Below are 72,089 nucleotides of genomic sequence, written 5' to 3' on the forward strand. Positions count from 1 at the left end.
CCTCAAACGTGTTGCCCGGTGAGCCCTTGCTAATTTTAAACGAATAACACGCATCCTAGAATGTTGCCCGTCTTCGTGGAGTCGATTCCGAATGGTTTGACCACTAACGCGTGTGCCAGTAGATTGCCTTAGCCGGGATTGCAAGGTCCGGGCGGTTGTCGTGCGGTCCCGGCGCGCAGTCAATCGAATGTACCGGTGTTCTTGAGCAGTTGTGGCTCTAATCCTTCCTGATCCAGGTCGTCTAGCCACACTACCTGTCTCCTGGAACCGCTCCCATAAGTTTCGAATAGCTCGCCGTGACACACCAAGGCGAGATGCAACCGATCTTTGCGATTCTCCCTCTTGAAGCAAAAGAACTGCCCTTGTCGAAGTTTCCACATCCATATGACGACGATGAACCTGGCAGTATAATCGAGATTAATGCCGAAACGAAAAAAACACAGCTAAACAAAGTGTGATCAAAGTATTGCGCTTAAAGCAAGACTGAGAACACAAACGATTGAAAATTTAAGAAATGGATAAATTTAAGCACTTTTACTGGTGTATATTATATGTGGGTGACATCATTTTACAGTAAAAGAATTACGTAAATAAACTAAAACGTACATTTGCAAATTTTTAATCGATACTGGAATAGCTTCAGAAAAGGACACAACACACTCCATATCAAATATAAACTTATATTTTAAAAATGGCTATTCAATTTTATTTATAAGTGCTATGGAGCTATAAAAACTACTGTACCACTTCTGAAGTATTCGCGAGTCGAAACATCGAGGGAGTTTCGCTCGCCCCGTCCTGTCAGGCCGTTGTGAATACTCATACTGTTTTTTCCTCCACCCCCGCCTCGCCGTGCTCTCATAAGGTGCGGTACAGCAGTATAGTGTCACTGTGACTAAAATATCACCTGTACCTCTAATCCTTCTGCACCTTAGAATTTCCCCACTTGAATAATCAACAACATTTCAAATCTTCACCTTAGAATTTCCGCATATTCAATAACATATCAAAATTTTAATAATAACCTGTGTAAGATATAATTTTACATATTTACTCATTTGAGGGTTTTATAACAGATGAAAATTAAAGGTGACCGATCACCCTTCCATCATCGATAACGGTTATTTTAAGCATTGGGGGTTGGAAGTGCTTTTCAAATAACTTATATCATTTACGCGATGTCATATGTCATGGTTTGGTTCCTTAGTCATCACTGCTGTTGTTGTTGTGTTACTCAGAGGTTAATCCAAGCTTATCCACCCTCGATGTTACACCATGTTACACTTTCTGCGACACTACCTTGGAAATATCACTTTGCAAAAGCTAGACCCTTAAAATAAGTTCATTAATATTTGGAAAATATCTATAATCGAGGTTCAAGACTTTTAACAACGATTGCCACGTTTTACTAGATATTCCCAGCCCTGATCTGTATTGATATAGATAGGTAGTACCATGTTCAACAGTTGAGTGCAAACGAGGGATAAAAATACCAAAAAAATTGAGTAATATTGAGAAATAGAGCTAGTTCATAAAAACATTATTATCAAAAATGAACTAAAATGTACTCATTCTAATACATACTTATCAATTGGTCGTCAAGAAAGATAAGTAATTTGTACAACGGATTAAATACTTGCACACAATATGTATTGTCACGGCGGAGATAAAAATTATAACATGTTTTTGATGTATTGTAAGCGTGCACACCCACTCGATGATTTTGTAGCGACACGTCAAGGAGATGATCTAAGGAAGCTACTTCAACCTCTCTACGATGGACCGTATAAAGTACTCAAGTGATACAATAAATATCTCACCTGCAATTATCCAGCCGAGAAATAATCATATCGATATATCGATTGAAACCTGCTTACACTATGCATGAATAAAAATGATCTGATACTGTACAAAAGAAGGAATGGTCGAATCCATCACCAACATCTGGAAGTACGTGTGTCACAACACGTTCCAAGAGGAAGATCTAGTCTTTGGTAAAGAAGCAGACACTGTAACGGCACCAACCGACCACATTCGCAACTTCTCTCCTAAAATTTTGTGGACTTGACTCACTGCTGCACAAATGCCACTTGCAGAATCAGAGGACGAGGCAGCAGGAAGCAAAAGGAGTCTAGACTAAGACCTCTTTAAGATAGCAAACCTCAAGGTCTCCAGTGTAAGTCTCTACTTAGTCCGTTACATATTACTATTTCACCGAACTTTTAGAACGCGTCGGCGGGGACCTCATAATACCTGCTTACCATTCCAACACGGAGGCGCCCATAAGGGTCGAAGTTGGTTAGAGTTGTCTGGCTGAAGAAGTTGCGAAAGAAACTCCAGCCACCCTTTCATCGTATGAACCGGGATATGGATTCCTTGTGATACAATTTGCCCTCGTTTCCAAATACACCGGTTAGCTATCGAATGTCGATGATGACGTGGTGTAGTGTAAGTGAATTGTTTTATTGTTAGTCGTCCTGAGACAGAGGTCGGCGTTTTACGTAGCGACTGCAACTGCTGCTGCGATGCAACCCGGCTCCCCTCCCGCACACTTCTCTTTCTCATCCTAACCGCTCTTTAAAGATTCTTCTTTCAAGACTTCGTTGCTTGTAAGAAAGAAAAAGTTTGTTGATCACATCTCCACTCGTTTTCTTATAATAAAACCTGCTAATTCGCTGACTCCATCACAACTGGGATAAAGACTGAGGAGATGGACTTTCTATTGTAATGCTGTCTTCTTTGAATACCCCTAGACCTTAAGCTCAGAACTGCCCATTAGGTAAACTGACGTAGTCAAGGTTGTGGAACCTCGCAACGGGTAGCGCTATACCGGTCATAGTGGCAATTTTAGAGAGTGGCCTATGCTTTGCATTAGGAGTAAGGGAGGAAATGACAACGATGACGACTAAAACGAAGATGTGTTTATATTTTATCAAAACTAGTCAATATATTTACCATTTGATACACTTATTAGCATTTTTGTTAAAAAAAGGTTTAAGTTCAAAAACTTATACTAAAGTTCACCTAAGTTAACTTGGCGGTGTCTTAATCCGATTAAATATAATTATAGCTCAAACCAGAAGTTCTGGAATAATCCTTTGAGTTACCATAGATACTTTTTAGATGAAGGCTCTCAATGTTCTGTCATTTAGAACCCGATGAAGCTGTTAACGACAATAGACAAAAAAGTATTTGTTAAATATAAAAAAAATACTGGAACATATCTAATGGATTCAGGCATCATTTTGCGGAAGTCCATCCTAAGTAAGAAATGGAGCAATATATAACTACTTCCGTCATGCAGCAGTAGTCGTGCAATAAAGTGCACCGCCCGCCAGCCCGCTGATAAATGCGCATGCGGCAAACAATGCGAATTATACAACTACTACCGTTAAATCACTCAACGCGTGTTTCACCCCTCCACGAAGCATTACATCGATTAGTGCCAAACAGAGTCATATAGGAACATATATATTATTTTATTTACATTTTTACCTACATTAATTCATATAAGTAATGAGAAAAATGCAAGAAGAGTGCAATTTGATATATATTATGGACGTCGACCTGATTCTCGTAAACCTGAGAAGGTTGTAAAAGCAACCTGATTTGAATGAAGTCCACAACAATGACAGACAGTTTTTTTTAACATCGTCTGTCGCAATAAGGTGACCATCCGTGCCAGAACGTCCGAGCAATATCAAAGATAATAAATAATTGATATTAAAGCTGACGATAACGAGAATAGAGACGTGTGCAAAGAATATTAAGGGGAAGAATTGAAATTGTCTAAAAATAGTTTTACAGATAACTTGAAACAAAGGACCCATTTGGATAATTTCATGTTTAGATGACAGGAGTATTGAGACATGAAATCATGTTGGCTTATTATGGAAAGAGCTTCATTATCATTTCTGCCTTAGGATTCACAGAATTTTTCAAACACAGGTTAGTTTATATTCGTCTATCCAGCGTATTAGTGAACGTACTTCACTGTGCCAGCGGGTCCCTGAGAACCTCCTTGTGTGAGACGAAAACGTATCATTTTGTGTGTCAGGTAGAGAGACCCAAATAGTTCCTCAAAAAAAGATTTAATTGGTCATGTCATTTATTTTCCAAAATGAGAAGGTGACAGATTTTTGTCAAAATGATTTTATCTAATGAAGTAAAATTATATTTGTTTAGATATATCATATAAGAGTTATTAAAGGATGTATTATTTAATAGAAAGATACGACATATAGTCATAAAGAAGATAAATTAAATCAATGTGTTGAAATCATAAGAGATTGTTTCTCCTTAAGTGTTGTTCACACGTCCCTAATAGATCCGTATGAAATGCACACGGCACCATCGTGCGCAAAAAGGCTTTCAGAATCCGTTATCTTTAATATTTATTGTTAACAATTGCCCGATAAAAGATAATTATTCAATCAATATTTGATAATAAACATCAAATTTTACTAAATCATAATTTATAATTATTTAAATTTAAAAAAACATTTAAAAATGTATTTGCCTAAAAGGATGTTAATTAAAGAACTGAAAAGAAACGGCGACATCTAATGGTAGCTGTGAGTTTTGCAGTTACATGTATCCCAATTTTACAACTTTTGTTACTAGATGGCGTTAATTGTAAGGTCTAAAATCAATATTAGTTAATTTTGCTATTTGTAACAATCGCACCTTTATTCAAGATGCAGATCTTAATTAATAATTATAATATAATAAATCGGTTTTTGGTAGTGTTAACACTGACATTTAACAAAATATAGTAAATATTGATGACTCCACTTTCTTCACTCTTCGATTAGTTAGTTGCAAATATAATAAAAGCTACGGGCCATAACTAAACTGCTTTGGGAAACTGGTAGATGTGGATTGCTTGGCTTATTTACCTAGATAACATTCCGTGTTGGCAATTATTTAGAATAGTTTTTTTATAACCAGATAGGAGAATTAACAGAATAGAATAAAATAATGCAAATTGGAAGAACTTTGTTCGGAAACTTTACTCGTTGGAAATCCTTTCAGCCCACAGACGCCCCCTACAGGACAAGGCCTCCCTCAAAAATTTCTCTAGGGGGGTATATACTGTGTTTGCCAAGCTTGGCAGACAGTTTTGCGATCGCGGTGTGGTATTATGTTACTAAAAGTTATTTATGGCAATGGCAATGCTATAATTATTGCACAAATAATGAATTATAAAATATTGTATCTCGCGAATCGAACCCGTGACCTACAATCGTAAATCTCAGTACTCTACCGCTGGCCTACCACTGTACGTTGTAGGTACACATAATTTAGTGTAAATGAAACTGTAAAACTAGGTGTGAACAACCTAAATTGTCAGGTGCTACAAACCTATAAGAAAATCAACGAAGAATTTTATGTGACAAAATTAAATATCTTGATATTATAGCGGAAAATTCACTACATCATAACCTTGTGGCGAATAGTAACATACTCAAGTAAATATTATTTAATATTTATAGCAGCAACATTTAGTTCAAGTCACCCTCCGTTCCGTGAACTCGTTTCCGATGAAGCTGTAAAAGCCGCAAGGCTAACACCAAAAACTTCACATGAGACAATAGAATAGTTAAGTCAAGAACGGGGTGTGACAACCGAAATGAAGAAATGACGGATGATCATGCAACAATGTCGAACATATAAAACTGTAAAACATAAACAAGAAATAAATAAGTAAGAAAAGGACCAATACATAGCTACTTCCGCCGATGCAGTAGTAGTCGTGCAATAAAGTGCACCGTCCGCCAGCCCGCTTGTATATGCGGAAGTAGCTATATATTGGTCCTTTTCTTACTTAGGATGCACTTCCGAAAAATAACGCCTGAATCCATTAGCAATAAATACAAATTGCACATAATAACAAGTTAATATTAATTCTGCAAAAATGACGCTCACAACCTAATATATAAAACGACATTTTTTCTTATACGTAACATTTATTACTGTTACATTATGTTAGTTTAATACAATCATATGAAATACATTAAAAATTTATAAAGTTTCTTAAAAGTGGTCTCTATTGGCTCCAATACAGTCATTTGAAGGTTGTGGATAGTTATTAATAGCAACAAGCACTCTATGATTAAATTCTTCATTGCCAATTGTATGGATTGTTTTAGGGACTCCAAATTATCATGAAGTTTAAAGCAAGGTGTACTTTATTAAACTGACAATAAACCATGATCCAGTGGATTAAAATCAGGACGAGATGACGGCCAGTCTTCAGCTCTGATGAAGTCCAGAACTATCTTTTCTAACTAAAATTGGGTAGATTAAGCTTTTTGAACCGGTGCAGAGTTAACCGAACACGGTGTTGTTGCCTCTTGGTTTAACAACCTTCTCAATAATAGTTTCTTGATACAACAGTGCAAGTGTTTTGATACATTTTTCACAAAAATATTTGGCTCAGTCTCCTCCAAATCTGCTCCACTAAACCATCACTAAAGTTGGACAATGCCCACGTTTTACTCTGTTGAATATTTGGAAAGCATTTCTAGAGCTATCAACATAATTAGTTTGTTAAAATATTGCTCAATTTTAAAAACTTTTTCATCGCTAAATATTTTTTTCTGTCACCTCCCTTTGCGTTACATTTACTAGTTGTTGACTTTACCACCCCATTCTTTTTTAAATTAACAATTAAGAAATGAACTGTGTGCGTATTTTATAGGCTGCTAATCCTAAGTCATCTTATGAAATATGCGCCATGGTTTGAGGTGCTATTTTCATCTACCGTGACAAATCTTTTGCTTACTTCTTTTTCGTACATTCGTACTACGTACTACGAAGATAACAAAATCTTTTTCTGTCACAAACAGAGGTGGTTTAATTGTACCTGTCAGTAGCCCCATACACAAACCTTTGACTAATGCCAAGCGTATAGAGGTTTTCAAAAGTTGTATTTAGAACAATACAGACTTTATGTAATGCAATCACAGCGACTCGGTTCTCTTTATCACCCCACTCCATTTAAATGTTACAAAACGTTTTACAATATTTTGGCGCGAAAACAACACAATGACAGCTTCCAAATTTAAAAGTAATATTTTGTTTATTTTTTATTATAACAGTGTTTATGGCCAGACCAAGTATTCGTCTACACTCATCATCTCCATTTTAACCATTAAATGCTTCAAAATATTTGTTTAATCCCTAATATTTCGTCGACTAACTAAATTTCATTACAGATTAAGAATTCTTGTCTGTTACGCGTACATTTTTGTTTTTAAGAATACCGTTCCGTTTTTTTTCTGTTTAATTCTTTTGTTAATTGTTGCTAAGCCACACAATTTTTATTAGAACAATTAGTGACCCAAGATGACCGGGTCAGGTCAATGATCGAAGAATAAAATTTATTCATTTTATATAATACTTCACCTTACCTTCTACACTTATACCCAAATCTAAACACAGACATGAAACCTGCCTCTCAGCTCATAGACGCTCTTTACAAGGCATATGCCTCCCTCAAAGATATCTATGGAGGATAGCTTTAATCTACTCTTAGCAGGGTTGGCGATAGCAGTGTAGTATTTATACTGTGCTCGCCATTAAGACTGTATCCCGTGTGTCGAATCCGCGACCTGTAATCACAAATCTCAATCCTATACCACTGGACTACCTATGCTCACTAACAATATGCATTTGACATTTATGTTGTAAATACGTAAAGGATTAGTTGCCAATAAGCGATGGGGTATATCTATATATGTAACACAGTGACAATTGGCGCAATTTGTAAAGATTAATGCACCTTCACATTATGATATTACTTCTGCACCACCTGCTATTCCTTTATCAACGCCCCCTCGACCCCCTTCCGGGTTGAATTTCAGAAATTTAGTTTTCACCTGATCTATATATCTCTACTAGAGGTAAGGAATATTCCTACAAATTTTAAGTTATTTAGACTTATGCTACCAGCTACATCTTGATGAGTCAGCATATAGATGGAAATTTCTTATGTTTGTACATAGATAGATATACAAATTACGTAAAATGTACTTGTATTACAAGTACAATGAAGCTTATTACGTCAAATCCGTCAGGTCAGACATAGGACAGAGATTATATGGCTATAGATTTATATGTGTGATTTATGCGTGATTCGACACAATTGCGGTGATAGTAACAATCTGTTTGTCGATGTTAATAATTAAATTTTAATTTATCGGTTATTTGAGCTTAAGATAAAATAAAATTCGTGTGCAAAAGAAAATTAAGGGGAGGTGATTTTAGACATGTTCACCCAAAAGCTCCCTCGTTACGAACATTAATATCTAACATCTTATTATTTTAAATTTGTTTATTTAAATTCTTTACATAAAATTCCATAAAAAACCAAAGAGATACTAATATAAATGCTTTCCTTATTCAATAATGTTAAAAATCTTTTGTTTGTCAACTGATGAACAACACTGATGTTGTCACTGCATGATTTAAATTTAGAATAATACAAAAAAGTATATGAGAAATTTAAAAACGAAATATCGAGTAGTAAAATGTATGATATTTAAAATGTTTTTTTTTTACTTGGCTGTCAATGCTGCAGACATTAATTTTTAATAATTCTTGGGTTTGTGGTGACCGGGCGCAAAAGGCGCCTAGCTTGAGGACCTATCATAAAATTGCCTCGGTTCTGATCGCTAGATTACCTAGAGACTGCGAAGCTCTTAGTTCACTTCAGAGGACACTCCATGGAGTGACTAGGACCCCAGGAAGGGACCTCAGCTGGAATTGCCACTCGCCCATAATACCTGCTAAGTATTCCGATACAAGGGCGCCCAGGAAAACCAGAACTCTGCTTAGTCGATTGCTTTTGACTGGGTAATATCACTAATACCACTTCGGAAAGGGTTAGCACTGGTAGAAGTGGCAGAAGAAACTCCAGCCACGCTTCTATCTAGTATGATCGGTTAGCTACCCTGTGATGTATGATCCGCCCTCAATTCCAACGAAACCGTTTGGTTATTAAACGGTGGGGATGATTTCCTTTTCTTATGCTTTTTTCGACCGACAGTGGCGGCGTGGTTTCGGTAGATGGCGCCACATTCACATTTAATTTATTGTAAAAAAACTATTGAAATAACTTCACCTTAACATAAATTCACACTACACTACTTTCAACGATAAATAGCGTGCCGTGTGCAAAAAGGTAAAAACTAATCTGAAAATTTGACAAGTCATTTAAGGTTATTAACTTATATTTAGATAAAATATGGTCGATAATTGTAACGTCAAAAGTTTTCGTATTAAATATTTGATATAGGTATATTTAATAATAAAATTTGGTGAAAATTGTGCGGCGTTCGATTGATGGTATGTGATTCGATTTCACAATGTCACATTGACATAATTACGTTACAGGAATTTTTAAGACGCTATCCTGTACAACACTAACCAATCCTAAATATCTTTTACATCCAACGTAGGTAATGTATCATTATCTTTAATTTAGAAAATGTAAGCCGCTTTCACCTAATAATTTCTTATTAAATCATCCTTCGTATATGTTGCAGTAATAATTCCGTTTTTTAATAGCTAGTGGTTTTCAATAAGATCTTTATCAAGAATACATCTTGTACAAGGCAAAGAATATATGTATTTGAGATGTGGTGTTGACTCCGAATGTAGATGCCGTTGACAGCGCGCCGCGCTGAGTCATTTATTCTTAAAGAGATCATAAATTCTACGCAAGCAGATTGATCAGTCAATCATACTTTACTTCGGCCACATTGCATGGAGGAGTTCTGACAGCATAGAGAAGCTAATAATTGTCGGCAATGTGGAGGGCAAGAAACCTATAGGATGGTCATCTGACATAGATACACGTTGGACTGACTCAATTTCAAAAGCTTGCAACAACCACCGTGCACGGCTTCAAACTTTCACAAAATAGTCTGGAAAAATATGGTGGCAGAAGTTGACGTGCTTGGCCACGATCATCAGGGAGAAAAAGGAGATCCTGAACATTTAATAAACATATTTAACATTTAGTGACCTCTGTCATTTTGAAACTGTATTAACTAAAAACTTACACCTGTACACTATTCACCAGAAGATGGCGCTCAGAGGCTTTCTATTAAAGATAATGTAAATTTGGAAATATTTTAGACATAATATGAAATAAATTCGGATCAAATTTAATAATATTTAATTTGCTATTTCGTAATTGTAACTTGATTATCATTTAAAAATATATCGGAAAGGACGCGACAAGATAGTGAAGACAAGAAAAACAGTATACAAGAGTTCGTTGAACGTTACATAGAATTTTGCAGTTTTAAATTGTGCAGAATATTATATATTACACTTCATAGGTTTAGGCTCTTATATAATTTTAACAAGATTTTCGAGGTTAGAGTCGAAAAATTTTCGAGTGGCGACCACGTGCCGGTTGGACGAGGTCAGCAACTATTGTTATATTTCGCCTGCTATTTTCGGATACTTACTACTGTTTCACCGGATTTGGATGTCGTCAAGCTCTTACATCGCTTCAGTGAACCCTCCATGGAGTGACTAATCTGAAGGGTCCCCACGAGGAGACCTCGGTTTAGGCTGCCACTCGTCAATAATAACCGCTTTTTTAATAGGCCACAAGGTGGGCCACGGTCTGGCCCACGCCCGGTTCGCAGTAGCAACAGAGGTCCTCCTTGAACTTGAACCTGTGAAGGTACTCAGAGAAACCCCCGTGCCCCGTGAAGAGTTGGGCCAAGACCGCGTCCACCTCGACTTTGCACCACGCGATAGGACTGCGTGGCATTATAATACCCGCTTAGCACACCGATACATGGATGCCCGAGAGAGCCGATCTTCGACTTGTTCAGTCGCTACTGCCTGGCTAATTACTACCACTTCGGAAAACTTCTAGCAAAGCTTCTTTGTAATACGATCAATGGTTGTCGCGCCTTCTGTGGCGTTCTGACCTCATTTTCCTCGAGTTCGGTTGCTTATCGAATGGCGACGATGACGGTGTGCACTGTACGTGGTTTGTCTTATTTTCCAGCACGTGTCTCGGTCTTAGGACGATGTTGCGTATGAATGTACCGGGTCTAATTGTATCGTAGGGTTAGTAAATCTTTTCTTTAAGTTCAGAAAAATGTCTCAAATCCTCCGCGTTCTAGGGGTTAATACACTATTTAATGGAATAAAGCGTTACCTTGCGGAAGTCCATCCTAAGTAAGAAAAGGACCAATATTTAGCCACTTCTGCACGTGCAGTGGTAGTCGTGCAATAAAGTGCACCGCCCGCCAGCCCGCTGATAAATGCGGATGCGGCAAATAATGCGAATTACACAAATGCCACCGTTAATTCACTCAACACATGTTTCACCCCTCCACGGGGCATCTTCAGGAGCTATGTTACACCGATTAGTGCCAAACACAGTGTTAATACACTGTAAATGACTGCAAACATCTCGAGACACATCATTTATTCGCCTCCAGCTTATTTTTAATGTTTATCATATAGTTTTAGATTATGTAAATATATATATATATAGCCAAGCTATATATTGCTACAAAGCACGAGTTACAGAACAACTCTAAGCAATAAACACGAAACCCTAGGATCAATAAGTGCCGTAAACATAGGTGACCTTGAAGTTATTTATAGATTTTTGTGTACGGTTCTCGGAAATTTTTACCAAGTACTTTCTCCAACTTACTAGAACCTTCTTCGTAGCATAAAAAGGTGTACTCCCCCAACAGTTCATTGTTGTATTTTGAGTTATAAGATTAAGATCCACGATCAGTGATACAAAACTACTATTTGGTAAGTTATTTGGACAGTGATTTCTTAAGCGATTTGGAAGCGAAGTTTGGACTAAGCGAAAATATACTTTTGTTAAAGTAGGGTGACTATCTGATTTGTGAATAAAGAACTCCTTGTGAACCAGTGGTGTTGTATTCGAGTTAGAACCCACAGTACGTAATAATATTATTTACGCTGTTCTCAGGTTTTTTTATCATTTATAGGTGAATCATTTGATCCCTGTCGTGCCTAATAAGTGTATGACGAGGCATACGATGGTACATGTTTATCCAGAACAAACCTATTCACTCTTGTCTTGAAGAATCCTAAGTTACAATTGTCTAGAAACAACGACGCTGGTAGGTTGTTCGACTTCTTGTCTGTTCTCACTATAAAAGTGTTAGCAAAACGCTTAATGACGGTAGACGAATAATGTATCTATTTAGTACCTATAAAGGTTATAAATTTACTGGATGTCAATAAGAGATGTAAGCCATCGTATGTTGAATAAAGCATTTCAGATTTTTTTTCTTTTTTATTTACTTTAATGGAGATAAACAGTAACACAAGGCAGTAAAAAAGTATAAACTTAGAAATATAAAATTAATTACAATTGTTACCTTATAACTATCTCACTAAGAACATTTAATGATTTATAGTCAAACAATGACAAAACAAATAAAAACATTACTAAACAGGGATCATTAACCTAGCGCATTCTGCATATCACACCGCAATAATTACGAAAATTCGTTCGAAATTATCTTTTAAAAGATACGAGAGAGCACGAAAATATCTATAATATAATTTGAATCTATACTGGCTAATAAAATGTGAGATATAAAAATTAAGCTACCAAAACTAATCAGGACTACGTTTTTAATGGCCACCGTTATTGGGGGCCTTTTCTTTCACCCCTTTCTATTTTTGGGACTGGGTCGTTCTTTATCTTTATTGATTTTGCACACTTTTTTTATTTTCATACACTTCTGTCATTCTTCACATGATCTATGTTTCTGTTCTTTCATTTCACAATTTAAACTATCTATCTTTTACATTCTAATTACCATTCATTCATCGCCTCATTCACTTCATCTCATATCTCAATTTTAACAATAATTTTACATTTCTTGGTTGATTTGTATTTACTTATGTTATTTATATTTATTTTAATTTGCCTTTTTGAATGTATTACATATTACACATGGGTTTTTATTTTATTTTGTTAACATTTAGTATTTACACTTAATTGTAATTTTTTGTAAGTTCTGTTACTCTGTATTTGTTTTATTTGTTTATTTTCATAACATATATCACTATTGTTTCGCAGAAGTTGACAAATGTTGTTCTATTGTTGCTGTCATGTATTATTGAAGCGATGTTTCTCTCACATATTTTTACACCCATCAGGACTGCATAACCTAATTTAACAATTAGATTTAATAAAAAAAAAAACTATTTAAAGAATTCAAGTCATTTTTGTTTTATTCGCTTCTCCGTCGCTGAGGACGCGCCTTTTAAAATATTACTGGCCATTGTACAGTTGGAACTTGCCGCATGTGTCTCAGCCGCTTTGAAATGCGAACCGTCACGCCCAGGGTCGGAGTTCGAGTCCTGCGTGGCGACACACGGCGCCACGATGACAAACAGATACACAATTTTAATTATTATTGGCATTACACATTGCATTTTTCCAGTACAATAAAATGGACTTTAACTTCGGTTGCTGAAATAGTAATGATTACCTTTCATCATTATCATTTTAGTCGTATGACGTCCAATGCTGGATATTCGTCATTACATTATACCATTATTACAAAAAATGTTATTTTAAAAAGTCTCTCTTGATGTTACAATGTGATTCCGATGGAACTTATAAAATGGCCGCTGATTTATACTAAATGTACTCGAAGTTTCGATTTTAATGATCATTATCATCGTCATATAAACCGATTGCAAAAAATCGGTACAATGACCAGTATTGCACTGCCCGTATCCATCTATCATCCTGCGACTCATTGATTTTGATGATCTGTCTTTGACGTTCCTGTCATTGATTTGGAAAATGACGTCTCGGTCTGACATTTTATAAAATAAAAAGAGGAACTTTCAAAAGTCTTCCTTGACCTACAGGGCAATATGCCGCCAATTTTGAACGCAACTCGGCATCATGGACGCCGTTTTACATTTGCGCGGCAAACTGGCCCGCCACAAAGCGACCGCTCGCTCATTTTTAATTACGTCTGGAACTGGGCAAAGGCGTCAAATGTCATTTTAACGCCCCCCTAAGTTAGGGCCGTCGGAATACTAATTTTTATCGTAAAAATGTATTAGATTATCCCTTTAAACAATAGTATTCTGTAATAATATTTTTGGGATAATACAATAATTGTTATGTTATTTTGAAGTGTTTAATCATAGCTCAATGATTTAAGACTGTGGTTTGTCTTATGTATTTGTTGTGACGTCTGTAGCCCGTTTACTTTTTTTTTAAATTCGTTAAATATTCATGATAATGTCTTTAAAGTATTTTTAAATACTTCATTCTTATTATAAATATTGTTAAGCTTGATTATTACTTGATAAAAAGTTTGATTTATTGCTTATCTTGATTACATTTTATATATTTATGTGAATATTTTTTTATTTAATATGTGTCATTGTTTTAATGTAGGTAATATGTATTTTGAAAATACTAATAATATACTTATATAATTATATTAATAGTAGTAGTATTAAATATATTAATTTAAAAATCATGTATTTGGAATTTTTACAATTCTATATTGTTTGTCTGCACTCCACTTATGATTGACTTGAATTACGTCCGTCTTTTTAAGGACGTGCACGAAGTAATAATAAACAAAATATTAATTTAATTTAAGTACCAATTCGCTTAAGTTATAAACCAAATTTATTTAATTTAATATTGCTTCGCAACAATTCAATATTGACATTTTAAAAATTTAAGATGGCCGACAACCCTGCGCGCATATGTTTGTGTCGCCGCTCCCGCGCTTTTTCCGCACGCAAATCGGCTTCGCTCGTAAAATTTGTTATTAATACAGTAAAATTTCGGATTAGGTGGTATTAAATTCGAAACAAAGCAAGGATTTAATTGGTAATTCGTGTCCGAAGGGTGATATTTGTACGGGTCGCAATTTCCGTTTATTGTTTTCGGTTGTAAAACCGACGGAGGCGATGCCGTCGCCGCCAGTCCGAATCAATTAACCATTGAAAACTTTTTGTGCAAAAACCTCCTTTGAACACGCACGGAAGTCTTGTAATACGGATTAAAACAATTTTGAACTGCGACAAATTGTTTGTAATCACAAAATACGTTTTCAACCTTTCTTTGAAATCGTTTCTTGACTAATCAATGCTTTATGACGTAATTATTTTTAAAATACACTTTACTTTTACTATTTGTGCTTCAAGAAACCTTTTTACATGTATATTGAATTATCCACATTTTTCATTTTCATCGGAAAACATAGTTAAAACTTAACTCTACTCACAATCGCATACCATTCAAAGAAATATTCTATTAAAAAAAGAAAGAATTATTTTTTTTAAGTTATTAATTCATTTAAATGGATTTGAATTGAATTATATAACATAATTTCAAACAAACTTTAAAGGGTTTATTCACTTTTTTTTAAATGTACTATGTAAATTCTGACATTTTCCCCGCCTTAAATATGTGTGTATTTTTTTAATTTCGGTTATGATATAGACCTAAATATTAAGAAATATGTGTAATGGGAAGAAAATCCTAATAAAAATCTTAGATATTATTATTGTCTAAGTTAATTAAATATTGTTCCATATTTTAAATAAAAAATTATATGTGATTTTATGAACGCAGTGAAAACCCGGTTAAGGGATTACAAAACAAAATGATAAGTACATTAATTTATTTTAATAAGTACCCATAATCGCCATTAATGCTATCGACTTAAAATTACATAATTATTTACATGATTGCACCCAGCTAAAATAAATAGTACTGCGAAGGCGAAATTATTTCTTTAACAAAGAAAAGAAACTATAAAGCACAGATAATGATAATAAAAAAATGTAGATTAAATATTGTTATTGGTTCGATTGATAGAACCGTCAATGCATATAATTTTTTTTATTCATTCTCTGAATGATTTTGTCTTTATTAAAATTTCGCGATCACAGCACGTAATATATCTAAATATCTATAAATGTCGCTAATATCTTACAATTGTGGTGCTATATCTATTTACATTATATTAATACTTTTCACTAAAACACATTATGTCCATATTTATTCACACGCGCGAAATTTATTTAATTATAACCTCACTGGGAACCCGCACTTTCACATTTTTTTTATAAATTAAAAGTAAGTTGTTTAGAGATGTATATAAATATAGCATAATATTGTGCAATGTCTCATCTCAATTACTTTTTTTTTTCTTTTTAGTCCATCGTAGGGATGTACCTGTTATTCAAATATTTGAATAATAAATTATGTATATTTTTCCGCCATTTTTATTTTTTGACACAGTTTACGGTAATTATTCATGATTGATTTTTTAGAACACTGTGGACAATACTAGTTTGGTTTAATTAGTCTGATCCAATATGTATTTTTATAAATAGCTCGTGTCGAACTATGCTAAATTCACATCTTCTTGAAAAATATTTAAAGCGTAGAAGTATCATCTTTCATTGTTTTCGATAGTGATACCATAGTGAGATAACCAGAATGAAGTCTGTGGTAGGATGAACCAAAAGTAACATTAACTATTTAGAATTTCATTATCTACATTTCAGCCGTGGTACATCCACTGTTTGACATATGCTGCCGGTTGGAATAGACCTGTATACAGCATCTTCTATTGACATCAGTAAGATCATCTGCCCGTCTCGTGTGTCGTCCTCATTTCTGATATGATCGCAAAGAGAAATTCTAAACATAGCCCTTCATGACTGATCGATGAGTCCACATGAAAGTGAGTCTAAAACAATTATCGACTTCATAGGACCTTCTTAGTCAATGCAGAATTATTATTGCAGACTTCATCTTCTTTTATCTTCTAAATTCTTTTAGTGGTCTTCTGGCGTAGTAGTTTCTTTAGTGATACTTCTCCATTCTTTTCTAATAATATCTCTGCGTATTCTCTTGACAGACAAATTAATATAGTCCGCCCCGAGGAAGTTATCTTACTGTACTATTGAATGTATCAAAAAGCTTAGGCAATGTCCATACATAAATATCAGCGCTTGATTGCGAGATTCCTTCTGGATGTAAACTTGATCCAAATGGTAAATAAAGAATGATGTTTTTATAGATTTTCTATTTGAAGAAAGGAAATGGCAAACAAGTCGGTGGAAGTTTTCAATTGATCCGTTCATGTGTGGGATTTTCCATGTGCAGGATCCATGCGCATGGCTCCTATGTGTCAGAGTGCGTGGGCGTGCGCATGCGCATGCGTGGGCGGCTGGTGTGGGTGGTGGGGCAGCGGATGCGGAGGAGCAGCGGCGTGTTGACGACCCTGGATAAATGAAATCATTAGCTATATCGATTCTGAATCCACAAGCTGATGGTTAATATAGTAAGCCGGTTTTCAGCTGTGTGTACCTTAGAACTCGTAAATAACAAAAATATGTTAACTCTAATATTTAACGGATTTATATTAAGACTTTAGTTTTAAAATCTTCTATAACTATTAGTATATTCTTTTATAAAAAAAAATCATTATTTTGCCTGAATTGCTTTTTATATGATTTTTAGCAACAGAATTGAGTCCTATTCCTATTAATAGTGATCTGTACAACTTTTATACAATACTTAACGAATTTAGGGCGCGAATTGTCGACTCAACAGGGAGGCGACACTTGCTCCCTCTATCTTTCTCCCTGTCTCGCTGGTGTTTAGTTAAAAGCAAATGATTTCACAAACCTGTAAATATACATAGTAGTCGTAGGGCTGGTGTAAAGGCCAGCATCTCTGCGGTGGTACAGGGTACAGTGGTGGTACAGGGTACAGCGCACCACCACCCAGCTTGTTGCGCAGTATGCGACTGATGCTCGACACAGAAGGCACGTTGTACTTGTCGCAGACGCCGTCCGCCAGCAACCGGTCGCGTATCTCCCACGCGAAAATGCCGGGATCCTTAGCTTTCAGCTGCTTAATATAGGACACCACCTGGTAGAAGATGATAATTTAAAGTAAAGTTTATAAAATCGTACACTATAGCTCAGAAGATTAACCAATTTTATGAAGCTTAGAGAAAGTTTTATCAAATTTATCTTTATGTCTTTTGCATATCATCCCACTACTGGGTATAGGCCTCTCCAATAATTTTCTAATAAGCTCAATAAGAAGCGGCTTGTATCTATCCTCTTTCGACAACCTTAACAAGGTTATCTGTTGTGGGTGCATGTTTTACGCTATCCGATATGAGGTCTCTACTGTTCTGCTACGGCGCCTCCTAAATATATATATTTCACAGATATTAGCGTCCGTGCCTTTATAATTACATTTACGTTACATTTTTGAAATCTTTTTGGCCTATGTTTTTGCGTGTTTACTAGATTTCTTACACTAATCACTAACTTAAATCGTAAACTATTTAAAACTACGTTGAAGTTGACACAAGTTTTTTTTATAAATCATTGGCGTCTTGTTTGTTTTTATGACGCTCTAACAATGTCAGCTTTAAAATTATATTTCGTGCGACCACTTCTTCATCCCTACTCCATATTGACATCCTCAGATTGTGCGCCATATTCGCCACAGCGATGAATATTGCGATCGCACCTTGAGTCTCGTCCGTGTAACACACGCACGTGTTCGTGTGACGTGATATCACTACCACCACATGATGGACACTGTTATACAGCCTGAGGAAGTCTATTGTTCGACAAACAATGATGACCGCCTCGCCCTTTACCTCCTGATCCTCGTGGATGGTGAGCGTCCTTTTAATACTATAACTTGCGAATCCACAGGACTATTTGATGGCTGATTCAATCACTTAGGGATATCTCGAGCATAATGAGTAATAATTTGAAAGTAATAAGAATTTTTTTTCTTAAATAATTGTAAACATACCTTAGGCGTAGTAACACGAGGCTTGGAGCCGCCTATCGCACCGGGCAGAATCGACCCGGTCTCGTGATACCTGGCCAGGATCTTGGACACGCAGCCGTGGGAGACGCGCAGCTGTCGACTGATGTCACACGGTCTGCCAAACGCACGAACATTATGAGATGAATATCGCATCCATTTATCATACGTTAATCTAGATTCTGAATTGTGCGTACGTACCTGGCTAATTACTAACACTTTAGAAGATGTTAGCGCTTGAAGAAGAATTGGCGTGCTTGATATGAAACTGGATGATTTTACATATTCTTACTAGTATATACCTGATGCCCAGCTGCGCGAGTTCAACGATTCTCAATCTGACGGCGTTGGGAAGAGGTCGTCCATTCACGAAGACACCGCCCAGCTGGTTCACCTCCCCGTACTGCTGACTGCCGGGACCTCCCATTCCCGGATTCCCCATTGCCCCACCGCTGGGATCTGGTAACGAAGAAAGTGTAACTTTTAATGACTTATTATTTAAACTCGAATTCAAATTGACCGTTGCTTTTCAATACATGTATATGTATTATATGTCTACAAAACCATTACGGTTTTTCCGTGTAAGTTCTTCTATTATTACATAGGCAAAATCAAATATATATTTTTAATAATATTTGATTTTGCCTATGTAATTATATAAAAATTAAATACTAAATGAAAAAATAATGTAAAACAATAAAACTGACTTCTTCGTGTTAATATCGCTACGAGCATTTATTGTTAATTAAATAAATATTTTTAATTTCTTTTTTATAATTTAATATACAAGATGGAAGGTAAATAAACAGCTCATTTGCTAATAATTACGACATTCCATCCAAAAACAAGTTTCGTTATCAATTAAAATTGACGGGAATGATGAAGAAAAATAGTTTATGTCTTTTTAATGACCATATCACGAAAATTATTTTTATAGCAGATAATTGTGGGCATGTATAAAAATTAAGAAATTCGCGGGAGAATTGACATTTCTAAACTAGTCCGCCATATTGAATAACGATATAGGTAGTATAAAAGGATATAGGTTAAATAAATTAAAATTATAATTCAAAAGTTCTAATTCCAAGATTTAGCAAGTCAGTGCCGGTCCTCTGATACCCGACACCGGATCTTTGATGCCGACGCAGTCCGACATTATACTCTTTTTGTGTAGTCCTGCTCTAACGACTAAAGGTGTAGGGTTGCAATACTAAAAATGTTGCCTTGTTAAAAAATCTACAAAGATATCGCTTTAACGGTATAGTATTGCTGATAAATAAATCGTTCAAATAGTTAGTCAGATTAAATAAAGCGACGAAGATATATGCGTAAAATTATAAAATTATATAGCATAAAGCAGCGTTTGCCAACCTTTTTGTGCGATGCCTCATTTAAGTCTTTTTAAAACTCTTACGCCTCCCATATCTAACACATATAATTTTTATATTAAAGTAAAATGATTCCAAAAGAGCACAAATACTGGTGTAAAACCTGGAGAGGGCAATAAGAATGAGAAAGTGGTCACGCGAAACGTAAATTTAAATTTTTTTGGAAAAATTAAACGTAAATGTAAGGGCAAGGACGCTAATATCTGTGGAATATAAATCATAATAATAAAAAAGCGAATGGGTTAAACTCGCGACGTTAAGTTCGTAGGCGAGGGCTCTAAGATGGGAAACACTGGTGTTAAGTGTCAGTGTTAAACATATAGCTCATTTGCTAATCTGTGGTGCACCCTATCCAAAAATCATGGTTTACAAAAAATTAACAACGTAATAATAAAAAACTTAGATTTACTAAATAATTATAATAGTTAATAATTCGAATTTTAAAAACTTTTTTAATCTGTTATTTATTATTTAAAACTATTGACGTTTGGATACGGTGTACCATAGATCAATTAACAAAAAAGCGCTATATATTCGCCCTTTAAAAGCTTTTACACCTATAGCGGATCATGCTTCATAAGTTTATTTACTTAGAAATATTTTCCTCAATAATCGTTTTCTTTGAATATTATCTGTATTATAAATAGTCTATAATCCTACGTTTACAATTTAATAATCGTGTAAAATTTTAGTACGAAGTGTTCTAAGGGAGAAATAAACGTGGTGTCATATTAGTGATGTCATACGATCGTGTTTTATCTACCTAATAAACGTCAACACTGTCGCTGTCTCTCTGACATTTCTGACAGCTGTCAACTGTCACCAGACACTGGTTCTAATAGCGTACGTCACAGACCTACTTAAAATATTATAGTAGACATTTATTACACAGATTAATGTACAAGGTTCATGATGCTTAGGAGAAAATGCTATCACATATGCTTTGCTATGCTATTTTTAACTGCTTATTATAGAGTATTGATATGTATTGATAAAGTCATTATCGTTTTACCCCATAGACGTCCACTGTATGGTATGGCCTCCCCCGAAGACATCTAAGGGGGGATATACTATATGTAAGGGGGGTTTGCGATCGCAGTGTTGCTAATTTTAGCATGTATTAATTCGAATTGCAAATCGTTTTTACTGTACCATCGTTACGTTATTAATGATTTCTGAAAGCTTCTTTCAGTCACAACAAATAAAATTTTACCGTTTCGAGAATTTAGAATTGCCTTTTTTACATTATCTTCATGTATTAAATATTTAAAACTACGTATCTATTGCAAAAGTCTATGCCCGACAGTGCATGTCACACGGCTGAAATGATAATAACGATTTATATTCCTATTATTTAGTAAGGCGCATTTTATTGTACTACAATAATTATTTAATTGAAAGTCGTATTAATCTTAGTAAAAACACGAATACTGTCAGATGCGTATCTTTTTTTTTAGAGAGTCTCGAGGTAATTCGGTTTAGCAAACTGATCTAAACTACCAGTAACAATAATTATATAATCTAAATATAAATTATATCTACATTAGTTAAAATATCAACAGTAAAAAAAACATTGAGTAAAGTTGATGTTAAATTAACTTTAGTGGGCCACAGATTAAATAACAAGTCCCAAAATGTCATTATATTTTTTTTAAATTAGAAACGTCAAATCGTTTTTAGTGTTGCAAGTAACAGAAATTAGTTAACAATTATTTCTCATAACAACAACGCCTACACTTTAACGGTGACAGGAAAATAGAGGAAACAACACGCGGTGATGTATTGACGCTCACATCTCGCCCTCTCTCGGGCAGTTGCAAATTGCTCCAGGCTTACAAAACTGTTGGCAGATCGAGTGCCACGACGTAAATAGAAAATGTACGATCCTTGTACAAATAAGTTCTTATGACCTGTTCGGGTGGATTTATCGAATAAGAAACAGATAGGGATGCATATGCAACTGTCTATATTTGTAAATTATTTTTTATTTATATATGTACTAAAAGAAATATTTCTTTTTAAAAAACATATACAATCTGTGACAAACCTTATTCGATAATATTCCATTATTAACTTTATTATCCACAAAGTACGGATGGATATTATTCCGGAAGAGCCTAATTTGATAGAAAGTAAAATCAGATTTAAGCTCTAACTTAAAGCAAAAAAGGTTCCAAACGCGCTCCGAAATAAGCTAAGCCTACAACAAACTTAGACGTTTTTTATAAGTCACTTTTCATTTGTAAATGTACTAAATCTATATTTTATTATATATATAGTAGATTTGTGTGGCACAGAAGATTTGACGGACTTGTCAACACCTTCTCCTTTTGCGGGAGTAATTTGGTAAGATTCATTCTTAAACCTGGGTAATAAAAGGAATATTCTTACCAAATTTTAAGTCTCTTGTCATTGTGATTCCAGAAATATCGACGAGACAGTATATGTAGAAATCTCTTATACGTATATAGATAGCATTATGTGAAAATTAAAATAAATAATAATACAGATTAATAAAATTTAATACTTCCTTTATAAGGTGTTTGTCTATTAGTTAAAGCGATCTAAGAGCTCAGCGATCTGGGCGCTCAGGTAAAATTGTAGTACGAAGCGACCCGTGCCATAACATCCCCTGGGAGCCCTCCAGTTTTGTTACTTTAAAAAAGGTTTGGGGTACCCTCTGCGGCATACCACCTCAATCCCACGGAATCTGTAAGTGTCATTTAGGTAGCAGTGAGATTCCGTTTAAAAAAGATATTTAAGCAAAACTTCTTCTAAAACAAACCTGTTACATTCAGAGAGGAAGGGATTTTTGAAATGTGACATTACGTATCTCACCGAGAATAGTAAGTAAATAAGAAATTAGGGTAAAGATCCTCAGCGTTCTTCTATTTCCAATCAGTATGAACTGTAAAAATTACTAAAGCGACTAATGACCTTTTGTCACGGTATATAAAATGGTATATAATTATTCTTTATGTCAATTATTCATGTAAGTTATGACATTAACTGTCATGACTTATTTGAAATATTAACACTCGCTAACTCGCTAACAAGAACAATAAAAATCATTATAAATAAATTGGAACTATATTTCATAAAACGTGGACATCGTGAAAAGAACACAAAAGAAATATTTATTTTTAGGTTAACATTCTCTTTTGATTGGCGCCAATTTGTGGTAAACTATCAGAAATTTATTACAGATGTGTGGCGAGAATTCCATTTTTAAATTAAAAAAACATCGTACACAGGCAAGTGTCAAGTTTTAAACACTCATTTTTAATTTATCACCGTCATATTGCTTTGAAAAAAATTGTAATTGACAGCTTGCATTCAAAACAAAGTGAATCGTAAATTGTTAATATACGGCATTATGTTTCATCTGCATATTTTAGTTTTGTTGCTCAAAAATATATTTTTTTAATATTATTAGTGTTTGCAAACATAAAACCATTTTGACACGACTCCTTTCATCCACGGTTGTAAATAAACTTAATTTTTATTATAACAATTGCTTTTAAAAGAAATATATTTTTATTCACGCACACAAATAGATTGAGGTTATATTTTATACATTTAATTCAAGTTGCCCAAAATTGAAATTGTTTACTCTCTCAAGAAATTATTCTAAATTTAAATTAACTGTCAAGTCAAAATCATTTATTATTAATAAATCGGAATAAGTGTACAAGACTGACTAGCACTGCCTGTCATTTTAACATTTGAAATTTGTATTGATTATTTTTCCCGCCAAAACAGTGTTCTATTTTTCAAAATTTAGTAACATTATAAAGGGTATAAGATGTTTTAAATTAGTGAATATATATATCTTATTTGTCAATTAATGTATGATACACCCTTTTCAAACGTCAACAGATTCAGAAATAATACATAAGGTAATGATAACATAGTACTAAAAACGTTTTCAAAATTGAAATTACTAAAGTTTACAGTTTACAATGTTTCCCTACATACTTTGTACTGTCAAAAGTTATGTCTGTCGGATTTCAATAGAAAAAATAACTTAATGTAAGATATTTGTAACAGATTATAAATATTTTAATATACTCTGTACCGGGTGAAGTATAAAAGCTTAAAACCTTTTTAGTGACTAATAAGCTATACATTTCTTTTAAAGCTACACCAATAATCAATCAACCTGTATACCCCTGCAGATTTATTGTTCACTACAAATAATTCGTAATATTAAACTTTTGTCGACAACAGATTGGTATTTTCAAAGTCCGAATCTGATTTGTCGAGGTCATTATACCTTTTGAATACAAAAACATGTGACGCCGGCGTTCAGTGGGCGGTGTTGCAAGCTAACCGCTTGAACACACATGTGCACACAGGGCGGCGGCTTTGTGACGGTTAATATACCTCGGGTGCTGACATCATTGATGATCCGTGCCTCGACGGAATTAAAAAAAAAATTGTCACCGAAAATCGTACGGTCAATTAAATATATTTTGAACTTGAATTAATCAAAGTGAAAACTTAATAAAAGCCTAAATAGCGTGTATAACGAATTTACAGCTGTTTCATCAGAAATCGATGTCTTCAGTCATTTCTTATTAAGTTTAAACCCCTCATTACTCATTTCTATCATTATTTGATATTCATAAACTTAATACTTATTTTTTTGGTATCCGGAGTCTTTAGTCTTTTGGACATCGATACCTTGCTCTGTGGGATAGGGTAAAGTAGCTAATAGATTCAGGCGTCACTTTGCGGAAGTCCATCCTAAGTAAGAAAGGGACTAATATATAGCTACTTTCGCTATGCAGAAGTAGTAGGCATGTGTTATACGCATTGTTTGCCGCATGCGCATTTATCAGCGGGCTGGCGGGCAGTGTACTTTATTGCATGACTACTGCTGCATAGCGGAAGTTACTATATATTAGTCCTTTTCTTACTTAGGGTTATGTATTCCTACCTATTAAACCCACTCGGTGGTCGTCTTCAGTACCTTAGGAGGGGTCAGTTCTTCTACGGAACTCGCAGTTGCCCCTCATTACGGTGCCAAGAAATACCCTGCACGTAGCTGAGTCTCCTCGATATCCTAGCTGTACCACATCAACACTAGACCACTTCGTTTTACTGCACTTCGCAATGAGTAGACGGTGAAGACCCCTACTTCCACCTCCAATTCCACAGCACCTTCAACGCCCACGGATCCAATTCCATTTTAGTCGGCTTTTACAACAGGCAGGAAATACTTTATCCATATTCTAGTGAATCCGTACTAAAGAGATGTCATTTATCTAACACCTAACCTAACACAAATGCCTACCTAATACAATTTTTTTGGAATTTGATTTCTAATTGGGTATTAAACTTTATGCCGGAGATTCAATTTGGACTCTTCCAATATTGTTCTCATTAAGGACACGAGGTGTCACTGCAAAAGATTATCATATCACCCACTAGAAGCCTATTGCAAGACAAAGAACTCAACCAAGGATCGCCACCATGACCCATCTTGTATTGCCGTATCCAGCGACTACCTAGTACCTTCACTATGTTTTTTTTTATAGAATTTTATATTATATATCGAATAGTTTATTTTAAGGTAACAGAGTACTCTCTGTCGGGTCATTTACACATTTAATAAAAATATACTAAATACATTTAAAAAATAAAACAATTTTAGAATTAAAATATTTTATTAACTATATTAATGTACATTTTTAAATTGATCAATTAAATATACTAATGAGTATTTTGGAGGTTCTTTGACCAGGGAATGTTTTTTTAGCCCCCGCTATAGCCCCCCCCCCTTCCCCGCTAGTTTAGTGGGAACAGGGATCTTTTCTTTTCTATATTTTTTTTTAACTCCAATTTTATTTCCGTACTTTTCTTTCATACGTCATATTATCTGTCTTTTCGTTCTTTCATTCTACCTACATTATGTTATCGGTCTACATAGCGGAGGGCTTACCCACACCGCGTCAATGTCTCTTGGTTACTACTGGAAAATCTTTCGTCTCTGAATGGAAAATAATATAAAAAAATTATCCTTGAAATCAAGTACAACACTAATAATTAATACTTTTTCAGTTTCGTAATAACAAAACATTTCGTCATCTCTAAGCGGATAAATTAATCTTTACGATAAACTGCTGTTAATGTTACATAGTGCACAATTAAATTTTACAAACATCGATTAACTGAATCGAATGGTATCGAGACGGCTGTCAAGTTGTAATCGTGTTGACTCTCAGCTAATTATCGTGTAGTCAAACCTATGCTATGAATGCTCAGAAAGTTGTAAAAGCCAAAACGGCTAACGGCGCATCAACATTCGAATATAGCCAATATAGCCCAGAATAATAAAAATAATTAAAAAGGTTTTAATTGAAATTCAAATAAATGCCTGATTCATTATCATAATCTCGTTATAGGATTCATTTATAAACATAGATGACCTATTACCCGCTGGAAGCGGCATACATTTATGGAACATTCTACCCTCGTCATTGTTTCCAGCCTATTATAAAGAAGGAGACCTGAAGATAAGATTGAATACCTCGCTTAACATCAGGACAGGGGTCCGAGTTCCCGGGGTAAATCCAGTCTGGCCAAGCTGATCTAAGTTGCTGTCATGTCCAATACAAACAAGACTGACCAATCCGAATTAAAAAAAAAACATCAGGACAGACAAATGTTAAATTCTTCGCCTATAAAGGATAAAAAGTCTAGCTTTTTCAAAGTCCTACCCGTGATATCTTATTGTACAGTAAAATGGTCTCTCATTTTAAGCTCATAGTTGGCCTGCATTGGCATTCATATTCCAAACTGGCAAATTGTAGTAGCAGTGGCCATATGTGGCAGCTATTTATTCTACATGCGATAACACGGTGCCACTGGGGTGTTTTGTCTCTGTCTAACGGAGGACTATGTTAAGGGCGAACAGTCCTATTAGAATTTTCTGGGAGAAGTAGATATCCAACAGTGGATGTCTTACGGCTGAAATAATGACAATAAAACATATGAAGAATTTTAAACTAAAAGTGTATTTTTACTGTTAAACTTTAACTGGCCATGACATAGAAAGCAGCAATATTTAGACGACATTAATAAAAAATAAAAAAAAATGTTTGCTGTTGTAGACGCGCACTAAAATTATTTGTTTTTTTTTCATTTGTGTTAGTAAAAAAAGGCAATGATCATAGCAGCGTTGTTGCAACTGTGATTAAAAAAAAACATATAATAATTGATTCGTTAGTAAAACACGATAATTTTCGTTTGCGATAATATTAATTAGATTACTTTTTAATTTCGAAAGTTAACGCATTAAAATAAAAATCAATCAATAACGGTGTATCCAATACAGCAATACAGTAGAATGTTATGACTCTAATCGTGGTTCCAGAGAGAGTCTTCAAGTTTATGTACATGTAACAGAGGTTTATGGAGGAGGACGCGGTTTCGGCTCAGCTCTTCACGGGGCACGGGGGGTTCTCTGAGTACCTCCACAGGTTCAAGCTCAAGGAGGACCCCTTATGCTTCTGTGAACCGGACCTTGACCAGACCGTGATCCACCTTGTGGCCCAGTGACGACTTTGAGTGCCGGTCTGGTGTAAAAATCAGGGAGGAATCAATAGCCTTCCTGATTAAAAAAGAAGATGCAAAAGAAGAGTTCCTCCTACTATGTAGAAAAATAATAAGTAAAGTGATAGATAAAAATAAAAAATTATAAAATTTTAAACAAATAACATTAACTTAGATAACGCAAACTTAAGTGATAAAAGTAAAAAAATGTGATATAGAATAATAATATAATAAAAGAAATTTTAAAAGTAATGAGGGATGAATGAAAGGCGATACAGAGCGAAAGGGAAGGACAATAAAATTGTGGAAAGAATGAAACGAACGAAAGATCATGTGATGTATGAAATAAGAGAAAGAAAATAAAAATGTCCGTCAAAAAATTAAATAAATGTAAGCTAGTCCCTGTCAAAAAAAACACAGAGGTTTAGAATAAACGACATTCACAACTAGTCCCTCGAATAAAGCCTATGTCCCTTGGACCACGAGTAGTCCAGATAAAAAAAAGATGGTGGTATATTTAAATCGCTTCTATGTTTGCAAATGTAGAAACACACATCGCATCTCCAGCCACACTTATGAATAGTCTAGTGCCAATATAGGTACCGCCACGTACAATCATACCAGGTAAGTTCAAACGTAGCATTGTCAAATTTGTATGTGCGACTTGAGCCGAAGTTCCTCAAAGAACCTTCGGGCTTTGGTAATTTAACAGATATAACTTAGCACTATCTGAAGCTTTTCTTCTTGAACCCATGGAATCTGCAAATTTCTCTTGGACAAAAATATGATGTAAACTTGGTTTTGATTAAAAGCGTTATTTTTTAAAAAAAAATATGCATTTTGGTATGAATCAGCGCTATTTGCTTATAAACACTTACAATTTGACGAGCTCCTTCGGAAGCTGCAAATCGATTTGTTAGCTATTTGACTAGAAATAGAGGATTCGATAGTTGATATTATACCATCAAGTTATATAAAAATACGAAAACGCAGAAAGAAAACAGCTAACCGGAAAATTTAAATTGAAAACTACCAGGTCGATGACAATATTTATTTAAAAAAATATATATTTAAATATCGAACACCCTTTCAAAGCGCCATCGCTAGTCAAAGAACATAATTAAACGAGAGAATAAAGTAAACGATTCAAATTAAGTATCATAAATCAGAGTCGGCATTACAGAGAGATCTTAACGAACCATTGGAACTCTTTGTTGTGGAAATTCGTCGCTTTGAAACGCGTATAGTGATATATTTTAAGCAGATATTAAACATGAGAGGACGCTTGGATTAATGGATGTGTTACATTCGCCGAAAACACTAGTAACTGTCAACAGCGAAACGTCAAAGGGGGATCGTAAATTAGCCGCGCAAAGAAAGATGTTTCCCGCCTTCACATTTAGCGTCCCTTTCGTTTCTGTTAGTTGTAACATGTCGCTGTCTTTTTCTTTAACCAATTAGTTGTAACTCAAAGGAGTCCGATTCGAAGAGACGGCAATTTGATATATTAGTGATGTGTATTTTATCAATAAATTTCCGATTAACTAATTAAGAATTCTTTTAATTAAATTTGTTTTTTTTGTATCATACATACAAGTAGTGATGTGTTTACTTATAGTAAAAAAATCGGTTATCAAAAACTAAAAAAAATAATTTATAGACTCGCATCCAGGTGGGTAAATGTTTGGTCTGTATGCTGTTTTATAATGGCTGTATGTTTTATAATTAATTAATAATTTATTTAAAAAATAATTACCTCATACAAAAAAAAATCATCAAGTTAGAGCGACACTTGATAACAATTATTAAGTGATATGTTACATCACAGATATGTGGATATCGGTACTGGATACAGGCTTTCCCCACAGGTACACAGACTAATTGGAATCTACTAGCATCCAAAATCTTTTGACAATCTTAATATGGTCAACTGTCAGTCGGGAGGTCAAACTCTGCACCTATCAGTTTGTGGTCTCCACTTCAGGACTTGACCTCTGGCTATCTGTATAGCTAGTTATATTTTTCTTGTTCAATGCCGCTTCTACTTGCAAATTCTCTTGGCTATTACAGTTAACTTCTTAATTCATTCTTATTATTGTTCACATAGCATCATTTACAAAGACCATCTGTCTATTTCATGAAAGAAAACTTATCTTATTGCATTTTACGTTCCATGATTATTGTTCGAATATACTTTCCATATATATATATATATATATATATATATATTAAAATAATATACTTTTTTTTAAATGGATGCAGCAATATTTTTAAAAGTTGTACCGGTTACCGATATTTGAAATAGGTACATCACTAGTGAAAGCGGAGAGAGCCGATGTGTGTATCAACGGGTCCTCCATCACTTTCCTTGAGGCCGTCATAAATAATTTCACGCGTTTTACACTTTATTAGTTATACCGCTGCAAATAGCTGACCACAGATACTTTGCATTCATTTTAACTGTTCAAAAACTAACCGAAACATATTTCCGGCAACGATACGTGAAATTTTATACAAACAACAACTTATACGATGTTCTTTATTATCCTCTTTGATGTAATCAAGGCTTTATAATTCTTAGAGCTTTGATAAATTTTTTTTTGATGATAAAAAACTTTGTTGAACATTATCTCTGTCCCACACTTCCTATGTGACGTTTTGTCAGTATTTCGTGCGACAGAGATAACGCTCTACGGAGTTACTTAGTCGATTGTCTCTTTCCAAAGGTCGATGTGCAATATTTATCGCCGTGTACTGCAATAGTTTTAAAGTGGTGAATTTAAAGCTAATTTGAAAGCTTTTACGTATTTTTTATTAACCTATATGAGATGATCACTGAAATAAGTAACATTAATTATTTTTTTTCTTGAAGAAGTAACTTCTGACAGTACGAAGTCTGCAAGGACAGATTATAAACAATAATTAATTTTAATATTATTTATTCGAATTTTTTAAAATGGTATTTCTTACTTTATTATCATTGCGTTATCTATTGTTTCTGAAATCATTGACTCTTGGACAGGTGTACCGTACAGTAAAAGACATGAAATGAGTTACACATTCAAGCTTTCCAATCTTAAACAAAGAGCTATATTACCTCATCGTGAGCGACGCATCGTAAAGGGGAATTGCACAGAAATGTAATTCTTTATGCACATCGGGCGAAAGAGAGCTCTCTCCGATTTTACTCGACTTGTTATTGGCAATTTTTATTAGCTAAATATTGTTTTCGTATATTAAAGAATCGTTATAAATATGGACTAAACTTGATTAATATCCGCCTCATATCGAGCCCCCTCGATGCACAGAACAGTCATTACATTACTAAGCGCCTAACCCGCGTTCAAGCGAGGGCGGTCTGCAGAGGCCCGTATCACTCCCGACCGTCAAGTAGACCTCGCTTCGTATAACTTACATTACACCTCAATCACTACACCAGGGCTTCTTAAACTTTTGTCATTCACGACCCCATTTATGATTGCGAGTTTCTTAACGACCCCGACAAATATAAAAGAAAAATAAATTAATATTTATTGATGATTTACTTATAAGGTAGCAATATACTATATACACATGAAAATATACAGTTTTAGAATTGGTTTTGTAACATACAAAAATCTAAAATTAAAAATTGCACAAAATATTATAAAATTGAATTTATTATAGTTTCAAAAATAAAAGTGGATTCTGACCGTCTTAATTCGCTCGAATATATTCAAGTAGTAGTAAAATGGTATATATAAATATTTGACATTAAAATCTCCTGACCCCAGAATTTTGCTTCGCGACCCATAGTTTAAGAAGCCCTGCACTACACTATACACCTATAAGGTTATAGTCAACGTGTGTCACTGGGATACGATCACACAGCATAAATTTTTAGTTCGCTTACCTCATGTTTTCGCGGACTCAATTTCGATGAAGCTGCACAAAGCCTAAATCGGCTAGCAGCATAAATTCAAACACATCAAATAATGAATATACACACTTTCGGATTTCATGTTATTATCACATCCAAGATCTAAGCCCTAGGAAGAATATATACACAGATATATATACTCATTATTAAGTTGACATTAAGTACAGCGCTCTACTTCTTAAAATTACTATCATAGCTTTTAATATAGCATTTATGCTATATTCGCTATTTATAATCTCTCATTTTTTGTGTGGTTGAAAAGCTTACAGTCGCTTAATAAACCATAGAAGACAATGCGGACATCGAATCAAAAATAAAGCAATTCCTTCACGAACGTTACCGATATAGCCTTGGAGATTGGCAAATTGAAATGGCAGCGGGCAGACTACATAGCGCAACCAACAGATAGCCGTTCAGAACTTAGGGATCTAAAGTGGAGATCCCAGAACAGCCTATGACGTCAACCCATAAGGTGAAAAGACGGCCTTGCAACTGCTTCAAACCGATCCTATCGAAAATCTATAGTTAAGTCTATGTCCATCAGTTGACATCCAACCTGATGACGATAATGTATTGACAGTTCTCTCTTGACATAACGTTCTTGAAGAATTATACTTGAATATTTGTAAATACCAATGAAGCCAAGCGGTAAATACTATTACTTATGATCGTAGGTTGCAGGTTCTACTCCTGAGATACAGTCAAATATAATTTACACTTTGTGCATTAATTACATAAGATTAATACTGCTCGCAAATAAGTTTCCAGAGGAATGACAGTAGCGTCCTCTGTGTACCATAATACACTGTAACCGTCAACTCGCCTGCCATGCGCGATGATTATGGTTTATCCCCATAGATACCTTGAGGAAGGTATGGCTTGCAATGGGTCTATGGGCTGAAACGACACCGACGATTTGTAAATAAAATAAACAGTTAATGTTGATGTTACCATGGTCTATAACTATATTAAAGGTATTTGAAAAAATAGCGGAAAAATCATAAGCTTAGGCGAATAAAAAAATACACAAAACGAAAGAGTAGCGCATGTAATTATATCATATCAGTGAACACAAAGTAACTGGCAACACTAACACTACATCTGTAATGGAAAGTTGATTAATTCCCGCGCGGGCCTGCGATTGGTCGCGCTTTGGTATCGTAAAACCGACCGTAAACAGATTGGATTTCGTCGACGAAGCGGCCGCCGATAACACCAGTTCAACAAGGACGTTTTAGTTCGCATATATATTTATTAATTCAACGTAAATTATAATCGATTCGACAGAGTATAAATGTGGCTGTATCTTTCTAAAGCCTTTGACTATAGAATCTATTTCGTATAACATACCATTACAGACGAGTATAGTTATTGTGATACACAATCGTTGTCAAATAAAACGTTTGATTTAAATTATATTTATGATTATGTTTTTCAACTACATGGAGTGTGACAGAAAAAACATAATAACTTTAATATTCGTAAAAAAAAGTTAGCAATGACTTGACAGAATACCATAATATTGCATCGCACGTTAGGCTGTTGTGGTGCAAATCGAGCGTATTCCTGTAGTAAATAATTTCTGAAGTTAAAAGTTTGCCTAAAATCATGAAGTTAACATTAAAATTTTTAATAAACAAAATCGGAATAAAACATGAAATTTTACATACATTTCTGATATGTACTTTTTCAAATCATGATATATCCAAATAGTTCGGTACAAAACAAAATATTTCCTTTTTTTACTGAAGAATTGATACACAATTTGAAAAATAAACAATAAAATACATACTAAATAAGCTTTCACAATGATCTATTCATAATAAATCATTTTTTTGTTCACAAATGAAATGAAAAATAGTAGCCGGATTTTGAACCTTCATATAATATTGCAATATAAAAGACTTCACTGTGATTTCATAAAGTCTAAGACAACGTTAATAATTTTTTTTTAAATTTTAATTCATACGCTTGTACAACATATAATACAAAACTCTATAAAAATTAAATTTAAAAAGAGAACATTAATTATATCTGGACAATTATTTTACTATAAAAGTTTAAAAAGCAAGCACTAAGATTTAATTTTTTTTTCAAACACGGATATAGAAAGTCAATTCCCCTAATCGTCGATTAATATTTAGATAAAAGGGAGATAATTAGAAGCGTTGCAATTTTTATATTCAGATTTACCATTACAAATAAAAAAACTTTACTTTTTTAATAAAATAAATTATTAAAAAAAGTAAAAAGTGAAATGATGACAACAGTGGCTGCATCATCATGATGTCCTTTGCCTAAAATTCTCGTAATAAATATTGCAACTTAGTAATTACATTTGTATCGTGTTTAATAGCAAACATGATTCACAGAAGCGGTACAATCCGTCGCAAGACCGATATCAAAATATCATTGTGTATAATTATAATGGCTACTAAAATATGACCTCTGCGATTAATGTTTCGTAAAAAAAATTATGTGACAGATAACGCAAGCTGTGACTGAGATAATAGAATAAAATAAAAACTATTTTTATCGTATTACGAACGGAGAATTCTTCTGTAAAGTTGATATTCCACAAACGAGCGACTCCGCGGCGTGGAGGGCCCTTAACAGACCACACACGGCGACAGCCTGCCGACAAACGCGACCGCTGTCCAAACACGCCCGACTACCGCTCGTCAGGTCACGTCCCTTAGAGGGCCATAGATTATTTACGATTTCGCTACTTACCGGCTACCCGACTATTGCTTGTAACTGTATTCGATATTTAAATTTTCGATACAGATTCCTATTATACAGGTAATTGGTTATAGATTTAAAAGTTTTGAAACACCCCTAAAACTGCAAAAAAAAACCTGACAAGAAACTAGATAGTTACTCTTTTACCTCCATTCTATTATTTATCATGAAAAAGAATGAAAGAATTTGTGAGGAAGAAATGGAGAATAAATAATATCTTAAAAAATCTAATCTGTCACTTACCTATAGGTTTCAGTGAAAACAAAACACTTTTATACACTTTTTATATTTTCTTATAAAATTTCAATGTGAGCCAAGTTTAAAATTTTCATTTTTAGTAGCTTAAATCACTAGCTGTGATTCTTATTGTTAACTAAGTTTTTCGGTATGGTTTATTAAAACACTATCACACCGATCTAAATGAGATCAGATATTTAGACCACATTTTAGCTTGCTTATTTAGGTTCGTTATAGATATGTCACACGAGGCTATAAAGAGTTAAGATGGAAGAAAAATGAGAATGTAAATATGAACATTTACTGAATAAATAATTATTGTAAAATTTATTCCCTGTGTACTCATGTACAGGAGGCACCAAAAAGGGAGGCCATATAAAAAATCTTTTATTTGTCATATAATCAGCATGATATTACTCCGGGCATGTCTATCTCTTATGTAATATTTATAACTGTAATATACTTTGTTGACCAATCTTTCCTTAAACATAAGTTGTAAAGTTTTTCGCCGATGAATTTAAAATACTTCAAATAATTTATTATAAGTGTATACCGTTGTAAATTTCATCTTGAAATAATAGAATGGTAATCGCTGTTTTTTTTTTCGAAATTTAAAAATGTGAAAATGAAATACACCAATACTTCCGCTTTGCGTCGTATCTTTTTGACTTTTTGTCGAAGTTGCGTCGCTGCTTAATTAGTACTAATATAATATATATAATATAGTACTAATATAAAATAATTTCACTGTGTGTCCTTAGATTTTCGAAGTTGCGTTGTTTTGGGTTCGAGTCTTTTATTTTTTTTTTAATTCTCTTTTTAACACTTTTGTTTAAAATTGCGCCATGCCATTTAAACATAAAACTGTTAATGTCCTAGGCATTACAAAAACAGTAAACCATAGGACATAACACTGTAAAAGTATTTTTATGGCCTCTGTTGGCCTCTCGTTCCTCTGCCTTGTGTGGGGCAGGGACGTTACAAATTCGGGTAAAATAAGTTTTTCAATATTAACTCTACATTCTCCATTATCTTTCATGTTATCTTCTATCCATTCCTTTAATGCTTCACATGATCTGTCATTCTTTGCTGCTAAATCTTCTTTCTTGCATCTCCTTCTTTCCATCATCATATAATGGTATTTATGTAACAGTACTGCGGTGTTCTCATCTCTTGGAAACCCAAGCGATCTGATAGCTGATTAACCTCTAATAATGAAGATAATATGTAGCTTGTACCGAGATTCCTGAGAAGGTCCTAATTTGCGCTTTGCTTAGAACGAGGTATAGACTAAACGCCCTCTTTGCTCAATCCTCTCAAGTCAACTTGACATATATTAAAACTGACAATACAATCCAAAATTTAACTTTATTTCAAGTAGACCTAGTTTACAGGATTGTCACTGCTGCCCAAATAGCATTTGCAAGTTCCGCGTGTTTGAGGTGGCAGGTTGTAGAAGGCGCCTAGCCTAAGGTCTCTTTTTAAATAGGGAAGTTCGAGGGCTACCGGAGGATCATCAGCTCGGACCACTATTTACTCCTATTTTATTGGAATTGGAGGTGGTCGATCTCCTAAATTACTTAGACGCACGTTTCACAGTGTGACTAGGCCCTAAGGCCCCAAGTCACTCATCAATAAAAACTGCATAGCATTCCGACACAAGCGCGCCATTGAGGCCGAAACTAGGCTTAGTCAGTTGCAATTGTCTGACTATTATATTTACTTATTTTAACGCTATCATATCGGAAGACAGATACATGCCGAAAAGAAGCTGCAATAAACTTGGCATTTAAACTTTTCATAAAATATATATATAACATAAGTAAATATTTATTACAACATGTGTGTATATCTCGTGACAACATGTAAGCGAAACAGATTGTACATAGGAATCTAGATCATTAATATTTGAATTAATAATAGTCCTAATTTAAATATTGCCCAAAGAACAGTAAAAAAGAGATGTAACAAAAATAAAAATTAAAACTTTTTGGACCGAAATATTATTATTACTAACTACACAATAAAAATATAAATGATGTAAATATTATTTACAATTTAATATTATTTTAATTTCTGCAGCAAAAATTATTTACAGCCAGTGTGATTTTAAACGGATTATAATACTGGCACGTCACGGCCTTGTGTTGCATTTGACTCAATAAAAAATAATATATGTTATTATCAATTTATGAAGTGTGAATATTTAATATATTTTTAGATTTAATTTTCTAGCAACAGTGATTATTAGTAGTAAATTTGTAACCATGTTCGGTTTCTTTTTCGGTTCAATTATAAAAGTTAATCCGTGAAGAGATATATGCTCAGGATTTCCCTAAGAGATCGAACCAGGAATAATATCTACTGCTGCGGCTGTTATGACCTCAAAGTTCTGAAATTGTGACCACATACCCACAAGCATAGGGTAGATAGATCTTCATCACCAGTCAACAACAAAATTTAAATGTAAATAGATTATAGATATTACCAGACGAAAGCAGTATAAGCCACTGTAAATTAATAGAATAAGTAGAAAGTAAGAAAACTCTTAATAATTTTCATTTAATATTTAAAAAAAAAATAGTAAAAAGAGTTGTTATAAAAATTATAATCAAACATCGAATTAAATAAGATTTTTTAATATTTATGTGTGTTAAATTTTTGATAAAAATGAATAGTGAGTATTATTACATATACATATATATTTATTTACGAGTTACTGTTTAAAAAATATTTAAATATATATTTTTTTAATCGAAGCACGGAATTTTATTGTAAAATCGTACACAGTTGCCCACAAATGAGTTAATTGTATACAGCTCAGAGAAAAATATAATAATACACATTTTACGTCTAGTGCCAAACGTATAAACATCAAAATTGTCCTTTTAATTATTAATGTGTTTATATATATACAGGTGAGTTGATTGTAGGTGTAAAAGCCTTAAAAAGACTTTATAGCTATATCTATAGCTCATATGTTAGTAAAAATATATCTTCAAACAATTACTCTGGAATATATTTACGTAAATTTATTTTTTCTTTTGTAAAACACTGATAATTAATAATAGCTTATTTGAATAAGTAGTAAAACGAATTTTATAAATGTTCTTACTTACTATAATATCATTAGGTAATTTAATATTTCTGAATAGCAAAAGAACTAAACATCTATCTTTTTAAAGTTTTTAAAACATAAATATCATAGCGCTTAACGTACCATAATCCCCTGTTTCTCTTATTTATTTAAAAAGATCTCTCCAACTGTTTACGTTCGCTAATGAAACTACAAAACAAATGACATTTCAAAACCGACATGACATTTCATGTCACGTCGTAATGTCAGCTGCCCTTATTAACCCCATATAAACAGTGTCAAAACCATTCTCCCGCCATAACTCACGTGTGCCTAATTATCGATAACCACGTGGGTACATCACTAATGCGAAGCTGAGCAAAGGGCGCGTATTCGGTTCGATCATTGGCAAGGCAATTTGTTACTCTGTGGCACTTTTATGGAGTGAAACGATTTTGATTTGTACAACACTATTTTTAGATATCCGCACGGGCTAAGTGGTTTCAGCTGGAACTCGGACGTTCGACGAATGTTCGTGGCGAATATTTCCAATAATTGTAACTTTGGTTGGAAATTTTCCACCGCTTGGGAATTTTCTCTATAATTACAATATATTACTGAACTAATTGCATCACCACAATAATAATCTACAAATGTTGACGGAAAGACATTTTACTTTTAGTTTATAAATCAGTAGAAATAAATCGAAGTAGAAGGTGCGTTGTTTGCAGTGCAAATGGCAAAAGACTGGAATTTAAATATGAACCCAAAAATTTTAATATGGATTTATGTGTAGATCCCTATTTTAAGATTTATCACAACGAAATAAATTATCAAGAATTATCCTAATTTCCATTTTTTATTAATATACCATTAAAATCTTTAAATATATGACACTTAAATGAGAAAATTCGCACATCGCAAAATGTGCACATTTGCGGCGCGCTGTCCAGTTCAGTAGCATCACTCCGACGAGACGTATTGCGGTAAGGAAAGGGTTACTCAACATAGATAGTAGCATCGGTTAGTCAATTGATACATGTCCAAACTTGCAATGTTTAATGTTAAATAAAAATAATCATGTCGCATAGGGCAACACCGGTTGGTTCGAGAGCGGAGCATAAGCGATGGGTGTATAGGTAGCGGGCCGTGTTTGCGCACGCATTAGCCGTCTCCGATTGTCAACAGCGTAATGGCGGCAAACAAACCCCGCGCCCCGCTGCCCCATCCCCCCCGGCGCCCTGTTGGCGCTACCGTCTTGACATACACGCACACATACCACAGAATCTCTCGAAAATCAAAATTATTTTAATCTGAACACATTTCGTTTACAAATAAATATTTACTACAAATAAAATTTCGTTCAATATAAAAAAATATCCAGTAATTTTTATAGTTAAAATAACAAAAAAATTGTTTTGACAATTGCGAGATTTGGAAATACCAAACGATGCATGAATATAATCAAAATATTAACTTTAAAAGGATGTTTGTTTTGATTAGTCAGCAAAGAGCTTTATAGATTCTACACTTATTTTTAATCAATATAAAATGATCAGTCTGAAGTATACTTTTTATTTAAATAAGAAAGGCAATTTATATGCCAAATAATAATTTTAATCTGTAGTAATACGAATTTTTAAAACTTCTTTTCTGCTTTATGTAATCATTAGATAGAAAGAAACCATTAAATTTTTTAATTATTAGCAAATGAGCTATACATTCACCCCGTTCCAGCTTTTACTTCTATTAGCAATCATCCTGTCTATTAAGTCTAAGAGAGCATAGTAAAAGCGGTAACAAAATTGTTTTATAATAGCTGTGATAGACTCAACCAGTGGCTGCGCTTTTAAAAAAACGGGGCTTATCTTGAATGTTCTTTATTATTTCTGTAATAATAATAATTTCAATATGAAAATCAATTTAATAGTATTAACGGGCCATGATAGAATAAAAAAAAAACCGTACTTATTTACGGTTTTCGCTCAATCCAAATAGTGCGGTAAAACGATCCAGTCTCATATATTTGTCGATAAATTCAGTTTCGGTAGCGTTTGTCGACCACGGTCTTTTGAAAAGCAAACCAAACACGTCGCCCGAAAGTGACATGCCGTGTCGGCGGCGCTCGGCGCGGGTAAAAAAAAACAACAAATGACATTTATTTTTTTAAAACCGTTTACGTAAAAGATTCCATGCATCTAGGCTTTTAACCAATTTATGCCACTGGAAGATAAAAATACACAGTGAATTATAATTTTATCTGTGAGACGCTCAATTATGGACTTGGAACTCTACAAGATCTTCCCAAGATCTTAAAGCAGTGGTAGCGCAGTGGTAGATGTCTGAAACTTGCGATCGTAGATTATGGGTTCGATTGTCGGGATACAATCTTATATAATACACACTTTGTGTATTAATTATATAGATTGTCACTGCTCACAAACAAGTTTACAGAAGATGGGCAGCAGCGTCCTCTGTGTTCTATAATAACCCACTGCCATCGCTCACTCGGCAATGTAGCGATAAGGTATATAAGCGGTATATCCCTATATAGATATCTTTGGGAGAAACATATCGTGCAGAGGGTGTCTAAAACAAAGATACTCGTATCAGTAAATTTCATTCGTTTACGAATCTCCTCATTCTCCCCCCATGACTCGTAACGACTGTGAACTCGTTAATGAAGACCAGGGTGAAAGACCACGTTTCATTGCCATAAGTCATCGCAGGTAAAAAACAAATGTATGACAATATGTCTTCATATTTGTTATAAAAACAGAAACACTGAAAGAGATTTTTTTTATTGTTCATAGTGAAGCATTTGACTTCTCTCTCGCCTGATGTTAAGCGGTGACGAGGTCTACCATACCACATGCTACCCTAGAAGAAACCTATTCACTTTTATCTTGAAGACTCCTTAGTTATAATTGGCTGGAAACAATGAAGCTGGTAGGTTGTTTTATTCCTTAGCTTAGGGGATATAAACTATATACGAATGTCGTGAATCCACGCGTCTTATTGTCCGTTGAAAGAATGGATTTTTTTTAAATATAAACGTTTGAGTTGATTTTATCATGAATTAAATAAATCACCATGACGATAGTTTGTAAATCTTTGTTAGTAATTGAAAACGATACTAATAAAGGGCGGTGTCTGCAAAGACAAGGGACTTCTCCCGAAAAGCCTTCACATTTATGTTACATTTCAAAAATGTTACTATTATTCAAGTGTGAGCTTCAAGATGATGAGTTTCGTGTGATTAAATTTTCTGTTGAAATAGAATTTTAAGCGAAGATGTTCCGTGATAAATCTAGTAGTTAAGACTTTGATGTAAGGAAAGGACCAATATTTAGCCACTTCCGCACCACCCGCCAGCCCGTTGATAAATGCGTATGCGGCAAACAATGCGAATTACACAACCGCCACCGTCATATCACTCAACACGTGTTTCACCCCTCCACGGGGCATCCTCAGGAGTTATGCTACACCGATTAGTGCCAATCGGTGCCATTTATCATTTGGCATTTATCGTATTTGGCGTATATATATTTGGCGGGCGGTGCACTTTGTTGCACGACTACCACTGCATGTGCGGAAGTGGCTAAATATTGGTCCTTTTCTTACTTAGGATGGACTTCCGCAAGGTAACGACTGATTCCATTAAGTATTTAAGACTTTGATGCTAGTCTTGAATAGAATGTTGTTACAAGTAAAGCACGAATAACTTTTTTTAAAACAATAAAGTGACGTAACGTACAAAGAATATATTTAACCTTTTACTATTTATATTATACTGATATATAGTTTGCGTTGCAAAGCTCATATGGCAATCTAAATGTTGCATGAAAAACAAATCAATCAAAATGAAAACATTCTTTATTTGAACAGGCTGTTACAAGTACTTTCAATCGTCAATCAACATAATATGTAGCCATTGTTGTCCCCACAGGAAGCTACCACCAGCTCCGAAGGCAGTTCTGCTAAGAGCCAGCGAGAAACTCAACAGTTGCTCTTTACAAATATAGTTTTATAAAGAATGCGCGACAATAATTAGATTCCTGAGTAATCATCGACATTTAATTCCACTCATTAACATGAGTATAGTATTTTTAGATAGAATGATGTACTTTTTATAGTAATACTTTCTTAATATTTGTTTTAAATCTCTCCAGTGGACAATCTGAAATTGTTTGTGTAATTTTTTGGTACATACTTATCCTATAAATAATTTATATAATTTTTGAAGATATAACTAGAAGTAATCAGCTTATATCTGTACCTTCCATCAATAAATATAATATAATGTCATAGGTTATTATCTAATGTAGTATTTTTCAACCTATATGTGCCATGATTTTAACTTTTCTAAAACACTTACGCCCCTCCTAAGTAACACATATATTTTTAATATTAAAAAGAAAGGGTTAATCTCGTGTCAAGTCCGCTTTCAAATAGCACCTTTTAACAATCAAATTGCACCACTATGAGGCGTGAGCCATACGCTAGGAAACGCTGATATTATGTAATAACCGTAATCGTAATAAGATATCTTTACCTACTTATATAACTAAGTTTATAAACAAACATTTTGCTAAGCTACAGACCGTTAAATGCCTTAAGATTTAGAACAATGTGCCGGGCCAACTCATCAAAAGATTCTGCTGTAGATTTTTTCTTGAAAAGATCCGGTAAGATGAACGGAGGTGTATTAATGTTTTCACATAAGGTCACGTGGTTACGTCTTTTGGATTCGAATCGGGAGCAGTGTCTGAGTAAGTGATAAAAAGTCTGTACTGTGGAGTCGTCACATGGGCAAGTCTCATTATCGATTATTTTAAAACGGTGCAGGTACTGCTTGCAGTATCCGTGCCCGCTTAGTGGTTGTGTGAGATGGAAAGATGTCTTGATGAGTTTTCGCAGTTTGGTATGTCGTCCCTGAGCCCCTCACTAGGTGGACTGAAAATATAGTTAACGTCAGGGCAAGTCTCTGGGTCCGAAAAGCAAAAGACCTTTCATCGTGTCGACCTTTGAGGGAGACATTGCAGTAAGCGTCCATCGAATAAAGGAAGACTAAAGATCAGATCCGTTTTCTTAGTGACTAACTCAAGGTAGCCTGCGTTAGCTGAAAAAGTCTAGAAGTAAGATACGCTGGATTTTGACACATCTTTACTTGGGAGTAGAAGGAGGTAATTTTCTTCTCTGTAAGAACAACGTGGATGTTTCAGTAAGTGCTAGTTTGTAATTAACCTTATTTATGTGGTAAAGAATCAAACAAGGTAAAATACTAACTAAAAAATAAAAAAAAAACCTTACAGATAATGCCGCAAGAACAATACATTATTTATCATTATATCAAAGTAAATTGGCAAACTTGTTGCCATACACCTCTAGCCTGAAACGGCAGAATACTTGTACTACCGCATTAGCAGTTTTTTTTGTTAAGATCCTACTTATTATAAGAAGCAATATCAAATAACATAACTCTAGAACTCCTTCGGTAATCCGACGTCTCAGATGGGTCGGTAGCTAAACATCGCAAAAACTCCACTCCCAAATTGGCGTACAAATATACCAATGTTTGCCAAACAAATTTCAATCTCGACGACATGTTCAAAATGTAAAACTTTTAACAAAATTATTGATTAACCTATAAGGTTGCTTTTCGTTTAGCAAAATACTTTAAAACCGACAGTGTACACAGCGGCTTCACAAATAGCCCTAATTGAAAGGAAATAGTAACATAAATCGTTATTTGAACTTGTACTTAGACTTCTGACACGGGTTTTATGTTACTCTGTGGCGACGTACAAATCGTCTGGTTTTAACAAATCAAGATAACTTAACCCTTTTTAACTATTAGATATTGATATAACCAGTTAATTATTAACGCTTTTTTTTTAGATATTTATTACGAATTATATGAAATAATAACTTCTGCGAATTTTTAAATTGAATTTCTCGGTTCACCGTACTGAGTGGTTTCGCTGAAGGGCACAAACAGATGTCTGTTTACTTTGCGTCGGAGGTCCTTTTATTTGCACTGACCGGCCGCGGAGCATGACAAATACCTCCGGTAGCGGCAAATATATTAATTCTAAACTTTTCTGAATTTTTTTTTTAAGTTCATCATCTCAAAAAATTAAAAAAATATATTGAGAATGTGTAGTCAAATATGTAACAATAAACCGATGATCCCAGGTGTAGGAAGATATTCGAATGGCAACCACCAGTCGGTAAACGAGGCGTGTGTAGACCGCCTAATAGATGATATAGTGAAGGTTCCTGAAAGTCATTTGACACTGGCAAAGTAAAACCTGTCATCCTGGCAATCTTTGCGGGAAGCCTTTATTTCACAGTGGACGACTATTAGCTGACGTAATAATGATGAAGTGATAAACCTCTAGAGGTTGAAATTAGAAAACTGGAAGGCTAGCTTATGGACTCTCCAACGAGATGGACAGACATTATCAAAACTATCACTAATTAATCAGTAAATGTATTCTCTTACTTCACCAATCCACATGGCGACATCAACACCGACGGCAATTTGATCACGACCACTCCCACAAGATTGCAGGAATGAGATGATGTTTGAATATAGTAAGATGTATAAAACATATACAAACATATGTATTATCTCCGTAATTGTTCTATGAGATTGTTTTCTTCTGTGAAAATCATTAAAATAGTACTATAATACAAATTCGTACAATATAATTATAACCTCAAAATATAATAACACATAATTAAAAATGTTGTGTATTTTATAACCCTAAAATATAACTTATATCTCAGTAATGGCTCTATGTTCCGTGACCTTTGTCTTCGTTTAAAAATCAATGAAAAAAAAACAACCGAATGGCGCCAACGCGACCGGAAAGTATTACACTAATTAAATTCATAAATCGATGCCGAAATGAGTTATTTATTATAATGAAAATAAACTGCGATCGTTAACTCGTGCCGCGGCTCGTGCGCTGACGTGCGTGACGGATAACCTCTTGCGATAAACCGTCATTTATCGAACTGCTCGGCTCGCCCGCTACGTATCGATATCGACTTCGTAACCCGGCACCTTACTACGCCAATTCAGACCTGAAAACGCTCGATATAACTAAATTCAGGTAGGTAAATTAACTTAGATACGTAAATTGACCCTAATCTCTTATAACACAACTTGTTTGCTAAGTAAACTAACTTTAGAATTTCAATGCCCAATGTCAGAACATCTTTCGCAAGTTACCTAATGATTTATCAAGGCGCTAGTATCTGTTAGGGGGACCGGAAAGTAATGTCGCTTTCTTAAGTTAAATTCACACGACTACATATTTATCAAGTTTTTATTTCTATTATTTCGTTATCAACAACCTTTTGCCGTCTAGTATCCAAATCGGTTTTTCTGTAAAATATGTCGACAGAAACGTTAAAAATCTAGTTCAAGGACCCTTCCGCTCCGTGAACTCAGTACCGATGAAGCTGTAAAAGCCTTAGGGCTAACAGCATTAACATCTTCAGAAAAAATAGAATAGAAACGCTAAAACATTACTTTCCGGTATTCCTAAGTTAGTAAAGTCTGTCATTTTAAAACTCTAACGCCAAATATATACAATACACTACCTTCTATTGAATTCACTACTTTCCCGCCCCCCTTCTTATATCACTTTCGTACACATACAGACACGAAAACTCACTCAAAATCACAATACACAAATACACTCTCGGACAAATGAAATTACTTGTTTAATGTATTAATTGATAAATAACTTGAATTAATTTTAAAGAAACGTATTTTTAATCACTCTTATTTTTTGGACCACTCTCACTCTACACAAATGATATTTATAAAGGCGGCAGGGTGCAGAGAGCGGAGCACCAGTACTCCTGGATAAGTGACTAGATTTAAAGGACCCCACGAGGAGACCTCGGCTTAGGATCTCATTGGTCGATATACCCGCATAGCATTCCAACAGAAATATTTAATGGAATCAGGCGTTACCTTGCGGAAGTCCATCCTAAGTAAGAAAAGGACCAATATTTAGCCACTTCCGCACATGCAGTGGTAATCGTGCAACAAAGTGCACCGCCCGCCAGTGTTTGGCACTAATCGGTGTAACATAACTCGTGAAGATGCCCCGTGGAGGGGTGAAACGCGTGTTTAGTGATTTGACGGTGGCAGTTGTGTAATTCGCATTGTTTGTCGCATACGCATTTATCAGCGGGCTGGCGGGCGGTGCACTGTCTCGCACGACTACCACTGCATGTGCGGAAGTGACTGAATATTGGTCCTTTTCTTACTTCCAACAGAAGGACGTACCTTGACTTGTTTGGTCGTTATTACCTGGGTAATAACACTACTACCACTTTAGAAAGCATTAGCAGTAGAAGAATGTAGAGAAAGAAATTGTGCCCTCTGTGTACTCTTCTATCTAATATTGGATTTACCCTCATCTCTGAAATGCCTGTATTTCAGAGATGAGAGTAAATCCACTTGCGACTATATTGCAAAGATCAAAATGAATCACATTGGACAATTAAATTATGTTAATACATTAACTTGTAATAATATTTTGATGTATATAATAATGTTAAATAAAAATATAAACTAGAAAAAGGTCCCGACGAAGGCGACAATTGCAATAATTATTTTATTACAATTGTCGCTATGTTCAACTTACTGTTCCCAAAGAAACAAATATATATGAAGACCACACAACTAAAATAAAGGAACAATACGATATAGTGAAAGACGTAAGTAGGAATAATTTCATAATGAATTTATATAAGGCGAGCGGTATAACAGCGAAACCTTACTGAAAAATTTAGACCTGTCAAGAGCGAACATAAGTGCTTTTCTGAAACAGGCTTCAACAGCAGAATTTTTAGGATTATTTAAAAAAGCGTCGTCTTTCAGCCGATAGACCTAAACGCCTCTGAAAGCAAAGGCCTCTCTCAAATATATCTATAAGGAGATATACCATAATCGCCACGCTTTGCAGATAGGTTGGCGATCGCTGTTTCGTATTATTGTACGTAAAAGGCACTACAGCCCACCCTTTTGAAAAATGTTTTAAGCAAGGCAATCCTATATATAAATCCTATATAAAAGATTGTAGTTCAAGGAATAGAACCCGTCGCTCCTAGTCGCTGTTCACTACAGTTGAGCAACTCTAGATTAAAATAGAGTGAAAAGAAGATAAAAAAAGGGAGGCTGAATGGTGAAGATGAACGACAATGCGAAAATACAAAGTTTCCTTACAATGCGACTGGACAGACACACACACGTTGATTCACGTAACGCTGAGAAGTTACATGTGAATGTAAAAACTATGAATTATTTATGATATTTATTAATAAAATACTATATTGAACATTTCATTCTATATATTCACTCATTGTTTATTATTTCTGAAACTATTTGTTTTTAATAAGATATACCATACGTCAATGTAATGTTTATTCACCCTTAGTTTTCCGAAATTTTCCTACTCTATTAAACAATTGATTTTTGATTAAGGTACACTGTATTGGAGAGCCTACTGTGTTATATATTCAGCATTTTAAACCCTACACCTATAGCCAATTGATCTATTCATTAAGGCTATTCCAATACCTGATTAATCCAACGTTTAATGATAAATAATATTTTAATAATCCTAAATATTTCTGATAATAAAATCATGGTCAATTTTACAAATCATTTTTATCCGTGTAAATTTTCGCTTTGTTTATTTTTATAAATTTATATTTATACGAAGTTTAGTGACGTGCGTTGTATACGTTATCGGTTTATCGATAACCCTTGACGTTATGTGAACTTCCGATAAACCCGGCCACTCACGTTAAACGCAGTGTTACGGTTGCTAATATGACTTAATGCAGGTAATTAACATTAATTATAATTATAATTAGTGATATGAAGAAGAATAATTAGTCTTGGAACCCCATCCTAAATTCCCTCACAGCATCAATACAATATTTTATGTTATTATTTTTTTGTGAAAATAGAAAATAGCTTTAACGAGAATGTGGACATTTGAACAGATAAAAGTTATCTTGTCTTAACTATGAATAATCTTTTCTTATTTTTAAATGAAAAAGATTTATTTCTAAAACAGTTTTTGTATATATGTATGTAGTGTTTGTCTGTGTATATTCTTGAGGCCATGTTAAAAATATATATTTTTAAGATTGAACCCATTAACAATTTGTAATGTCAATAAACAATGTATAATGCCTTATTTTGAATTGTTATTTTAGATAAAAACCATCCACAAAATTATATGTAACATAGTAAAATAGATGAATGAAATCGGTAAAATTTGAGTAAGTTATGCGCGATAAGTTGCCTATGTACAGCCACTTCAACTTGCTACAACCGCTGGTTTATGACGATCATCCATACGAAACTCATCGCTTTTCCAGTCCTCAAAACAGTCGGAATATATATCTCCGGTAAAGCCTTCAAGATATTCTTCGAAATCGGTTTTTATCTCCTCAATCATGACAAAACGGGGTCCCTACTTTGTGATCTTTTGAGTTTACTGAATAGCCAAAAGTCGCACGAAGCCAAATCAGGAACGAATACGGTGGTCACGGTACGATGGTAATTGATTTTTTGACGATTTTTTATTGATAAAATTGAAACATTTGACAGAAACACGTGTAACGCAGAGATAATTAAAACTTTTAACAAAAAAACGCTTGAAAAATATTATAGACAGTCCTACAGCATAGGAAAAAAAATTACGAAGTTTTAGTGACAATTTTATATTTAAGTATCAGTAGTAAACCACAAAGATTCTAGTTTATATGATGATCTCTTCAGGAATTTGTTTGATACGTACAGAAGCGATCACTGTAAATTACCCAAAGTAGATAATAATATAAATAGATAAAAATACAGACATCCATAGACAAAAGGAGCGATAAATAAATCACTTGATAATAAATAATACGCAAAATAATTAAACGCATCACTGAGACACGAATGGACAGTGCGACGCCCATCTAACCCTTGACATTTCAACTTATCGACATTTATCACTTCTGTCGTTTTATCAACAGATACGTCACATCCTATTAGAATGATCCACAATAAACCGGTTCAGCAAATATTTAATCTGTGCAATTTTCTTCTTTCGTTTAAGAAAAAGTTTTTCCAATAAAAGTTGCCCGGAACAAACAAAACTGATAACCAAAAATTAAAAAAAATATAATTCTGGTACATGTATATGAATAAATCATATACAGGTAGTAAAATCGTTTATATTAATATCACAAACAGACACTCCATTTTTATTTATTTGTATATATTTATTGATAGCTGATGAGTCGGAAATAAATAACGGATAATACTTAAGTGTATGCAGTGGTGCTCAACGCACGTTTGACAGGGTAGTATGTGATTGACAAGACGCACACGAGATATATGAGAACAGACACTTTGTATATGTTACATACATCTTCTTTTCATTCCATAGGCGCGTACTGCAAGGCAAAGGCCACCATCAAAGATATCTATGGCGGTGTATACCATATATGCTAGATTTCGCAGAAATGTTGGCGATCGCAGTGTGGTATTATGGTACGCACAGAACGCTGCTACCCATTCTGTTTATACTTATGAGTAATGGCAATCATAAATAATTAATGCACAAAATGTGAATTATATAAGTTTGTGCCCCGGGAATCGAAGCTATGTACCTACGATCGCTTGGCTATCACTGTTCATACAAATCCAAAAACATAAGCGATTAATATTAAACTATGGTGTTGGATTCGACACGTGGCATCTCCATACGTTAATCCATCCATAGAAGTACTACACACCGCCGAGGACAAGCACAGATTGTGTAATAGTTCGCGACGAACTTCTCAAAGATAGGTCACATGATCCTGAGTAATGAAAGGTAAGACCTAAGGAGGAGGAGGAGGGTTGTGTTTGATTAAAACAGGCTTTTGTTTCAACTGTGTTAACATTGCAAGGCTAACACAGTTCATCAATCAAGGCATTGTACACTCTCAGAGTCTATGTAAGTACACCAGGAGTACACATAAAGTACATTTAAAATTACCGTATCAATGGCTCCGTTATGTGTTCCTTTATAGGTGACATGACATTAAAAATTTACTTTATATAACATTGTAGAAATATCAGACTACATAACAAAATAAAGGATTAAAGGCAAAAGTAATCGCATGTGAGAGTAAACATATGACTTACGATTTTAGACAATAAAAGAGTTCTTAATTTGAAATATTTTTGTAATTCTCTTTAAGGATATTTCATTAGAAATCTATTATGAATACAATCAATTACTAAAATGACTAATGCCTCTATTAAAGACGCGAAAAATATCGCGGGCAAGCAATTGATCATAAATAAACTCAAGTTAAAGTTATAACAAGAGAAGACAGACATCTAAAAGCGAATTTTTTAAATAATGACGCAATAGATCTTATTATTAAACTGACGGCTTTCTTTCTAACTGTCGACGGCCACATACAAAACCGAATTCATTTTATATCGATATTTTAAAAATATTTTGATATTAATGCAACTCGTGAATACATACAGACTATACCAAGTTTATCAGCGAAAAGCTTTTAAACTTATAAACAATCACCATGTATATTATATTGTATAAACATTAAATATTACGAGATAGCTTCGCTGTTCTAAATTTGATATACCATCTGTGTTCACACGCAACCATCGTTCGTGTTAAAATTTCTAACGTAACCTTTATAAGCACTCTGCATACTTTATCTTCTTTCTAACCCACGATCATACTGGATAAAAGAGTCGTAGGAGTTTGTTCCACTTCTCTAAGACTTTCCAAATTAATAGAGGTGATATTTGCCAGGCAATAGCTACCGATCAAGTCAAAATTCGGACCTCTAGAGCTCCGTTGCGTCGGAATACTAAGCGGGAATTGTCGACAAGTGACAACGCAAGACGAGGTCCTCTCACAGAGACCGTTAAGCAACTGATCCGATCCAAGAGCTTAACAACCCCTCAATCCGCTGAAATTATAGTATGAAGCGACCTGAGCCGAGGCTTCCATGAGAGCCTTCGGGCTTTGCAACCTTAAAACAGGCGTTAGGTTAAGCGCCCTCATACCCTGGTTCCTCGCACACGTGGAATCTGCTAATGCCATTTGGGAAGCAGATCCTGTCCAAAAAAAAGAAAGAAGAATTCATTCAGGCCGTATGAAGTTTTGAGTTGCGTTTCAAAAGATTAAACAGACCTTATAAATCAGAAGAAAAGCCGCTGATAGTGGTCAGATTTATCTCAAACGAATGCCAGGAGAAACGACGGTGTTCTGAATCTAATCCTCCTTTTATCCAGCTGCTGAATTAGAAATTAGCGTCGATTTAGCTGTCAATAATTCTCTATATTACCTTCATTTCATTCGCACGACGGCCACTGCTGCACATAGATTGATTATATCATAGGTTTGCAATAACAACAGTTTGAAACGCCATGCATCATGCACAGACGACATAAAAAATTGTCTGTTTATCATGAGTTTACAAATCGGATTCTCTTTAAAATACGTCTCTGTATTCTTGTCCTAACTTCTCTTCTATCTAGAAGATTCAACTTGTAGGAGCTATAATAAATACGTCGACAGCGGCGCATCTAACAGGGGAATCCCACGACAAAGCATTTATATACGACATCCACAGCTGGACATAAGCCTCTCCCACAGATTTAAAACAACGACTGGAACGGTTGCATCTAGCGTACTGCAGATATTAAAAGGTCATATCCACCTTTTACAATAACGTACCGATAGTTAGAAAATGACCAATATTTAGCCACTTCCACACATGCGGTCAACTTTGTATTTGGCACTAATCGGTATGACATAACTCCTGATTATGCCCCGTGGAGGGGTGAAACACGTGTTGAGTAATTTGGCGGTGGCGGTTGTGTGATTCGCATTGTTTGCCGCATACGTATTTATCAGCGGGCTGACGGGCGGTGCACTTTGTTGCACGACTACCACCAATTCATATTTGGATAGTCGACGATAATATCTCTTTCATGTTGAGTTCTTTGAAACTTATCTTGGACCTTTGCATGACTCTTATGGATAGAATGATAGAAGAGTCCAATTAGATAGAAACTAGAGTCACGTTAAGCTCCTCATTGAGGTTCCTCCTAACTATTAAGTATAGGTGTCCTGATCTGTTAATACGCAACAATAAACTCAGACGATTTACAAGAGTAATTAAAACAATTGAATCACAAGCTTATTGTGATACAACCCCAATAAAAACCAAAGCTATGACCAATAGGCTAAAATAATTTCCGTTGTTCTAACTCAAATATGACTTTTACAATTGCAATAATTTTAAACTTGTATATACGAAATTAGATGGTAGAGCATTTGCTATAATATTTAATAGACAGAATGGTCTGTTTAACGCGTATATAGTCCAGAAAGGAATGCCATGACAGTATGACAATAGTTCAAATAAAAATTGCGATGATTTTAAACGTGTCCTGAAGCTAAAAGAGTCGTTATTTATTTTATTGAATTGAGAAGTCACCTATCTCTTACTTTGATTGGGCGGGTGTTTCAGTTCCAACTTACTCTACCAGTTTCAAAGTGTTCAGCACCAAAATTTTCGAATCTAATAAGGATCTTCATTTTCCTTACATTTATGATTTTTATTTGTTTTACCATATGAATTAAGGTTCTGTGAAAATCAATTCAGGCCAGTTACATCGTGATTTAAGATAAAACTCCTTTTAAGGTAGTGACGCTCGAAGGCTAGAGGAGAAGACTTGGCTCGGACCACTACTTACTACAATTACACCGGATTGAGAGGCCGTCGTTCAATGAAGTGAGTGTCCTCAACAACTCCGGAACCATATCCGGACAATATAAGAGTCAACTTATCTTGCATCCCTAACGAGGATTGAATCGTTAGTGTGTTCTTGGTTATGTACCGCAATTGAGTGAGCCTTACAACTCTATTAACTGTTTGGAGAGTCAGACAGTGCGTTCGCGCATAGGGCATTCAACTTCAATAAGCACCGCTGTCGGAGATGGTGGAGGTAAGATCTGCCGTAAATAGATGCCCTCGGGCCGGCATACGGTTCTCAATGGTATGGCCTGACGGCTGGGCATATTGGGTTCAATATAATAAAAAAAATAGGAAAAGATTAGAGTGGATCCTAGCCGGTTAGAGATATATGGAACATACCAGCCTCCATGGCGTATCCAGCGGCGGCGGCGGCCGCGTGCAGGGCCCCGTACTCCTTTCCATCCATGCCGCCCAGCATCATCGCACTCGCACAAACAACACCATGCCTCGGTGAGAAACGAAAATTTCCCGCTGTTCCGGTTCGTTGGCCGAGCGGACGTCCGTCGCTCGTCGCGGAAGCGTGACATGTGAGCGGCTCGGTTGCGCGAGCGCAGCTCGTTCCGCCTCCGTCCGCCATTGGCGCGCGTCGGCCAATCGCCGCGCTTCATTTCAAACGCGTTCCTTTTTATCGCGCGTTCTATTTGAAGCGTGCTGATGGATCTTCAGTATTTGCTTGCCTATTCTCAACCATAACCTCTTTGTGTTAAGATTTCAATTCATTTAACATGTTTGTAATATGTGTGTATGTTTTTTATCACGCGTTCCATTTGAAGCGTACTGATGGATCATGAACATTTACTTGTATTTTTAACTTTGTACCACCAATATTAAGGTTATGATTCGTTTGAAGATTTTACATTGCGTGTGTCTGTTTTCCCGTTCGGTCGGTTGCGCTCGGGCAGTGGCGAGACGAGTACCGAAGGAGACGTGTCGGCCGCGAGACAGGGTTGTGGGGGGAGAGAGGAGTTATATATACTAAGTTACATTTTCGTTCGTCTGTGTGCGTATGCGATTGGTTGCGTGTATCACTGATTTTAGACTCTTTAACCTTATTATTTAACATTATGTCTCCTGTTAAGCTGTTCGCTTTTATAGTTTTTTGGCGTAAATATTGTAGAGCGATTTAGGTGGAATATTCAAAGATACATGAGCTATATTCATTTATTCATGTAAGATTACTTAAAGTGATAACTTGAATACTAAAATAGCCCAATTTGATAGAAATTAGAATCTTATTGTATTAGTCAAAATTTTGAATTTTCAAATTTGTGTGGGATAGGTAGACAATCGTGCGCATTGTCTATCTCACTTTCTCCCGTCTCACCGAAAAAATCTCAAGCGGTCTTTATATTCGGAATCATATTTCAATCCATTTTTTCTAGTAGTTTATACAACAATACAACCTGCGGCCCAATATGCAGCTCTTTTAAGGATTATTATAATGCGAATCATTTTATATCCCTTTAAAAGTTTTTATTTCTTAACTAACTAGCATCTGTTGGTAAAAGTTAGAAGTGCTGTCGCTATTATCAATTTGATTTATAAGAATTTTTAATATTTAAATTCGTTACTTTCTATAATAAAAACAATTATATTAATTTACGTATCTTTTAAATCCGTATTTAATTGCAGCGTATAATATTTTTTTTTAAATAAACTTACTGTTTAATATTCAGAGTTGGCCATAATAAAATGCATTTAAAAAAAACTTTTTTTTTAATGTGAAAGGTAAAACAAAAGGCAAATATGGTGACATACATGCACTGAAGTTAAAGTGGAAAAAGGACACTTAGAAAGGGCAAAAGACTATAGGTCACAAATTACTTCACAAGATCAAAAGGTAAACCGGCGAATAGATGGGGTGATGACACCGTGAAAGTTGCGGAAAATATATGGTGAAGGGCACCCAGATATAGAGAGCTTTGGAATAATATGGAAAATATAGCTTAAATGAAAATATGGCTTATGTCGCTTTAGACGATACTTACATTACTAACAAAAGATTAATGTAAAATTAAGGAAATTAAAACAAAGCATACTAAAAAAAATAAATTCTTTATCATATCCTACTAAAAATCAAACTTTGACAATGACTGGACGAAGAAAATTATCCGTAACATCTTTTAATATTTTGTTTCTTCTCAAAACATCGACTACATTCATTATATTTTTCTTGTCATCCTTCTTTAGAATTAACTCTCTGCAGAATTATAATCAGCTATTCGTTATGTATTCAAAAAGGTCGTTATAATTTTATAACTTTTTTTTATACATTTGTAACATATAGCTAATAAAACAAGGTAAGATTGAAGAAATTGAAACTAACCCTACTATAAACCTATAAACACAAAATACTAAATTAATGTGTTCGTTATAAATAAATAAGATAAACTTTCTGCAACTAAAGCTTCAATAATTACAATGTTATTATACATACACCATGACTTTGTTCCAGAAACACAACACTTTTTGTCACATATCTAATGCTAACATGGAAATTGTATGAAAAATATTGTCGATAAAAGTCATTTTAAAAAACAAAAGACATTGATTAGCCACCAATAAAGACGTTTTTTGATTTTACGATTTTGTGGCGATATTTCAAAAGTGGAATATTCTGTTAATCTCCTAAAACACTAATTGAATTGAAGCAATACATTCAAAAACAAATAGCGACTGTTCCAATAATTTATATTAGCAGACGTGTTTTTTAAAAACCTTCAGTGTATTTATATAGAATGTTCCAGAATATTAAGAGGCCACCTTGAAAATATAATTAAAAAATACATCCTTTTTTTAATAAATATAAATATATGTTTGTCATAGCACGATAAGTATTTTTTATATAATTTTAAAAGTAACAAGCTATACTATTTCTATTAAGATATATGCGTAGTACATTTTTTATTACACAAAACTTTTTATTAAAATACAGTTATATAATAAAGAAAGGAAGTAAGAAACTCCAGTAATGATTCTATTATATGCAATATAAAAACCAGTCTTCGCTACGTATAAAAAAATACATAGCCAGTTTTATTTATAAACGAATTTTGCTTATTTGTGGGCAGTTCTGTAGATTTTTTACATAAATTTTAAGTTAACCTGTATAAAGTCATTGTGGAATATGTTACATTATATATTTTTTCTATTGCAATGCGAAAGACGAATAACTATTGGCAGTATGAAGTTTGCAGGGACATATAGTTAATATTAATTAATTTTAATATTAATCCGAATTGTGAAAACACTTTTTCTTACTGTATTTTCATCACGTCAAAGTCACCTTTAGCCACTTATTCTGTATTATATCCTCCTTTTTAAGTGTATATATATATATATATATATATATATATATATATATATATATATATATATATATATATATATATATATATATATATATATATATATATATATATTTCTATGTATGATAATTTTTTTTAGGTACAACACTAGTATTACACTCTTGCCTACCAGCTATCTCTGCATCATTCTGGATTGAGTAGAAAAGCCCCATAAGGCATAAAGTCCGCCATTAAACGATGTCTGTATAAAGTGTGAATATTTAAATAAATATTTTCTTTTGTTTCTGTGTTCTTCACTTTTACCACGGAGTGCTTTTACAGCTTCATCGGAACAGAGTCCACGTAACGAAAGGGTCCGTGGAATTAAATATTTTAAAGGAAAAATCATTAAAAAGTTTTAATTATATGAATCTATTGCAGCAGCTAAATATGCTATAATCTCTTCCTTGTGTATGTAACAAAATAAACAAACGCCATTACGCGATACACGAATAAAGGTTCTAGTAAGTATATAAATTTAAAATAAATAAGTAAAACAAAAAAAAACACACAAGCTATACCGACATACTTAATTCTATCTTTTAGTTTAATAGGTGGCATGCTTGCGTAATTATAACATTAAAATTAAGATCTACTTAAAACAATTGGTAATACAAGGTCTGTACCGTATTATGATAAAAGTGTCTGGCGACTTTGAATAAAAAAAGTAAGTACATAATATAAAAGTTAATTTAAAAGTTTATATATAAACTTTCAGCAAGAAACTGTCTGTAATTATCTGTGTGCGTTTCCTCTATTAAAGAATAAAAAATAGAAAGTTCGGATTTTTAATGTTATACAATCTATTGTCTGCACCATTCTGAATTGACTAGTAAAAACTGCTTACAATGGATTAAATCGGTCAATACGCAATATATATGTTAAAATTATAAATAAATACAAAGAAATAACGTAAAAAAAAAACTATTCAATTTGTGTAAACTTTCAGCGAGTAACTGTCTGTATATAATTAACGGCGTGCGTTTCCTCCTTTAAAGAATAAAAAAAAAGAAAATTCGAATTTTAAACGTCGCTACCGAACGCGCGGGAGTGTCTGCCTTTGGCGCGTCTTGCATCATTTGCTTCGACAAAATTTGTTCATCTCACCGCTCACAGGGGCCGCTCGGGTTTTTTTTTATATCGCTACATATTTGTGGTAATTAACAGATATACTCCTCAAGCGGTGCCTCTGTGACGTTTTTGTTTGGCCCCCAATCGTAATTTCGTCGGTTTTTTGACAACCGGAAATATTAAAAGATCATGTGACATGTATTACACGATCAACACTAGTTGGTTTTTAAATTTAGTTTATTTTTTAATAAATGTAAATAAATTGCCAAAAGCAAAATAATGTCTTGCAATGCAAGATATTTTTTTCTCTGTAATCAGTCTTAGATTATTCCCTGCAAATTTTAAATCCTCTTCAACAGTTCTTATGTTCAGTGCCTCGGTGATTATTTGTAGGATCCTATTTTGCAGCCTTTGAATAATATTAAGGTTCTATTCGCTGGCATCTCCTCCACAACATCTCCATATGGTTTCAGAATTATTTTCTATATCAGGAGCTTATTTTCGATTGACAGTTTTGAGTTGCGTGTGTTGCAATAAACCACTAAATATTTTTCGAGGTCAACACACATATATATATATATAACCAAAGACCTACGATAGCAAATCTCAATTCTCTACCACTGGGCAACCATCGCTCAAAAAGGTGTACATGACATATTTATATCAATAAAAATTTAGCGTTAAAATTGGATACATACAGAGATGGGATGTGTCTTCTATGCCACAGAGAAGCTTCTTCCTTTCTGAATTTCTTTAATTCCTTAATTATAAATAGCGGATAAGTGTATTTTACACGAGTAATGGTAGTCTCGTACATGACTGAAATTTGCGATGGTATATCGCGGGTTCGTTTCCTAGAATACAACTTTATATAATTCACACTTTATGAACTAATTATATAGGATTGTCACATCTCACAAACAAGTTTCCAGAGAAATAACAGCAGCCTCCTCTCGGTTCAAAACCATAGTTATGTTGAATAGGTTTTACCATAGATTATTTGTCTGAAAATAAGTTAAAGATCAACCTTTTTTAGGCTTTTACACGTATAAACATTTGACCTATACAAGTTCATTAGATACGGTTTAAAGTGAAATAGTCGTTGGGTAGATATCATGTCGAGCGATAAGAGCGCCTCTTGTACCATATGAATTGTTTCTTTTTTCTCCTCTATTGATTGCGGTGTACAAAAAAATGTTAAAGTTAATAAATAAAGATTTAGTAAAAGAAAAAAAAATATGATAATACATTGTCATGAACATTTCCTCTCTTATTTAATTTTGTACATATATATATCTACACCGATACAACAGAGACGTTTGAATTATTTGTCATCGCACAGCAACATTGTCGTGAATGATTTCTGTAAATATATTTTCATTTGTAAAAACTTCTTATACTTATTACATATTAATTTATACATTACGTGGGAGTGGTAGCCCAGCGATATGGGGACTGGGATTTGGTCCTATGTTTGATTTTCGAGGTGCAATCTGATATAATTCTCGCTATGCATTAATCATATAGGATTGTCTCACAAATAAGTTTAAATAGAATGGGCGGCAGCTTCCACTGCGTACCATAATAACAGACTGCGATTGCCTTCCAAGCGTACCGATTATGGAACATCCTTCATAGATATCTTTGAGAGAGGTCATTGTTTGGTAAGGATCGTCTATAGGATGAAATCATTTCATATATCTTTTATAACAATAACTCCTGTGTAAACAGTAAGCAAAACTCTTCAGTTTCTATATTAACTTTTTTAATAAATTAAAAAAAAAATTATTTTACAACTTTTACAACTTTCATTATCAATAACCTAAAATACTGAACAAACGAACTGTTTAAATTTGTCCTATTATAAATTTAAAACATTATGACCAACTTAATATAATTATATTATTTTCCGTGTCGAATTTTCGTTTCCTAAACTTTCAATACTGTTTAACTCTGAACGCGTCCAAATTTTTATTTCATACTAATTTATTCTACATAACGGACTTTTCCTAGTGTAGACATTCTACACTTAGTAAAGTTTTATTGTGTTTTATAGATTTTTTCATTTGACATTTATACATTTTCCATCAAGTTATATGTTAAATACGAATCACTCTAAAACAGAGTTCCCCACTTTTTTGTGTCGTAGACCCCTTGCCATGTTTTTCCGTGTTGGGTCGACCTCCTACTTACCTGATATTGATTTCCTGTAAATTTCTAGCTGTAGTGAAGTTTAGTGTTAAAAACTTAAAGTAAAAACACATTTATTAATTGAATTTAAATTAAAACTACTCAAAATAAAATTTTGTATCTGTTATGTAAAAGATACGTAACATTAAATAAACATAATTTTTAACTTCATAGGTACTTTTATAAATAATATAAATATTGATGTAAGTAAATAAGTACTGTTACTCTTTTCATTTCATGGACCCCCAAATTTTTTTTCGCTGACGTAGACCCCTTGCAGGTTGTCATAGACCCCTAGGGGTCGATATAGACCACTTTGGGAATCACTGCTCTAAAACATGCCTAGTTGTATAGAAAGGAACAAACAACATATGAACAAGAAAACGCGTCCGCAGATTGCAAATGACAGATGATGAATGATCAAAACATTAGACCTCCGTCTCGTCTGATGTTAAGTTAAAACATTGTCTTATCATTTTTATTTCATGTAAACGCATTCTTATCTCGTTATAACTAACCAATATATAAGTTCTTCATTTTCTGGTATCAATTTGGCGACGAATAAAGTGTATTGAGTGTGACCAAAATAATTCTGTCACAAAGTGACTCAAAATTGATCACAAAACGAGTGGCGTGTGACGGAAATAAAATATTAATAAGCAGCTCGTTTGTAAGGAGTCGTATCGTCGTATACGACGGCGGTATGCCGCTAGCCGGGCTCGATTCCTTAATAATAACCTATAAAACCCTTTGTTCTGTGCCAGAGCGCGTGGTTTATACCCAATTGTCCTGCACTTGCGTATTCATTTCACATTATATTGCTATAACAGCCATTACTAAACATTTAAATTTCCATCTTAAATGTTCACGTCCAAAGTTTAGTTTTAAATGTAGTAGTCTGTATATGAGTAGATTTAATGCGAGTAATTCAACACACGCCCCACGCATTATTGTCGTGTATCAGATTATCTTTATAAAAGCGATTTATATCGATCGTTAATGCGATATTTTTTCGCGAAAAATCAAATACTTACCGGCCATTGTTTAGGTTTTTATCGGCGCAAATCAATCGCACTTAATCTAATGATGTCGACTTCGTATAACATGCTATATAGCTGTATAGCATATAGCATGTATAGTAACACTTATTTGGTGAGGAATATTTTAGAAATTCTGAAATCTATTAATGAATTATCATTATAATTAACTGTTTATGTTATTGGCTTGGTTATAATAATAATATGTTCTTTATTTTCATAACTTTTGCATTCTTTTTCATCTATAATTACAATTATAGCTTTTATTGTTCTCCGTTGTTTTTTCATACGATTCTATACATTATGACAATGATTTCAGAAATAATAAATAATTTAATAAAATATAACAATAAAAAAATGTTTTCAGAATCTAAACTACTACATATTAAAATTCATTATTGTTTACTGTCTATCCGTACAGACTTCGTACTGTCAAAAGTCATTGGCCTGTTGTATTCCAATAGAAGAAATACATATTTTAGATTGATCACTTTATGGTGGCTGGAAATGAGTATAAAAGCTATAAAGCTTATGACTAATAAGCTTTATAGCTTGGCTGGCTAATATGCCAGGCAATAGCATCCGGTCAAGCCGAAGTTTCGCCTTCTTGGGCGCCATTGTGTCAGAATAAAAAGCGGGTATTATTGACGAGACACAGGACAGGACAGCCCGAGTCGAGGTCCACGCGTGGGCGCCCTTGAGCTCAGTCACTCCACGAAGCGTTTACCGAAGAAGAATCTAACAGCTCGGCGACCTCCAAATCCTGTAAATTAGTAATAGCGGTCCAAACCCAGGCTGCCCCGGGAGCTCTTGACGTTCGCTACTTTAAAAGAGTTCTTAGGCCAGGCGAACTCAGCACCCTGCCACCTCACTGAAAGAATCTGCAAATGCCATTTGGGCAGCAGCGGTAATCCATTAAAATAATGAGCTGCGCGTTCACTCCTTTAGAATTTTCACATCTGGAGCCTAGTACACATAAATGAGACATTTATATTTGTCTTTTCGTCAATATGTGACGAATTTTCTTTTCGAACATATTACTGGCTCTAATTCTGACGGAGAATTTATTCGAAATATCCTACGGAACATAAAAGAAGAATGAAGAAAGTGGAAGCAGTGAAAAGAATAAAACAGGTTCATGCGAAGGACCACGGTTACATCGTGATACGTACGCATTGATCTGCATATCGATCAAGAATTGCTAACAATCGCAAAGTTCCTAAAATGGGTTTCAATTCATTACATTTACTCTGCCGCTCAAAACACATATTCATTTATAGTACTATCTACAATACAATCACACCCGGTAGATTTAAACGCCGCACTGTCCTAAAACTGAGTCACGTACTCGGTTTCCGGACTGTTTCCGGACGACGCGAGGGCTATACAAGACATATACTGCACACCGTCTTTGTCACAATCCCAAAACCAACTAGTCTTATTGGAAACGAGGCCGAATGATATAACACAGGGGAAACCCCGATAGAAGCGTTGCGGGAGATTCTTCCTACACTTCTTCTTCAACGGTAACTCTTTAGGAAGTGGTAGTAGTGATATAAGCCAGACATATAGCAACAGACAAAGCCCAGGTTCAATCCTCTCTGTTTAAAATGTATATATGTGGCGAACAGTGAGAATCCGTTTCAAATAAAAAGGAGAAAAACAGGGTTATAAACGATATTACTTGTAGTTGATATATACCGTAATGTATCTTGTACATAAGAATTTGCTGTCTTTATTTCTGAGGAGAAATTTATTCTAAAAAAGAACGCTTTGGATAGCAGAAGAATGTAGTAAAATATTATTTGAAGATTGCTTGTGAAGAGGTTAAGAAGAATGCAAAGTAAGAAATAGAGAATAGTTAATAGTTACGGTGGACTTTAAAGAAGGCTAAAGGTCGATCGAGTAATAAAGGAGGATATTCGCAGAAGAACCAAGATCACCAACGTAGTTCTAATAATTGCTCGTCTGAACTGCCAGTTGTTCACATCGCTTGTGCAGTTGTCAGCTGATGGAGTTAAAACATTCTCTAGAGATGGCCAATAGTCGGTTGAAGCCGCGTGGGTAGAAATCCGACTAGATGGACTTACAATACAAGAGTTAATACGAGTCAAGCTCACGGGAAGTTTCTAGATCCGAACAGCTTGTAAATATGGCAAATTTGTCTGAATTTTTTATTCTTATACCTTTGTAGTTGCACTAACTATAAGAAGGACAGACGAATGCTCTTTCCGTGGCTTTTAAAGTAAATAAATCAAAAAGTCAAGTTTGCAACAATGTGACATCAAAAGCCAGCCAGTTACCCCTATCGCTAAGCGTTCGCTAACTGGACACAAACAGCGGTAAAAACACGCATACCTACATCATTGAGTTCCAGCATCTGATATTTAGGTACTCCGTCCGCCCTCACTATAAATACACGAGCGATCCCAAACGAGGGCCCTCTGATCTCAGCGGCGGCCGATACGCTCCACCGCCCGCCGTAATAGCGCCGCCTACCGCACTTGCTTACACCAACATCAACAAAAATACAACCTTATCACATCTAAATACAATTCAAATTTCTTTATCTAACAATCAAACCGTCTCCCATGTACACGTAATACAAATGTAACTTTTATAACCATCAATTTAAATTCAACTTTATTTTTATATACACAAGATTTAGTATACATTGATGTTAATAAAGCTTTAATTTTAAGTTCAAAATAAGCACAAAGGAATTTGAATTTTATTTTCTACTATGTAGAGTTTAAAAAAGAATGGTATGAATAAATGGGGGTAAAGACAACGGAGGACGTTCGGAAGCGATGCTATCTAGAAGTTTTAATTAGATGCTTTAATTATGAAATGAGAGTTAAAAGCGATAATAAGATCATTAATTTGACATCCCCGGTCGTCGATCATTCTGATGCAGCTATTTGTACTTTTCAACAGCAATTTTTTTTAATATTTGGGCAGTATGCACTTTGTCACAGATAAAAAAGAAATAAAGACACAGATAATCAATTTTAAAAGTAAACTCGAATAATAAACGATTTAATAGTGATTTCTTTCTGATAAACTTTGGATGCGTATGGATTTAAAAAGTAAGCCTGTGTCAACCTATACATACATGTACATATCTACTCCATGATTGGTTATAGGTATAAAAGCTTTAAAATGAGGAATATATAGCTCATTTAAATAATATTTCATATAACCTACGATATAGTTTAAAAAAAACGTTTTGAAAAGTTTACTTCGTATTAAAGTTATTGTTTACTATCTATATAATGTTTCTGAAGATGTTAATGCTGTTAGTCCTAAGGCTTTTACAGCTTCATAGGTACTGTGTTCACGGAGCGGAAGGATCCGTGAACTAGAACTTACTATCTTTTCCTGCAGTTTTTATACTGCCAGAAGTTATCACCCTGTCGCATTACAATAGAGTTTCAGATTACTTTATACAGCTTGATTGAAAATAAATAGGTGTGAAAGATTTTAAACATTTTACTGACCCTTTTTTATACAGTCAACCAATATACAAACAATATGTATGTACTACGTAGTTTCTTGCCCGTCTCTAAAATTTATGGTATTTAAAAAATCTAAAACTCTCCGTATGTGTTTATGATTCTCATTCGTCGATAAAAAATAAGCTATGGGTAGGGTCTTATTTGTTTATTAGTAACTAACTCGACCCCACATCACATCCTCTCACAAATAATAATCCTCACAGACACTCCGACAAATCGGAGTGACAAGCCACCGGTATCGATATCAAAGAGACCGCCCCGGCTTTCCCGCTACTGAAGTAGTGATGTACCGCGCGTTCGTTTATCGATATAAATATAATATAGTCACTATTTATTATGACTTTTACTTTGTACTTCCAAATAGGCGAATTCATTGCTCATTTGTTAATTAATGCATGTTAAACCTTTACAAATCAATCGGTTCTGAAATTATAAATAACATAAGGATAATACAGAAAGAAAAATTGTTCAAAAATATTAAAGTTAATTGTTGTATAATCTGTTCATACAGAATTTTTACAGCCAGAAGCTATAAGCCTATTGCAGTTTAAAGGGAAAATAAATTGATATGGCATATTTCAGAGTGATCATTTTATTTATGGGTTAAATACGAAATAAATAAATAAATTTCGTACAATTATTGAAGGAATAAATTGCAGCGCCTGAACTGTCAAACGCGCGAAATTCAGTTTTGTTTTGTGAAGTTACTGTGGAATTTCCTATTTTTTTTCTCATCAGAACCTTATTTTAAGTATATACCAAAAATTTATAATCGTTCTAGTCTTGTGGCTTTATCAATGGAAATAGGAATTAATCTTTATATATGTTATATGTTATCCAAAATAAGCATCAACATTATTTTAAAATCAACACATTTTTGATTTTGTTATTATAAGTTAATTAATTTTGACAACTTTTTGTGTTTGATGCACAAAATTTTTTGTAACCATTACCAAAGAATCTGTTTCCAGCACCAATAAAGATGTCTATCACGTGGACGTGTTTGTTACCTATAAAAGGGATCTACAGGAAACTTTTGGCCTTTTAGATACAGGCTGTTGCACCTACTTATTCAAGTTGATACATTAACTTGAATGCAATGTACTAAAATAAATTTCAATTTAAGATACAGGAAGCATAAACATTACGATTCTTTAACACGAAACCGAATAACAAATTTTACATAAAAATTAATTATACGTTTATATTAAAATTACAAAGCTTCTCATTTTAATAGTTAAGTAATAAAAAAAAAATAGGACTATTTTAATGTCTTGTTTGACAGTTCCCTGATTTAAACTGTTTCTTGTCTTAACTAAACCTCCTTTATTGTGATAAAAGCCTGCAAGTAAAGCTGACAAAGTATTAGGGGGACAGCAAAGTAATGTCGTTTCTGTGGACATATTTTACAGATAAACCGTTTCATTTTTATGACACCGGTATTAAAAATTTGTATACTTGATGGCAAAAGGTTGTTGATAACGAAGGAATATTGTTGATTAGAAATATAAGTTTGTTAAAAATGTAGTCGTGTGAATTTAACTTAAGAAGCGACATTACTTTCCTGTTCCCCTAATATGATAATAAATATAATCTAATTCTAAATTATCGTAGATTAATGTATCATAAAATTACAAAAATAAATCCAATAAAATATCGACAGTGACATCACTTCACGTATTGACTGACAGCTACAAAAGTGTCATGGAGTCGAATGCGTAGCACCACATGCAACTTATTAGCTGCCGAGGCGCCGTCTCGTATTGTTGTCGGAAGCTGAACTGAAACACGGTCTTGTTACAAGTGATTTCGGTGTCATGGAAAATATGTTTCGAAGAAATATATCACTATTTGTTACATATAAAAGCCACTGGTCAACCACTTTCTCCTCTGGTTTTAATTAAATGAAATACATTGGTTGCTCTTTGATGACTGTCATACAGTGTCGAAACGTGGTCTCTCACTCTGAAACTCTCAAGCTCCAGAGCGAATTATATCTTCTTCTTTCTTCACCTAATCTTTTAGAAGAAAGCACTGAAAATTGAAGTCGATAAATTCTTCCTCAGGTGTTATATTGTGTCTGAGAGAGTAAGACATTCATTATCATCGCCATTACAGCAGTAAGATGATGAAGCGAACTGCATCTAGCGTCTTCCGACGAACTAAACTAAGACGTCTGTCTACCTAGTGGACGCACGTCCTAGGTTGCTCTTGCCTGTCCAGGGTTTATACTCCAGAACTTTAAGACGCCAGAAGCATCTGTTCTGCTTATGTGGCCTGCCCACTGCGTCTACTACTCACCAATCTGCTAAGTTAGGTCAGTCTGTTGTGGTTTACCTAAAGAATTCTGAAGAATTAAAGAAGGTAGGCATTTGAAACACCACCCAGCCAAACTCTCTTTATTTCTGCTAAGTCCTAAATGCTATTGTAATGAATATATCGTGGCATGGAAGATTCCGGTGCCGATATTGTCCCTTGGTAAGACATGACTTATCTTAACCTATTAAAAATCAACTTAAGTTAATGGCGATGCAACTAATTATTGGATTCTCTCTTTATTATCATTAACTATAGAATAATGAAATGTCACATCTCTTCACTTCACATGACTCTCTAATTTTGATAAATAGAAAGACTATAAAAAAGATCGTAAGAAAATTTATTTGACCGGTTTATTTTTTTTTTAAATATAACCTCTTTGATTTGATCAAAACCAAAATACAAATAGTATAATGAAAAAGATTTTATAACAGAATGTTTGCGTAAGGTGTTTTTATTATGATTTGTTTTTAAATATTTTAATATATGATCGCTTGTTGTACTTACAATCTCACGGGTAGATATGGCTGAACGCTAGCCTAGAAGAGCCACATCCAGTTGACAGCAATCTACTGCAGACAGATACAGGATATATATAGACATGCTGGCATTATTGCTATCGGATCGTTTGAGCTGCGAATCGTAAATCAGTTATAAGCGACGCACGTTCGCGGCACTTGGCACAAGCCGATGACACATCGCATCCAATACCCTGGGTAACCAGGCCTTCAGTTTCCGATTTATTTTTAATCGCCACCCGCTAACATCTCGATAGACAGTTGGCAGCACTGAACGCGATAATTTAAAGATTGACGGTTGCCACTCCTGAGTGTATATATGAAATTTAACATGTCCGCATTCGCATTGGATTATCAAATATTGATTTATTACTTTATGATTTATAATAATACCAGACAGAAGTTTTTTTTAAAAAAAAACAATTACGCTACATCAATGAGTTTGGTTCTGCGAATCTCATCGTTTCTGTCTCTCAATTCCGCTAACTCTTCTCTGAAGTTAGAGAAATGCAATTCCAAACACTGATCACTTCTGTGATCACACAAAAAATCTATCACCGTATAGTTCTTTACGTTCTTAAATCTAAATAATTGGCTAATGCTTAATATAGTATTCCTAATATCGGAGAGAGAGAGAAAAAAAACATCTGAGCTTCTCTATAGGATATCTACCTTTTAGTAAACCTAGATACAAGACTTACTCTATGATTTAAAAAGTAAGGTGAAATTGTCATTTAAAACTTCCGGGCATTAAGGTAGGTAATTTTATTTACTACGTTAGTAGTAGACTGTCTGTAACATTTGCCAAGCGTCCGTTTGTCCAAAGTGTGAATATCAAGAAACAATTCGTTAAAATTTCGACTGATATCGTTCCGCGACCATTGTATTAACCTGATTTGTTACCGTGCGGCTTCTGGTTATTCAGCAAACCCAAAAAGACGCGAAGACGCCATTTTGACACGATTGAGGAGATAAAAACAGAAGGTCTTGAAGATGATACCTGAAAAATGTTGTTTCGACTGTTTCGAGGGTTGGAAAAAGCGCTGACAAAATGCGTTTTATCGGTCAGGGATTACTTTGAAGGGAATGAAATTGATTTGGGAGAATAAATAAATAATTTACATTTCATAAACAAATTCATCTAACTTTTTTACCATAGTATTATATGAATTTTGCAATAAGGCTTGTATGCCGGGTGTGGATCTCATTTTAAGGTGAAAGCTTACTCATGCTCAGAGGTAATTTTTTCTTTACGGTGTATTTTTTCGACCGTGTATAACTAACAATTATGTTTTCATACACATATATTAAACCGAGAACGCTTGACTTAGTATCACATCGCATATTTAACACCGGTCGAAGTATATTAGCACCTCATAAAAACATCGTAATCTTCGGATGGATTACATCGAATTGGCTAATTTATATGACCGCATTGGCCCAGTCTTGAAGCCGTAAGAGAGACGCCATGTTTACGGTTTAAATGGTTAAGTGTTTACACTATTTTACAGTATATTGACAAAATAATCTGTATAACTAGGTATTAACCGTTAAATGCATGACTGTTATTTATACTTTAAAAATATATATGTTATATATCTAACAGATAAATACACAACAATGCACGGAAAATGGCAAAAAATGCATATATATATATATCTATAATATTTTTTACACTTATTTATTGAAAAAAACCATGTTGCAGATATACAACACTATGCATTTACTGTTAATTGTACTACCAATTTCACGTTTAAGTGGTATGTTGCAGTTTATGCATTTATGGGTTAAATTTTTCTTAGTTCACCTAGGTATTTATTTAATTAATATTTTATGAACCAGTGTGTACAATTTTGACTTATTCTTCTTTTAGGCCGATGGACGCCTACTGTAAAGCACAGGCCACCTTCAAAGATCTCAATGATGACCGGTCTGTCCTGAACTATGTTTTTTATATGACCCCCGCTATTGGGGGCCTCTCGTACCCCTAATTTGTTGGGATCAGGGTCTTTGTTTACAAAATGAGTTTTTCTTTTATTTTTCTTTATTCTTCACTCACTTTCATACTTCTCAATTTCTTTTATTCTTACCTTTTATCCTTCACAATATCTTTCATTCCTTCTTGCTTTCATCGCCTTCCTTCCATCATCTTATTACTCTTAGGTGGCTAGGTACATTTTTTATTCTTTATTTTATTACTTACTTATCCTATTTTTTATATCATAGTTTTCTTTTTTGGGTTTTACATTTGTAATACAATACTATACATAACACATAAGTCCTTGTAAAAATAAAGGCACGTACGCTAACGTCTATGGAATATTGGATTTAAAAAAAAAGTCAAAGTGGGTAGGCCAGATTGCCTCTGTGGTCTTTAGTTTCTAAAATAAAGGCCACAGACCGACAAGCAATCTAGTAACATATATTTTTGGCCTAGGACTCTAAACGTCATACGGCTGAAATAATAATAATGAATTATGTCTTCATGTGTCGTACTCTTGTGATGGTTTCTTAAAAATACATTCCTAGAACAAAGAGCAAACATTAAGGCCTCTGTGACCTGCTTCCGGAATGAACACCACGGACAGAGACGCAGCGTGAGACGTCTACCCATAACACGTACATACGAACTTGCTGTGGTTGTCTTCCGAGTTTTTTATAATTTTTTTTTTGTCAAATTATGTATAGGAAAAAATCGGCAATTTGCGTATTTAGAGTATAAGTTTACTAATAAAAATTCTCATTAAACGTATGTTATATAACACAAGTATTACAGTGTAAGTGTAATAAAAATGATTTGCATCAGATTTTATTTTTAATTTTACATAAAAACTTTTTTGTTTAATCTCTCAAAGTTACAATACAGTTATTGGTTTAACAATGACAGTATTTCTTGTCGGTAATGTAATAAGTCTTTATAAATGTCTTCTTTACGAATCTACTAAGCTGTGTAGTATAAAGCTGGCGGCACACTAGGGTGAACGCTCCAGCGACGCGTGGTCGGGCACGTCGGCTCCCACTCGAGCGTTCCTTCGCGGAAACCCTCCTTTCATCTTCACCAGCGTACTTAGAACTTGTGACCGATCGTGTGTAATGGTACCTTTATTTTTCTTTAAAAGATCAATGTACGCACGCCACTTGTGCGATAATCTTGTTCAATTTAGCACGTAATTTGTGATCTTTGCAAATTGAGCGAATTAAAGGAAGTACTCGCTAATAAACTAGCTTTCTTAACCCTATTTTGAATTTAATTAACGTCAATCGTGTGTTCCCGGATTCGAAAGAATGATGGACATGATATTTTCTTATTAAATCGTTGGATTCTATACACAGTGATATAGTTATTAGTAAAAGCTTTAAAGGGATGAATGTATAGCTCATTTTCTGTCTATTAATTTATTCACTCTTTTCTAAAATGAATGGTTTCGGAAAGAATAGAAATCTTTTTTCGAAATTCGGATCTATCTTTGGGAGAGGTGTATGTATGCCATGAAGTAAGCCTCCATCGACTTACATGAATGAATGAACAACCTGTCTAAAACTGTTTCAGAAATAATAGACTACGTAATGATAGTAATATGATAAAAAAAAACAAAATTCATTTTACAACATATAAAAATTAATTATTGTTTACTATCTATCCCTACGGATTTTGATAGCATAAAAAAGAGAAATTGTTTATTAACGCTTATTATTTATAATTTAAGCTTAAAACGTAAAATTTATGATTAAACTTATATAAATTAGTTACATCGCCGTGAAGATGGAACGGCGGCCATTTTGCTTTGATGTCGCACAACTCGTCGCGCACGAAATGGCGGACGTCTAGTTGGCCGGCAAATGGCGCGAACCGGACGCAGGTACGCTAGATATGGCGGTAACAAGGTGTGTCTGTCTGGAAATGGCCTGCGTCGATCCAGAGCGTACGCGCTGGTATTTTGCACACTAATTGAACGCACCGTTTCGGCACCGTCATGTAAGACGAATGTATACATTTAATCACGGACATAAAGTCTCTTCAGCTCTCATATACACTGACTACGTCATAGCCACAAATGCATAGTTAACTCCTCATATGAAATGTGCAGTTTTGGTGACGGTGGACGAACAAGGTAAGTCTTAGAAAAGATCCATCTAAGGACGAACAGATACAGATTCTAGATTCTCTTACTTTAAGATAGAAGCTGTTAGAATTAATAAATATAAAAGGATAGAGGATTGAATCTAATGAGAGTTATTTATCTCTTTCTTATTAATTAAGATAAAGAAGAGTGTGAAATAGACAAAAGACCAAACTGCAATCTTATACAACTATTGGAGGGCCTATTCTAGTATTAAACTAGACGTTTACGGCTTGAGCCAAGGTTGTAGAGGGAGCCGTCGAGCTTTGCTACCAAAAAATGTTTAGTTTATGTCTCTTTTGCACCCTGCCCCCTCAAACATGCGGAAACTAAAAATGGTAATTAAACATTTAAAACTATTTTAATATTATACACATATACAATTTTAAGTTTCTTAATAATATATATAATATCCATGAGTTCCTTTTGCTTGTTGTTCTCAGGCTTTAAGCATTTATCATTCAAACAAGTGGTAGACACATCTTTACTTTTCTATTGATATCGCCTCGGTACCTTGCCTTAAAGCATAAATGTCGCCATAGCAATGAATTTATTGAGTTTATGTCATGTTTTTACGATAGCTAGGCTAATAGGCGCATATTCTTTGTGTTGGCAAAAATAGAATTGAAGGTGGATGTCAAGGAAGGATTTCTACAACGTCATCCATATGTCAAAATCTTATGTCACGTTTTGTTTTTTTTTTACTTTTCCACCTCTTATTATGGTATAAAAAATAAATCAATAATATGCTACTTAAAACAAATTTAATAAGTAAAATTGATGTTGATCACGAAACAGGTATAACAAAAAAAAATTTTTCACAGTACGATAAAAATAACTGAACAAAAGTCAAATTTTTAATTTAAGTTAATAAACTAAAAAAATTAAATTAAATTATTACACAATTCATTTACCGTTTTAAATAATCAGATTATGTAAAAATAAAATTATATAATAAATATTAAACAAAACGTAACTTTTTCAAGCGATAAGAATTATATTAAAATTTAAATCATTCTCTATGGAGAATTTACTACGGTAAAAAGTTCCGTCGAAATCAGATTTAATATTTTAACATTTAATGTTTATATTTTCAACGCCATTTAATTTTATCGCTCCATTTTAATCGCGTAAACATTTATTTGAAATTATATCGTTTTTTTTTCTTTTTAAACATCAATTCGACAGGGCGGACTCGGTCGACATATTTCGTTCCGCACGGCATGTTAATTTTTGAACGAAATACATATTTCAACAATATTTCTTTGCGA

The 72,089-nt window shown here is 34.2% G+C and overlaps 1 protein-coding gene across 1 annotated transcript; it reads right to left on the reverse strand.

The window, feature by feature from the left end:
- Positions 1–16,838: 16,838 nt before the first annotated feature.
- Positions 16,839–53,211, reverse strand: Poxm (Pox meso). The gene is made up of 5 exons (XM_068763106.1): positions 53,037–53,211; positions 19,195–19,351; positions 18,878–19,010; positions 17,723–17,968; positions 16,839–17,315 (listed from the first exon to the last, which is right to left on the reverse strand). Exons 1-5 carry the CDS (start codon positions 53,116–53,118, stop codon positions 17,223–17,225), a joined length of 711 nt encoding a protein of 236 aa, XP_068619207.1. The 5' UTR covers positions 53,119–53,211; the 3' UTR covers positions 16,839–17,222.
- Between the last annotated feature and the right edge of the window lie 18,878 nt (positions 53,212–72,089).

The sequence above is a fragment of the Battus philenor genome, unplaced genomic scaffold, assembly GCF_028537555.1.
Source record: "Battus philenor isolate CCGP_79_NKW_IND1 unplaced genomic scaffold, ilBatPhil1.0.hap1 SCAF_17, whole genome shotgun sequence".
Taxonomy (NCBI): domain Eukaryota; kingdom Metazoa; phylum Arthropoda; class Insecta; order Lepidoptera; family Papilionidae; genus Battus; species Battus philenor.

What these genes read in the sequence shown, in the direction of transcription:
- Poxm (XM_068763106.1), bottom strand. Translation starts at nt 53,118, where the DNA reads ATGATGCTGGGCGGCATGGATGGAAAGGAGTACGGGGCCCTGCACGCG. An exon ending in TGGATACGCCATGGAGGCTG is followed by an intron (nt 19,352 to 53,036) that starts GTATGTTCCATA and finishes CTTCGTTACCAG; the next exon opens with ATCCCAGCGGTGGGGCAATG. An exon ending in CTCGTGTTACTACGCCTAAG is followed by an intron (nt 17,969 to 18,877) that starts GTATGTTTACAA and finishes ATCTTCTACCAG; the next exon opens with GTGGTGTCCTATATTAAGCA.